At 36.8% G+C, this 72089-nt stretch overlaps 3 protein-coding genes and 1 long non-coding RNA gene across 8 annotated transcripts in view; 2 read left to right on the forward strand and 2 right to left on the reverse strand.

Moving 5' to 3' along the window:
• Positions 1-11306: 11306 nt before the first annotated feature.
• On the reverse strand, positions 11307-12199 carry LOC150037515 (uncharacterized). Of its 2 annotated transcripts, XR_016528725.1 has the most exons (3): positions 11971-12199; positions 11800-11868; positions 11307-11622 (listed from the first exon to the last, which is right to left on the reverse strand). It is a non-coding gene; the product is annotated as an uncharacterized LOC150037515 (long non-coding RNA). The 2 variants fall into 2 exon arrangements; XR_016528724.1 differs by having other exon boundaries at positions 11307-11868.
• Positions 12200-13081: 882 nt separating this feature from the next.
• On the forward strand, positions 13082-22000 carry SPC98 (spindle pole body component 98). Of its 4 annotated transcripts, none has more exons than XR_005480683.2 (3): positions 13096-15502; positions 15597-16019; positions 21671-22000. XR_005480683.2 is itself a non-coding variant. In XM_039025818.2 (2 exons), exons 1-2 carry the CDS (start codon positions 13254-13256, stop codon positions 15886-15888), a joined length of 2541 nt encoding a protein of 846 aa, XP_038881746.1. In that variant the 5' UTR covers positions 13082-13253; the 3' UTR covers positions 15889-16164. The 4 variants fall into 4 exon arrangements, 1 of the variants encoding a protein (XP_038881746.1); XR_005480684.2 differs by lacking the exon at positions 21671-22000 and adding an exon at positions 19896-20384 and having other exon boundaries at positions 13139-15502; XR_005480685.2 differs by lacking the exon at positions 21671-22000 and adding an exon at positions 18660-19218 and having other exon boundaries at positions 13139-15502.
• A 23762-nt stretch (positions 22001-45762) lies between these two features.
• On the reverse strand, positions 45763-47639 carry LOC150037516 (uncharacterized). The gene is made up of 3 exons (XM_090312030.1): positions 47334-47639; positions 46622-47001; positions 45763-46207 (listed from the first exon to the last, which is right to left on the reverse strand). The coding sequence occupies exons 1-3, from the start codon at positions 47637-47639 to the stop codon at positions 45763-45765; spliced, it is 1131 nt and encodes a 376-aa protein (XP_090168156.1).
• A 20250-nt stretch (positions 47640-67889) lies between these two features.
• CDKE;1 (cyclin-dependent kinase E;1) overlaps positions 67890-72089 on the forward strand; it is a 15318-nt gene continuing 11118 nt past the window's right edge. Inside the window, exons 1-10 of the mRNA XM_039025744.2 lie at positions 67890-68365; positions 68637-68747; positions 68984-69087; positions 69170-69212; positions 69324-69422; positions 70081-70150; positions 70714-70808; positions 70949-70982; positions 71058-71142; positions 71287-71364. Of these exons, the coding sequence (XP_038881672.1) occupies positions 68090-68365; positions 68637-68747; positions 68984-69087; positions 69170-69212; positions 69324-69422; positions 70081-70150; positions 70714-70808; positions 70949-70982; positions 71058-71142; positions 71287-71364 (995 nt within the window). The 5' untranslated portion in view covers positions 67890-68089. The remainder of the gene's footprint in view (positions 68366-68636; positions 68748-68983; positions 69088-69169; positions 69213-69323; positions 69423-70080; positions 70151-70713; positions 70809-70948; positions 70983-71057; positions 71143-71286; positions 71365-72089) is intronic.

Raw genomic sequence — 72089 nt, forward strand, 5'->3', positions numbered from 1 at the left:
TTCGTCAAACCAAATGACATTACAATGAACTCGTAATGTCCATATCTAGAATGAAATGCAATCTTAGGAATATCGCTGTCCTTTATCCTCAATTGGTGGTAACCTGACCTAAGGTCAATCTCGGAGAATACAGTAGCTCCTTGTAGCCAATCAAACAAGTCATCAATTTTGGAGAGAAGTTACTTGTTTTTTTATGGTTACCTTATTCAACTCTCTATATTCTATGCATAGGTGTAACAAACCATCATTTTTATTCACGGGCAACATTGACGCACCCCAAGATGACACACTCAGACATATGAAACCCTTGTCAAGCAGCTCTTGCAACTAAGTCTTAAGCTCTTTCAGTTCTGTTGGAGCCATTCTATAAGAAGCTTTAGATATTAGGTGGTGCCTGGTTCCAACTTAATAGTGAAATCTATTTCTCTCTATGGTGGAAACCCTGGGAGATCCTCCGAAAAAACATCTGGGTACTCCCTCACAGCTGGCTCGGATAACAAAGTGACTTTGGGGCCTCTGGTATCGACTACACTGGCTAAAACACCCCAAACACCCTGGCTAACCATCTTCCTAGTTTTTAAAGCTGAGATACTACCCAGGCGAAGCATCAGTTTTAGCTCCTCTAAAATTAAAGCTAGACCCCATAGGCAGGCTAAAGACAACCTCTTTACAAAAACAATCTATGATGGCATGGTTGGCTGCCAACCAATCCATGCTTAAAATAATATCGAAATCTATCTTATCTAGGACTAACAAAGTCACATCTGACATATGCTTTGCTATTACAAGCTAACATGCTTTTAACCTTTATGTCACATGAATAACATCTCTAGATGGAGTATAAATTGACAACACATAACGAAACGAATCTAATTCTATACTAGCATGCTTTATAAGCACCGATGATATGAATGAATGCGTCGAACCAGAGTCAAATGGTATAAGAGCATAATGTCCTAGAATAGGGAGTGTACCTGTGACCACTAAGCCTGATTTTTCTATCTCACACTGAGTCATAGCATAAACTTGACTCTATTGCTGCTGTCAATTTGAACTCCTCTATTGAGAATTCGGGGGTTGACCCCTACCACTAAGGCATTGGTCAATCGTATGTTCTGCTTACTTACATCTGAATAAAGTCTCCATACCAATCAAACAACGCCCCAAATGTCGCTTCCTACACGATTTGCACACAGGCCTGTCCTCTAGACCCCTCATAAATTAGAAGCTTGTTGTTTGATCTGTCCTAGCAGTCTGCCAATGTTCTAGCTCTTCTAGGGAGGCACTGAAGCTCTCTGGTCTACTTTTCTCTTTTGACCCAAGGTGGGTTCTACTGCCAAAGACTTCAGAAACTCAAGCCCCGATGGGTAGTTTACTCATGTTGTCACACGGAATGCTGTTGCATAGGTGGTCAACTCAAACGCTTATACATTGTTTCACACCCCATCTTGAAGTCTCTGAACAAAACTCTCAGCTCTTTTTGCTTCAGCAGGCACCAAGTCGGGGGCGAAACAAGATAGACTATCGAACTCCTCCTTATACTCTTCCACCATCAGGGTCTTTTGCTTTAGGTTCATAAATTCGGCCTGCTTGTTGTATCTCACGTGGGCAGAGAAGTACTTTTCGTAGAATCGTTCCTTGAATTGGTCCCACGTTGCCTGCCTTCCACTAGCATCTATCTTTCTCTTAGCTTAGCACCACCAACGCTTGGCATTATCAACAAGTACAATATGGCACTATAATTTCCATTCTTCTGGGCCTCATGTACCGGAAGATATCTTCTACGGAAGACATCCACAACTTCGCCTTAATAGGGTCATTCAGTGACCCATCAAACGTTGAAGGATCATATTTCTTGATGTCTCGTAAGTGCCTAACTTTCTTTGAAAGACCTATCACAACTTGGTTTAAAGCCCGATCCTGATTCTGCACTTGTGGTGTCGGAACCTGCAGGGGCAGTATCTACTGCGATTGAATATGCTGAGATATCTGTTCCGCCATGATGTCCTTTAGTTGCCCCACCACATTCTTCGTAACAACTTCTCCAATCACTATAGCCATTACAGTGTATTCGGCCAAGATCTTTGGTGGTGTCTGCACTTGTGGGGGCACGGTCAAATTTTGGGTCATGCTTCTTGCTCTAACCCTTTTCCAGGTTGACCCAGAAGGAGCAAGAGGTAGCGGGAGGTCCTCCTATGCAGGCTGGTCCTGCACTTTTAGGTTTTACACCCAGGGTCTTGTACTTTGGGGTCCTACTCTCTTCTAACGTTCTTACATCGACCGCCCCTTGCTCTTGTTCGTGGTCTCATCTCCTAATAACCACCCTTAATCAAATTTATCAAAAACCCTGACAAGAAATTCCATTAATTACGATTATAATTCAAGTAAAGTTTCACGTGTATAATCCTAAGGGATTTTGCTTTAAAGGACATACCTAGCGATGACGAAGAATCCGTTAGTGGCCAATGAGACAATCTAGACTTATCTAATAAGTCAGTATACAGAACCTAAAACTTGTTGGCTTTTTGGCCCTTAATCTCAAATTAATTAATTTTAATTAATTAATTAATCAATGTTTTGATGATAACAAACTCAATTTTTAATTACTGAAAATATTAGTGTTTTAATATGTCCATAGCATAGAGCTCGGAACAACAATTCCAACACCTCTTGAATCACTCAAATCGGAGCAAAAACGAAGTCAATATGATCAAAACAAATCTATAGAGGAAATATTGGGGTGGATGACGTGGCATAACCAGACCATTTGCATGTAGACATGTGGCAACATATTGGTTGAATGGTGGATCATTAAGAGATTAACATATGATAGACTTTTGATTTTTAGATTGATTTAAAATAAAAAAAATTGAAATTAAAAAGAAAAAGGAAAATAAATTTAATATTATTTTATGTTTGTGTCTATTGGCTAGTTTTTTACACATGGTATGTTTTTTTTAATTTTTGAATTGACTTTAAAGAGAATGAATTTAAAAAGAAAATGAATTAAAAGGAAAATGAATTTAATATTAGTTTATGTTTGTGTCTAACGGCTAGTTTTTAACACATGGTATGTTCTTTTATTTTTTGGATTAATTTTAAAAAGAACATGAATTTCAAAAGAAAATGAATTTAATATTATATTTTGTTTGTATCTAACTACTAGTTTAGTTTAAAATCTCCACCATTGATTTTTCTTTTTCAAAATCCACTGGTCCAAATTAATTGTGGTTTTTAAAAATTTTTCCATCTCTGTATAAACCATTTTCCTCTCCAAATTTTAAACCAACAAATTTTACATTTCATAATCCTCCAAAACTCAAAAGTTCCATTGTTACTCTCTCTAAGTTCCCAATTTTTTTCTTTTCATCTTATTCTTGAGAGAGTGTTATTGTATTGTGAGGATAAATTTGTTGAGTGATTAAACTTGTAAATCCACTCTAATGAGAGTTGTATTGTGTTCTTCAAAAATTCCAACATTTGTAATGGTTTGATCCTAAACCGTGGAAAGGATCGGATTTGCTTTTGAACCCATAAAAGGAGCGGTGGTGTAACAGTTGGACTCTAATCTGGGGAAAAAGTCGAAAAAATTTTATTCAAATTCCCAAGAGGTGCTTGGGGAGTGGAGTAGGTCGAGTTTGACCGAACCACGTGTCTTCTTCTCTAACTCTTTGTTTTTTATTTTTACAATTAATTTAAACAATTTATTGTATGTTTTAGTTTGTTCTTATTTATTTGCTAAAATTTGATAGAATTAAATTATCACATTTTTTGTCATCTTATTTGTTGTATAATTTGAATTTTTCTTATTATTTATAAAAAGTGTATTAATTAGTTTAATTGGGTTAATTTAGAAAAAAAGTTTAATTAAACCTTATTCACCCCCTCTAGGGTTGCCATATCGATCCAACAATTGGTATCAGAGCAGGTTGTTCTTCTTGAAATATTTATTTCTTGATAAACTTAATTGTTTTTTAGCTATGACAACTTTAGGTTTTATCCCTTTTACCGATAGTCAATCTATTACAAAGCCTCATTTCTTTAATGATACTAATTATAGTTATTGGAAAAATAGAATGATATTTTTTTTGCTTTCTATTGATTATGATTTATAGGATATTGTTGAGGAAGATTTTAAAATTCCAACAAAAGATGTTGATGGTGTTAGCACTATAAAACTTTAAGGAAGAATGATCAATAAATGAAAGGAAGAATGATCAATAAATGAAAAGAAAGCATGCAGAATGGTCAATAATGAAAAGAAAGCATGCTCTTTAAATGCCAAAACTATTAATTGCTTATTTTGTGCTTTGAATGAAGTTGAGTATAATAGAGTGTCTATTTGCAAAACCGCTAAAGAGATATGGGATAAATTAGAAATTACTCATAAAGAAACTAGTCAAGTAAAAGAAACAAAGATTGACATGTTAGTTCATCAATATGAAATGTTTAAAATTGATGAAAATGAAGTTATTTCCAATATGTTTATTAGATTTACTAACATTGTCAATGCTTTAGAAGGACTTGGGAAAAAGTACTCAAATCTTGAGAAGATAAAGAAGCTATTGTGGTATTTGCCTAAACAATTGGAGCCTAAAGTCACCGTCATTCAAGAGGCAAAGGATCTCAAATCTCTCTCCATTGATGAACTCATGGGCTCGTTGTTGACGCATGAGATAGAGATCAAGAAAAACATGGAGGATGAGAAGAAAAAGAAAAAAGTATAGCTTTAAAGACCATCTCTTTAGAAGTTAACTCCCAAGATGAAGATGATGTTGCCTATCTTTCACATAAGTATAAGAACTTCATCAAGAGAAAGAAGCAATTCAAGAAGCATCTCTCCAACCAAAAAAAATCAAAAGGTGAAAAGAGCAAAAAGGATGAGGTAATATGCTATGAATGCAAGAAGTCGGGTCATATTAGAACCGATTGTCCTTTTCTCAAATCATTCAAGAAATCCAAGAAGAAAGCAATAAAAGCTACTTGGGATGATAGCGATGAAAGCGAAAGTGGGAATGATAATGAAGAAGTGGCCAATTTTTGCTACATGGCTCATAGTGACAAAGAGGATGAACAAAATGATGAGGTAACTCTAGAACCTCTTTCTTATAATGAATTGTTCGAAGCTTTTGAAAATATACAAAATGATTTAGAAAAACTTAGTTCTAAGTATGTTGTGCTTAAAAAGAAATACAATGTTTTATCTAGTAAAAATAAGTCTTTACTTGAAGAAATTGCTTGCTTAAAAGAGAATGAGCATGATGCTATGTATATTGATGAAATGAATATCTCTTGTGACAAGCATGCTTTTGATTGTGATGAGAAAAATGCCTTGCTTGACAAAGTTAAATTTCTTGAGCATGATAATTGTGAAAAAGATAATTTGATTAAATTACTCAAAGAAAAGAAATTTAGTGCTTTGCAAGAACTTGATAAGGCTAAAGAATCTATTAAAAAGTTGACAATAGGTGCTCAAAGATTAGACAAGATAATTGAAGTGATAAAAGAGGTTTAGGCTATATTGATGAGGTTTAGACTATGTTAAATCTAGGCCTTTTAGTGATAAAAGAGGTTTAGGCTATATTGATGAATGTTCTACTCCTTCAAGTTCTAAAACTATCTTTGTTAAAGCATCTCCTAATATGCCTATGTTTAATATGCCTAAGGTTGTGTTTAAGCATGTTAAATCTAACTTTGTGCCTATATGTCATTATTGTGGTGTTGAAGGCCATATTAGACCTAAGTGTTTTAAATTGAAATATGCTCATACTACTTCTCCAAGAAGAAATTTTTCTCAAAGGGCAAAGTTTCACAATGCTTCAAGGAATAATTTCTCAAAGAAAAGTAGAGTGCATAAATTTGTTGTAAGAGATAAATCTTTGCATAATGTTGTTTGTTTCTCATGTGGCAAGTTTGGACATACAACTTATTCTTGTTACTTGTCTAAATCCAATGCCTTAAATGTCTATGCAAAAATGAAATAGATTCCCAAGTTTGTCAATACTAACCATCTAGGACCCAAACAAGTGTGGGTACCAAAGAATCAAACTTGAACATTTGTGTTTGTAGGTTTGTTTGAAAGCCTCAGAAAAACAAGTGGTATTTGGATAGTGGTTGCTTGAGGCACATGACGGGAGACCCATCCAAGTTTGTCTCTCTCTCCAAAAAGGATGGAAGTCTTGTAACCTTTGGTGACAACAAGAAAGGTAAAATAATTGGTAAAGTTAGTACAGGTAATGAATCTTCTATTTTAATTGAAAATGTATTTTTGGTTGATGATTTGAAGCATGATTTACTTAGTATTAGTCAATTGTGTGATAAAGGCTTTAAAGTTGTGTTTGATAAAAAGAATTGCATCATTGAAAATGCTAGTGATAGAAAAGTTATATTTGTTGGAAATAGAGATGAAAATGTTTATATTATTGATTTGAATGATTGTCCTATTAATGATAAATGTTTATCGGCTTTGCATAATGATTCTTGGTTATGGCATAGAAGACTAGGACATGCTAGCATGCACTTAATTTCAAATATTTCCAAGAATTCTTTGGTTAGAGGTCTTCCCAAATTTAAATTTGAAAAAGACAAAGTTTGTGATGCTTGTCAAATGGGTAAGCCAACTAAGTCCTCTTTCAAATCTAAAAATGTAATCTCTATAACTAGACCCCTTCAACTATTACACATGAACTTATTTGGCCCTTCTAGAATTGCTAGTTTTAAAGGGAACTATTATGCCTTTGTGATAGTTGATGATTTTTCAAGATTTACTTGGGTTTTGATGCTAAAACATAAGGATGATGCTTTGAAAAGCTTTTCTAGTTTTGCAAAAAGAGTTCAAAATGAAAAAGGTTTTTTGATTTCTAAAATTAGGAGCGATCATGGAGGAGAATTTGATAGCAATGCTTTTGAAACTTTTTGTGAAGAAAATGGTTTTTCTCATAATTTCTCCGCTCCAAGAACTCCTCAACAAAACGGTGTAGTTAAAAAAAAAAATCGTACTTTGCAAGAATTTGCTAGATCAATGTTGCATGAGTATGGTTTACCTACATACCTTTGGGCAGAAACTGTTAACACCGCTTGTTATGTTTTAAATAGAGTTTTAATTAGACATTCTTTGGATAAAACTCCTTATAAACTTTGGCATAACAAAATTCCAAATATTGGGTATTTCAAAGTTTTTTGGTTGCAAATGTTTTATTTTGAATAACAAAGAAAAACTTGGAAAATTTGATTCTAAGACGGATGTTGGTATTTTCCTTGGCTATTCCTCTACTAGTAAAGCTTATAGAGTTTTCAATAAAAGAATTTTAGTAGTTGAGGAATCTATGCATGTAGTATTTAATGAATCTTGCAATGTTATTTCTAATGAGCCTATTTATAGTGATGTTTTTAGAAGGAAATTTTGGAGATTTACTTGTTAGTGACAAAGACAAGGAAATTGTTTTAAGTAAGCAAGATGTGAGCTTAATTGAAAAGAACAAAGTTGGTTCTTCATCTATGCCTAAAGAGTGGAGGTATGCTCCTTCCCATCCCAAAGAATTAATTCTTGGTGATCCCGAACAAGGTATGAAAACTCGTTCCTCTCTTAATATGTTTAATAATCTTGTTTTTGTTTCTCAAATTGAACCAAAAAGTTTTGAAGATGCCGAAAATAATGAATTTTGGATTTTAGCTATGCAAGAAGAATTAAATTAATTTGAAAGGAATAAAGTTTGGGAGTTCGTCCCTAGGCCCTCTCATGCTTCTATAATTGGAACTAAATGGGTCTTTAGAAAGAAAATGGATCAAAATGGAAATATCGTTAGAAATAAAGCTAGACTTGTAGCTCGAGGTTATTGTCAAGAGGAAGGAATAGATTATGAAGAAACTTTTGCACCCGTTGCTAGATTAGAAACTATTAGAATGTTGCTTGCTTTTGCTTCTTATAAGAATTTCATTTTGTAGCAAATGGATGTGAAAAATGCATTTTTAAATGGTTATATCATGGAGGAAGTTTATGTAGAACAACCTCCGAGGTTTGAAAGTTTTGATTTTCTTAATCATGTCTATAAGTTGAAAAAGACTCTTTATGGCTTAAAACAAGCTCCAAGAGCTTGGTATGATAGACTTAGTAATTTCTTGCTTGAGAATGGATTTAAAATGGGTAAAATTGATACTACTCTTTTTATTAGGATTAAAGAAAATGATATGCTTTTAGTACAAATATATGTGGATGATATTATTTTTTGTTCTACTAATCCATCTTTGTGTGAAGAATTTTCTAAGTGTATGCATAGTGAATTTGAGATGAGTATGATGGGAGAACTTAGCTTCTTCCTTGGACTCCAAATCAAACAACTCAAGGATGGTATTTTCATAAGTCAAGAAAAATACACAAGGGATTTGCTCAAAAGGTTCAAATTCAATGAAGGTAAAATTGCAAAAACTCCTATGAGCACATCCACTAAACTTGACAAAGATGAAAAAGGTAATAAAAACTTATAGAGGTATGATTGGATCTTTACTTTATTTAACTGCTAGTAGACCCGATATTATGTTTAGTGTATGTCTTTGTGCTAGATTTCAATCTTATCCTATGGAATCACATTTACATGCCGTTAAAAGAATTTTTAAATATTTACTTGGTACTATTGATTTAGGCTTATGGTATCCTAGAAATGTTGAATTTAATTTGATATGATATTCCGATGCGGATTTTGCAGGTAGTTTACTTGACCGTAAGAGTACTAGTGAGACTTGTCAATTTCTTGGTAGTTCCTTAGTTTCTTGGTTTAGTAAAAAGAAAAATTTGGTTGCCTTATCCACCACCGAAGCAGAATATATTGCAGTTGCTAGTTGTGTGCTCAAATTCTTTGGATGAAACAAACTTTTTGTGATTTTGGATTAAAGTTTGATAATTTGTCTATATTTTGTGATAATCCTAGTGCTATTAATTTGACTAAAAATCATATACATCATTTTAGGACTAAGCATATTGATATTAGACATCACTTTATTAGAGAGCATGTGCAAAATGATAATATTACTCTTGAATTTGTAGGCTCTAATAATCAATTAGCGAATATTTTTACCAAGCCTTTGAATGAAGAAAACTTTTGCAAAAATAGGCTTGAGCTCGGTATTATTCGTTGTGATGCTCTTGATTTTATAATTTTACTTGTTAAATCTTTTAGAAGGCATTTTGATAGGGGGAGATATGGAAAGCATGTGTTAATATTCTTAGGGGGAGTTGTGCTAAATTTATGTTCATGTTTTTAAGGGAAACATTTATATAGTTCTAAATTTTTCTAAATTTTTCTTTTTGATGATTCCAAAGGGGAGAAATTTAAGAAAAAATATACTATAAATTTGTTATGATTTTGATTGTATCAAGCTATTGTTTGTCATCATCAAAAAGGGGGAGATTGTTGGCTTTTTGGCCCTTAATCTCAAATTAATTAATTAATTAATCAATGTTTTGATGATAACAAACTCAATTTTTTAATTACTGAAAATCTTAGTGTTTTAATATGTCCATAGCGTAGAGCTCGGAACAACGATTCCAACACCTCTTGAATCACTCAAATCGGAGCTAAGACGAAGACGATATGACCGAAACAAATCTATAGAGAAAATACCGTGTGGATGACATGGAATAACTAGACCATTTACATGTACACACGTGGCAACATATTGGTTGAATGGTGGATTAAGAGATTAACATATGATGGACTTTTTATTTTTGGATTGATTTAAAATAAAAAAAATTGAAATTAAAAAAAAAATTAAAAGGAAAATAAATTTAATATTATTTTATGTTTGTGTCTAACGGTTAGTTTTTTAATATGGTATGTTTTTTTATTTTTGGATTGACTTTAAAGAGAATGAATTTAAAAAGAAAATGAATTAAAAGGAAAATAAATTTAATATTAGTTTATGTTTATGTCTAATGGCTAGTTTTTGACACATGATACGTTTTTTTATTTTTTGAATTAATTTTTTAAAAAAAATAAATTTAATATTATATTTTGTTTGTATCTAACTACTAGTTTAGTTTAAAATCTCGACCATTAATTTTTCTTTTCCAAAATCCAATGGTCCAAATTAATTGTGGTTTCTAAAAATTTTTCCATCTCTATATAAACCATCTTCCTCTCCAATTTTTAAACCAACAAATTTTACATTTCATAATCCTCCAAAACTCGATAGTTCCATTGTTACTCTTTCTAAGTTCCCAATTTTTTTCCTTTCATCTTATTCTTGAGAGAGTGTTATTGTATTATGAAGATAAATTTGTTGAATGCTTAAACTTGTAAATCCACTCTAGTGAAAGTTGTATTGTGTTCTTCAAAAATTCTAACATTTGTAACGGTTTGATCCTAAACCGTGGAAATGATCGGATTTGCTCTTGAACCCGTAAAAGGAGCGGTGATGTAACGGTTGGGCTTAATCCGTGGAAAGAGTCGGCTTATTCAAATTCCCAAGAAGCGTTTGGGGAGTGGAGTAGGTCGAGTTTGACCGAACCACATGTCTTCTTCTCTAACTCTTTCCTTTTTATTTTTGCAATTAATTTAAGCAATTTATTGTATGTTTTAGTTGTTCTTATTTATTTGCTAAAATTTGATAGAATTAAATTATCACATTTTTTGTCATCTTATTTATTGCATAATTTGAATTTTTTTTATTATTTATAAAAAATGTATTAATTAGTTTAATTGGGTTAATTTAGAAAAAAAATTTAATTAAACCCTATTCACCCCCTCTAGGGTCGTCATATCGATCCAACAAAACTTAAGCTCTAATACCAACGGTAATATCTCAACTTTCTAATATCTTTCTAGGACACTACAACATGCATGCATAGGCTTAACACCAAGAACAAGAGCAAAGGGCACGTGAAACTACAACATGCATGCATAGGCTTGACACCACTACAACATGCATGCAAGGGAACACGTTTTGGGTGCCCTCCGACTCTAATCTAGAACAAGGTAAGTAAATAAAAAAATTAACAAATGGATAAATAAAATAACCTGGAGTTTTAAATGTTAGAATCTTAACCAAATCATGTCTAATTAAAAGAAAACCTAAGTGCAGAAGCGATAACAAGTCCCAACGGTCGAGTCATGAATTCTTCTTGTCATTCGTCGTCTGGGGGCAGACCCGAAGGTACGCTTTCATAAGTAGTGATCTCCGAGGGTCACCATCGTAAGCATAAGTGGTGATCCCTAGTCATGTGGTGTGTACTCAAAGGCTCAAAGCATACAATATACATAGCCCGACAAGAACGCTAACAATCACTATCGGTGTACTTAGTCATAAGCATGTAATCATAATCTCAAAACATGCCTAATAGTTTTCAAAATAGTCTCAACAATTCATATACCAATCAAAATAGAAATATTCACATAAAATCATAATTTCCATGGCATAAACATAAGCCTCCAAACATCCTCAACAATCAAACATAGCAAGACACAACATTTCAATCCAACTTATCGAATCATGCTTACAGTGTAATCACATATTTAACACCTACGTCGGCTTGAGGGCGAACCGATAATAAATCGCTTACCTTGATATTAGGCCCCAAGCAACTAGAAAATCAAACTTCTTTTTAACCTTCAAAATATTGGATCAAACCTGACATAAACCCATTATAAAGTAAATTAATAATCAAGGCGTAATTCCAATCATCAAATCATCCTAACAATCTCAAATGCCTCAAAAACCTTAGCCAAAATGTGGCTCAAAGATTCAAGACCAAATTTACGACAACCACACCAAGCCACGGAGGGGTTATCAAGCCTTGAAATTTACCAAAACGCCACTAAGAAGAAACCAAACAGCCGCTGGACAGCACACAAATTCCCCTCCAAATCTCCAAATCTAAACATTTAAATAAAAAAAAAACGTCAACATTTAGCCCCCAAGATTAATGAGTATTCAAGAAACACCTCCGAACATCTTTAAAAATACCAAATTACTCACCCTAGACCAAGATTCGAGTGGCGGTGCATGCGCACTGGCGACAACGAGGGCAGATTGGCAGCTACAACAACGATGACAATGTGCGATGAAGGCTAGCGGAACTGGGCGCGGCTGGACGGATGGACGGTTGGTCGCGAACTTTGCGTGTGGTTGGCAGGCGATTGGAGACGAGGACGGCGGCATACCCCTGACCGCTATATAAATAATTTTTCTTTTTTTTAAAATCCTAATCCCCACCCCCCCCCCCCCCCCCCCCCCCCCCCCCTTTTTCCCCTAAACCAATATACACACACATATAATAATTCTTTTCACTCAATCAATATGCATATATTTTTTTTAACCCCTTCCTTTCCATCACTTCAACCCCACGAAATAAAAGTCCAAAAGAAATTAAATCCCAACCATTAATCCAATTAAAACCAAATAAAATCTACCCACTCCAAAACCAAAATTAAATTCAATTCCCAATAATCGAATGAAATCTATATCTTTTACCAAAATTAGTTTAAATTGATTTATCCCTTCAAAATAAACAAATTTCAAATATCTAAAATCCGAAATACAATCCCAAATAATTCAAGATAATTAAATACAATTTTTTGAAAATTTGGATGGTTCATATCAGTAATATAAAATAGATAAGTCCGAGTATCGAATCCCAAAGGAATAAAGCCTAATAAATAAGTTTGGACAATAAGAAGTCCTCTACCACGGGTTACAAAAGAAATGATTTGATTTGTGGTGTGTTTTGGAAATAAAGAAATTAAGTATTAGAAAATATTAAGAAAACAATAAAAGAAATCGTAGAGAAAAATATGGTGTAAAAACATATAAGAGAAAGACAAGATTATAGTTTCGACCTTCACAATGGACATTGCATCCACTATGCACCTGTCAACTAAACCTAGACATAAGCGGACATGCAAACCATATACATCGACATCTTTACTTTTTCAAGTCGAGAGAGATTAAGTATAGTTTAAAAGTGTAATTGTAACCAACCTTGTAATTTAAGGATGATTTCTATTTTTTTTTAATAAATAAATAAATGGATAAATAAAGATATTAGAATTAGAAAGTTTAAAAACAGAAATATGGAGTCCCCTCTGAAGCAACCACAAAGCCAGAGATGAAATCCGCGCCCACAATCAAAATTAAAAGACCCATTACATTTTGATTTGATCTTTCGATTATTATTTTATTACACACATGCCTTTCCCCTCTCTTCCTTCTTCTCCCACTCTCTCATTTTCTCTCACACCCTCTTCATTTCCCCATCTAAAATGGAAGAAGACGATTCCAGTAAGGTTCTTGATCTCATTAAGGACCTTGTTTTTCGTCTTCTTTCCCACAATCCCACCTCCAATTCCAGCCCTACCTCCTCTGATTTCCAAAAGTCTCTTCGCTATGCAATTCGCATTCTCACTAGCCGAATGACTCCTTCCATTGCTCCTGATGCTGCCGCCATTGCTGGGTCCATCAAGCGCAGGCTCGCCACTGAGGGTAAGTCTTCTCAGGCTCTCACTTTTGCTGATCTTTACACTAAATTTGCATCCAAAACTGGCCCTGGGAGTGTGAATAATAAGTGGGCTGTGCTTTATTTGCTCAAAATTGTGGCGGAGGATCGTAAATGTAGACAGACCCAGTTCGAATCATCAGTGCTTTTGCCTAATTTGGTAGCGAGTGATCCTGTGTTGGGAAAAAAGTCTGGGGCGGCCCCAGAGAAGGAGTGGCAGAAGGGGGTTTTGTTGGTTGCGAAGGACCCTGAGAATCTTCGCGATGTTGCTTTTAAGGAGTTTGCTAATTTGCTGAAGGAGGAAAATGAAGTGACTGAAGAGGTTTTGGTGAGGGATGTGTTGTATGCTTGTCAAGGAATTGATGGAAAGTATGTGAAATTTGACAATAATTCTGATGGTTATGTTCTATCCAATTTAGTTAAGGCTTCCAGGGCAACTAGGACGATGATTCGCAAGCTCTGTGAAATGGGGTGGCTGTTTAGGAAGGTTAAAGGTTATATCTCGGAGAGTATGGAACGTTTTCCAGCTGAAGATATTGGAACTGTTGGACATGCTTTTTGTGCTGCATTGCAGGATGAGCTTTCAGAATACTATAAACTGTTGGCAGTTCTCGAAGCCCAGTCGATGAATCCGATACCTTTGGTTTCAGAGGCAGCAAGTTCAGGAAACTATCTGTCTCTAAGGAGATTGGCAGTCTGGTTTGCTGAGCCAATGGCGAAAATGAGGTTGATGGCTGTATTGGTTGACAAGTGTAGAGTCTTGAAGGGTGGGGCAATGGCTGGGGCCATCCATTTACATGCTCAGCATGGTGACCCCTTGGTGCTTGAATTTATGAGGCGTTTGCTGCGACGTGTATGCTCTCCCCTTTTTGAGATGGTAAGGAGTTGGGTTTTAGAAGGGGAGCTGGAAGACATATTTTCTGAGTTTTTTGTTGTTGGGCAACAAGTGAAAGCTGAATCTCTGTGGAGGGAAGGTTATAGGCTTCACGCTGGCATGCTTCCATCTTTTATTTCGCAATCTCTAGCCCAACGTATTTTGAGGACTGGGAAATCGATTAATTTCCTTCGTGTCTGTTGTGAGGATATGGGATGGGCTGATGCTGCAACAGAAGCAGCAGTAGCTGCTGGGACTACAACTAAAAGGGGAGGTCTTGGATATGGTGAAACAGATGCCCTTGAATCTTTGGTAGATGGAGCAGCAAAAAGAATAGACAAACACTTGTTGGATGTAATGCACAAGCGATATAAGTTCAAAGACCATTGTCTAGCAATTAAGCGCTATTTACTATTAGGACAAGGAGATTTTGTCCAATATTTGATGGATATTGTTGGGCCTGAGCTTTCTGAGCCTGCTAATGCTATTAGCTCATTTAAGTTATCTGGTCTCCTGGAAACAGCAATTCGGTCCTCTAATGCTCAGTATGATGATCCAGACATCTTGGATAGATTAAAGGTTAAGATGATGCCTCATGGAACTGGAGATAGGGGTTGGGATGTATTCTCATTAGAATATGAGGCAAGCGTTCCACTAGATACTGTATTCACAGAGTCTGTCATGTCAAAATATTTAAGGATCTTCAATTTCCTGTGGAAGCTTAGACGTGTTGAGCATGCACTTATAGGTACTTGGAAGACGATGAAACCAAACTGCATCACGTCCTGTTCATTAACTAAGCTGCACCATGGGGTTAAGTTGCAATTGCTCTCAACATTGAGGCGATGCCAGGTCCTTTGGGTTGAGATGAATCATTTTGTTACAAACTTGCAATACTACATAATGTTTGAAGTCTTGGAGGTATCGTGGTCTGACTTCTCTAATGAAATGGAAGCAGCAATGGATCTGGATGATTTACTTGCCGCTCATGAAAAGTATCTTCATTCAATATTTGAGAAATCTCTTCTTGGAGAACAATCTCAGACACTTTGCAAGTCACTTTTTGTCTTATTTGATCTAATATTGCGATTTCGAAGTCATGCAGACAGGTTGTACGAAGGAATACATGAATTACAATGCAGGTAATATTATATTTTTATTTATTGGTTTTAATGTGTTTCTATGTACTCTTCCTTTCTTCTTCTTGGATTCAGTATATCTCTTGTTTTTATGTAGGACAATAGAATCATCTTTACCCTCCAGAGACAAGAGTAAAAAGAATCGTTCAACAGAAAAATCTTTAGAAACAACATCGTGGGTAGCTGATGGCAAGAAGGCTCTAACACAACGTGCTGGTGAATTTCTTCGGAATGTTGAACAAGATCTAGCTGCATTAGCTAAAGAGTATTCTTCATTGCTTGAGGGATTCATTTCTCAGCTGCCTATGCAACAACATGTTGATTTGAAGTTTCTCCTATTCCGTCTTGACTTCACTGAATTTTACAGCCAATTACAACCTCATGTGTAGAGTGGATGTCAGATGTATATCTCACATGGCCTTTCGTTGTTAGTCACAATTGGCAGAGCTTCTAACCAATCTTTCATGGCATCCACAGGGATCAACCATTGAAAATTTCATTGCCTGCCATGTAATTTTAGGTATGTAATTGTTGATTTGTTTATAGTTTACTGCGGAAATTGTTGTTATATTTATGTGCCAATCTGAGCTCTTATAAAATACTTTCCAGGTTTTTGACCATTTTTATCATTTATGAATAGAAATGGTGTTTGCGTATTATGTTTAGCCCAGAAGTCTACAGTTCACTTTTGTATTTGTCATCTCATTTTGGATTATTTGGTGGTGTTTTTGTGCCTTTCCAAGTTGGTATCAAAGTTTGTAGTTTTCTTTCTTAAACTGTGTTATGGATGGCTTTTAGGCTTGGACCTGATTGTTTTTTTGCACTTTCCAGCATCCATCATACATGTAGCCAATTTTTGTTCATGGTATCTTTGATGGTTTAAATGTTACAAATATATAAATTTGACAAGGACATGATAATCCTTGTTCTTATCTGTCTTTATCTTCATGTATTTTTAGTTTTTGTATTATTCATTCATGTACAATGTTTTAAAAAGCCCTCTCGGGCGCATGTCTAGGCCCAAGGTGCAGGTCTTGCACCTCACCTTGGAAAGGCGGGGCTCACAAAATAAGGTGTGTGCAAGGCGAGGCTCACAAAATAAGGCGCGCCTCAGGCGCATGCCTTTTGTGAAGCTTCAAAGCTCAAAGCCATGGCCTTGGGTCTTTTTTATTATTTTTAGAAAATGTAATAATTAAAGGTTTTCCTTCTTTATTAACTAAAAGAATCAAGCTTACTAAGCCTAAATACAAAATTTCTTGTGTTTGGGGTCTTTTTTTTCCCATATTTCCACTTCAACTATGTTTTCTCTTTTTAATGTAATATTTTTATATATAGTGCGCTTCACAAAGAAAATGCCTGCGCCTTTTTGTGCGCCTTGTGCCTAGGTTCCAGAGGGCCATTGCACCTTGGGCATTTAAAAACACTGTTCATGTAGCAGATTTTTGTTTCTGGTCTTTCACATTATTAGTATGCTGCAATTATACAAGCACCACCATGACATCAGGTTTCTCAGCTCGTAATTACTTGTTTTCCTATTTTAGCTAGGTCTATTTTAACTCTTCCTTCAAATTATGTGATTGTGTTATTCCATTGAAAAGTTTAAAACCAACTCTGAGCTAAGATCTACCTATCGGTTAACTTTTCCTTAATACTTGGCAAAGTTGTCTTGATTTCTAACTGGTACAAATAATTCCCACTTCAACCGGTACTTCATCCAAAAGAAAAAACGAAAAAGGATAGGAAAAAAAGAAGAAAAAAGAAATTCCCCTCTTCAGTCAATACTAGGCATGATTTGATTACTAATTACAACTTGCAAAATTAAAACCTACTAATTTGTCCACCTATTCAACTCCACCGAATCACAATTAATGCTCAGAATCTAACTCTTCTCTAGTTTATCTTCAAACCAAAAATAGACTGAAGAAACAACAGAAAACAGTTTAGATTCACAAAAGCCTCCTCCGTACTTTTACCAAAGATGATTGTATCAACAGTAAACTGAAAACAATTCAACGGAAACTTACTCCTCCCAATCAAAAAGCAATCCTGCTGGAGAGTTTTCAAACATGACCATGCCATGCATGACCACGAAAATTAATGCTAATATATCAAGGATATTCCCAGGCATGACCATGCTCCAGCCAGAGGTTTCCTCCAATATTTAGTTCCAATCATTTTTGTTAAGCTTAAGCTAATAAGTTATGGTAAATTTAATTATATCAATATTTAACTCCCCCACTTGTTGGCTTGGAAATTTGTAGAGCGCCCAAACAATAGAAATTAATAATATTATTGATTGATGAGAAAATGACAGTATGAGTTTGAACGTATGATTTCCGACTTTGATACCATATTAAATAACTACTAAACCCAAAAGCTTAAATTGATGAGTTACAATAAATTTAATTATATAAATACTAAACACTTATGAGCACAAAGACAAGCTAAATATGTGCCCACTAGGATCATTTTTTGTAATTCACACGGTTATGGTGATTTCTCATATCCTCCTTTTGTACCTCTTTTTTTTTATTAATGATTATGATTACATCTCCTTTGTTTTTAAAGAAAAAGGATGAGTTAAAGAGTTTGGTTATTAAGCACTTTTCTTACCCTAACACACCAAGGAGGAGAAAAGAAAAAATTAGGCATTCTCTTTCAATTGACTATATTTATGCCCCATGGATAATCTTCCATGGGTAGGATTCTTTCCAAATGACTATGAATAGAAATGTCTATTTAACCCTGTGTGAACGTGCCTTGAATGGGGTGGGAAATTCCTCTTTACACAGGGGAGGGAGTGGAGAGGATTTTCTCAGGATAATGTTACCATTGACCTAAAATATTGTGTTGAAATGAGATTTGACCTGGTTTTTGAAATTAAGGTTATAACCTTGTATTGACATCATCTAACATTGTTTTATTATTTTCGTTTTTGCTATTGGCTCAATTCCTCCTCACTCTTGATTTTTCTTCTCTTGCTTTGCACTTCTTCTTCCTCTCCTCCTTCATTGACAAATCTGCCGGATTCATTCTCTTTATCGATCTTTCCTCTCTCGCTCAACTCTCTCACTTTGCACTTCTTCTTCCTCTCTTCCTCACCCAAAAATCCGTTGGATTCATCGCTCCCCATCTAAACTCTTTGGCTTTTGTCAATTAGGGAATCAAATCGGACAAGGTTTAGGCTGTGGAAACTGCTGGGGAGCACTCTTGATTGTTGCTAGCTAAACAACGTTGTAGTTTCTGCTTTGATCGGTTGTTTGCTTGATGACATTTTTTAATAGATTATTTGTTATCTTCGATGCGGTGATGGCCAGAGGAAGTGTTTTGTTGAATGGTAGTGATGATTGAGTTAATGGAAGTGATTGAGGAAAAAGTGTAGAGCGAAAGCAAGAGGGAGGAATCGAGAGCCAAAGGAGGGAGGGAGGGGGAGAGAGATAGAGAGAGGGAGAGAGGATGACGTAAGCAAAAGGTTATATATCCTAAATTTTGGGTGCATATTTTGGGTCATCTGTATACCGATTTTCTCCCCATTGGCTGGATGGGGATTATATTCCTTGTTCCCACCCCATTTCTCTTTCTATTATATGTGTATATATGTATATTTAAATCGAAAACTTGTGTATTTGAATCTATGTTTTGTAATATTTAAAATTAAAGAATATGTATTGTGATATTGAAATTTAAACTTTAAGAAATTATATTGAACATTTTAATTATATTTTAGCATATGAAATATTATTGTTTTTATTAGGATATTCAAGAATGTTTTCCTTTAAATGAAAATTATATTGGAAATTACCCATCTAATCATATTAGTTTTTGAAAAAAAACCATTCTATTTGGTTGAAATTATTATTTAAATAAACAATGGAAAATAATTCCCCACAGGGGATCCCCGTCCTAAGCCCATGAAATTAAATGGGGAATTTTGCGGAGACAAGGATTAAATGGTAGGCGGGGACGGGGATGAGGATGCCATTTCCTAGCCCTGCCTCACCTGTGAACATCTGTAAGTGCAGGGTATTTTTCTCCAGTCCCTTAAGATGGATTGGTGTCCCCAACATTGACTTGCTGAGAACATTTTGGACGAAACAGAGAAACAAAGCTAAGAAACACAAACAGAATTTAATGCAACTGAAGATAAAATATGGGAAAGTGAGGCCCGCTCTAAATTTTCATCTTCTTTAGGGTTCCGTGAGGTCTCAAGCATTGGAAAATGGTAGCTAAGTTTGTGAAGTCAGCTACTGAGTCATTTAGCATATTGGAGAGCTTGTACAGCCTTTTATGTGTGGTTTCTATGCCATCTCTCTCAATCCATGAATCGTGCCAAAATGAAGTGTCTTGACCAGTCCGCGGATTCTTTAAATGCAGTTTCTAACTATGTTATTGACAGGTCTGTATTTCTATGAAGCTTTGGTGGAGCCAAGATGAGAAGCAGTCGGAGGATAGTATTTTAGCTTTATTACACAGTATGGACTGTGTTACACAGTTTAATGCTATGCTTGCTATAGGCTTCAACTACTTTTGCATTGTTAGACGGTGGGACCTTAAGGTGGTGGATTTTGTGTTGTAATGTGCAACGTTGTATGTTGTATAGTTTGCAGGTCTTGTTTTTTATTTGGTTTCTCTGTTGCTTGGTATTTATCTGCATTCTTATCCCTCATGAAAGTCCAAGTACGTTGTCGTAAATAGTTTATAGTTCATGCAGGCTTAATGTATTGCCTTGGAAGTTCCTTATAAATATTAATCTAGGGAGCATTTTATCGGCTGCAGTGAGGGTCCCCCCACCCCCCACCATTTTGCAGGCAGATTCATTAGGATTCATTGCTGGATGATTGTAATCATTGCTTAAATATATAATAAAATTCTATTCAATGGCCTAGCAAGTAGCAATAAATCAATAAAATGTACTGTCATGGGAATCTTGTATACTGAATTGTGGTGAGTTCATTGCCTCCCAAGAACCAAGGGATCCTTGTCTCAATTTAATCATTTCTGTCTGATTGTACCTTTTTGTAACTTACATATTAGCTTCAAAGAAATTTGGTAGTTGGGCTTTTCCCACTTCAGTGGGCAGCCTTTGCTTATAGAATGATGATGAAGAAAATTTGGATCACCTTTTTCTTCATTGTTCTCATATACCTCCGGGTTGGGCGGCTTGGGTTTTCTGGTGGGGAATTCGACGTTTCTAGCTGCCTGTGTTTTTCTGTTGTGGATTGGATGCAAGAATTATGATTTCTGAATGGGTGAGTGCAGAAGGAAGAGCAAAGATTATGGAGATGTACCTCTAAAGCCACTTTGTGGGAAATATGGAAGGAAAGAAATCAAAGAGTTTTTAGAGATAAATCTACTTCTTTTGACCCATTTTGTAATTATGTGCAGCTGATTTCTTCTTTTTGGTGTCTAAGACACCAGGGGACTTCAAAGAACTCATAATATTGGCTGTTGCTGAAAAGCGTCGGTGATCTAGAATCAGTTTTTTCTGTAGCAATGGCCAATATCACTTGGATTAAATTGGAGGGTCTTATACTCTGATATCATAATCTCCAATTGATTAATAGGATGGATGATCCTTTTCATGAGGTTCAACCGTTTCTGAGAGATGTTTGGCAATTGGAGCCCTCCTTTGCTTCTATACATTATCGGTTTGTGAAGTGAGATTGAAATATGTTTGTTCATGAGTTGGCTTGTCGGGGTTTTTTTAGAGTTCTTTCTCTTGGTGCTGTAAGTTCCTTCTTGTTTGATTTCACATTTTTAGCATGATACTAGGCACTTTGTAATTTGGTTGGATGTATTCCATCTTTATGATTAATGGTAGGTTTTATTGGTCTCAAGAAAAAAAGAACAAAAAAAAAAAAAAAAAAAAAAGAGAGAGGACGTTTTGGCCATTTAATATTGGTATTAACGCCTTCTCATTCTATAATTATAGTTTTTTAACTGACACCTGAGTGATTGTATATATGACGATTGAAGAGGCAATATATTAAAATGCGTTGGTTCTTGTATCCATTTTGTAGATGTTATTGACTCTGATTTATCCTTGAGCTTGTGCCTCCTTTTTCCTTTTATGATGTAATAATAATGTTGGTTTGAATTTTGGAACTGGCTTTGCTTTTCCATCAGTTCATATGTGGTTGCTTTATATAGTTCAAAGCTTCTCTATGGCAGATATTCATTTGCTCGGTCTTTGAAGATGCTGTTTGATTTTATAAGCATGTCAAAGAAGCAAGCGACGGAAGGAACTTAGGATCATTAGTTACTTGAAGGGCCCCTTGTAACAATGATGCAACTATTGAGGAAATAGCAAAGCCAAGAAGTCGTGAAGTCGTGAAAGAGAGTATATTAGATGTTAGGATCTACGGAAGGGTATACTTTTTTTTGGTAGTAAAGGTTTATGATATAGCCATCTTGTGAATAACTAAACAGTGAATTCTGTGAGTTGATGGGCAGAGTTATTTGTAATTTTGTTAGAAAAAGGAAGCATCATGATTACTATTACTACTTTGCTCTCTATTTTGGTCTTCTCTTTTGGTATTCTCTCTCAATGAGATTGCAACTTCACCAATTGGAGCTTCCTTTCTTCAATTTGGAAGCTGCAAGAATTTCCATCATTGCCTATAAAGTGTGGAAGCTGAACCTTTATAAATATAAATGTAAGGGAAAAACAGATGGATGGGGTTTTGGAGACTGATGATAAATAGATTTATTAGTTATCTGTTTACAGGTTTTCATTTTTGGGTTGTGTAAATTTGTTCTCTTGAGATGTGTTTGGTTTAACTTTTCAAATATTTAATTTTGAAAAGTAAGGGGTATTTGGCCCACTGAGTAGAATTAATAAGTTTGGGATTGATATGTTGGAGTTAATAAGTTTGTGTTTGGAGTATAGAGTTGTAAGATTGTGTTCTTCGATAATTGTGAAAAGTAGATTAAGAAAATAAGATAAAGTTACTTGATAATATGAAAAGTAGAGGTAGAGGGAAAAATTGAATTCCTTGATAAATGTGAAAAATATAAAAGGAAATTAGAAGATAGAGTTACACAATAAATGTACGAGTTCAATAGTGTTTATTATCAAAGTTGAGTTGTTTACACTAACTAAAGAAGTTAATGACCATACAACCCCTAAGGGAAAAAAATCTAGTACTATAGTAGTACTAAATCTTTCCATTCATTATTTGACTTATCAAATGATTTATCAATTTATTATTTATTTATTTTATGGAAATCACATAATTCTTAAATGCTACAATTGTGGCAAGCAATAAATAAAATAGTATAGAAAGTTTCCATACTAATGTGGTACTATAAATTTTCTCAATCCCCAAGTCCTTTTAGAAAAAATTAAAGTGTTTGGCAACAATTCAATGTAAATTTTGAATATATCCAAAGTTTATTTTAAATGCTTTTATCAAACGAGTTTGAATAAAAATGACTTTCTTGACAAATATTTTTATCTCTAGTCAATCCAAATATGATCTTAGTATTTTGAATCTTGAGGATGTTGTCTATTTAATTCCTTAACTCGATTTTCAATTGTATTTATGACTTTTCGGTTTTATTCGTATAAATTGTCATGAAAAAACAATGCTACTAATGCATTAAGCCATTAGTGTTTATCACATTCTATATATCAATTACTATAGTGGTTATGCTAGGGAGCATTTCGGTCCACTTTTTTTTTATACTAGTTGAAGCACATGTATCGTCAAAATTTTTTAAGTGAACTTTGAATATTGAATGATGTTGATGGCAAAATCTGGGTAGGAAGACTCATTTAACCTTTACGTGTATTCAACAATGAATTTATAGTTTCGAGGAAGAAAAATGACTTACAAGACAAGAAAAGAAAACACTAGCGTGGTGTTTGTCACAGAACCTCTGATGCTTAAGTCAGTATCTAACAAAGGGTCAGAGCTAAAGATGGGGGAGAATAATTTACCTCTAGGTGTGCCTATGATCCCCTATTTACAGTATGATGACTTTGGATTCCTAACTCCAAAGAGGAGTAGGAAAAGTAAAGGAGATTAGGAGATGTTGATTTGGGCTAGCCACTGGGGGCAAGAGTCTTGGCCCATAAGAAGTGGGCCCTCAAGGGTCGACACACCAAGTTGGGTCGTTTGACCCAAGCCCCTTTTGCCTCTTAATCTTTTCCACCCTCAGCTCGTTAACTCATTTCAAGTGCCTTACTAATCCTTATGTGGCGATTTTCTATCTTGAATTAGGAATTTCTAATCTTGAACGACCCATAACATTAACCTTCACTCCCTAGTTGGGACTTTAAAAGACCAAATTATTGAATTTGTTCTTCACTAGTCTCTGCTTGGGAGTATGGTTTACCTGATAGCCTAAGCCCTACACGATGTGCACCTCAAAGTTTTGGGCTATCGAATTTCAGTTCTCAAAGATCAACTTTCTTTTTTGTGATGCATATGGAAAAACCTGTTAAGCTCGTCAGCCTGACTTTTGACTTTTCTTTGTAAAAAGGCTCCATGTTTCTTAATCTTTAGGTTATCCTAGGAATGACCTATCAAGCCTTTTAAGGCTTGATTTTAAACTTTCATTGGTTCAAAGACTCTGGGGTTTTTAATCTCTAGATTATCTTGGGAATGACCTCATCAAGCCTCTTGGGGTTTGATTTTAGGCTTTCCTAGGTTCAAAGGCTCTAGGGTTCTTAATCCCTAGATCATCCTGAGAGTGACCTTATCAAGCCCCTTAGGCTTGATTTTTGGCTTTCTTGGGTTTTGAGGCTCTGAGGTTCTTAATTTTTGTATTATCTTGGAATGACCTTATCAAGCCCCTCTGAGGCTTGATTTTAGGCTTTCCTTGATTTGTTTTTGTTTATTCAGTTTCTGTTGTTATTACTTCATTGTTTTATTCATCAATGAGGAAGTAGGGTTTAATATTTGGCATGGATCAACATGTGGAGATGGATGTTGGACCCGTAACCAACGTGTGGGCCCAGCTTGGCCTTGGCTTCCAAGGTCAAGGCACTGACGAGCCTGGTGCACCTTAGCCTTGACAGTTTTATTACTATTATTATTATTATTATTATTTGTTATCTTTGTTTTACCTCTTTTCTGCTAAAAATGAATATTTAATAGGATCTGAGGTTAAACCATCCTAGGGAAACGTGGTTTGGAACCTTGAGGTCGGCCTGGGACTCGGGCCACAACACTTGGGTACCAAAGTCTCTTATCGCTCTCTATTTCAGTTCCCTCAAAACCTTTATCGACTATCTCAGCCAATTTTGGGCTCTGTAGAAGAATGGTTTCACCTCAACCTCAGGGTCATAGGTGATCCAGGACTTAGTCTTATGGACTCTAAATCAGACCAAGACGGAATACCTTGATGAATTCTAGGCTAAACCATCATAGGGCAACATGGCTTCGCACCTAGGTTGGCCTTAACTTTGGAGTCCTAGGCTAGTCCACATCACTCGATCGTTAGAACCTTCTATTGCTTTCTATTTCAATTTTTTCTATAACCTCTACCAAATTTTCTGGCCAATTTTGGGCTCTGTAGAAGAATGGTTGCTCCTCAACCTCGGAGTCATAGGTCGACTCGAACCTTAGCCTCATGGACTTTAAATCGAACGAAGACTAAATAACTTAATGAATTCTAGGCTAAATCATCATAGAGCAATGTGGCTTGGCACCTCAAGATCGACCTCAGCTTCAGGTCCTAGGCTAGGCCACACCACTTGAGCATTAGAGCCTCATATTTGCTCTCTATTTCAGTTTTTTCCAAAATCTTTACCAAGTTTCTGGCCCAGTTTTTGTATTTTGCCATTCTTCACCTTAGTTTTTTTTAGTGATGGTAGATCCTTAAGTGCTCTACATTCCACAGATTGGGGAGGATCTTCCCTCCATGATCAACTAAAGTATAGGTCCTAGGCCAGACTATTTTAATAACTTGATACTGACCTTCCCAAGTTGGGTCGATTGTTTCTGTTGTTGGATCCTTGGTACTTTGCATTACTTTCCTTAACATAAGATCCTCTTCTCTGAAACTTAATTTCTTTACAGTTGTGTTATAATAACGTGCAATTATATTTTTATAATCTGTTACTCGAAGTCATGTTGTCTCTCGATGTTCTTCCAATAGTTTTAGGCTCAACTTCATTGACTCCTCATTCTTTTGAGGATCAAATTGTTCCACCCTAAGTGAGGGAAGACCAATCTCTACTAACAACTGCTTTTGTCCCAAAAGAAAGAGAAAAATGGTCTCACCTTTAAAGGTTTGAGCCGTTGTTTGATATGCCCATTATGTTATTAATTAAATAAAATTACATGAAGCATAACACTACCTTAGATAATTTACTAAAGTATGTCAAAGCATGCAATATATGGTTTTAATTTATTTCATTTTGTTTATAATTGTTATAACAAAATGAAATTAGAAATTAAAATCAATAATTCAAAGTTGCATGCAAACCTTAGGTTAAAATCATTTTTTAAAATTGTTTAAAACATGATTCAGATAGACCTAATGAAGGAATGATATATCATGCAACGGAAGACTTCAGAATCAATAAGCACTTAAACTATATTTAATTTGAGTTTTAAGCATGTTGTTCATATGATATTCATAAGAGGGTTTGAAACGCATATTACCTTTGAAGATTTCCTCCACGAATTCAGCTGAAATCCACCAAGATAGAGGACTACCACCAAGATCTTCTCCACTATGCTCAAGCTGGAACGTTTAGTGGAAACACTTAAATCAAGTTGAATTGATGAAGAACAAGTGAGGGATGTGTAGGGTTTTCAAGTTTTCACTTCAGCAAGTAAAATTCAGATTGCTTGATGATCTTTATGCATGGAATTTCTTTATATGGATAGAATTCATGCAAATAAACAGGGTTGCATGGAAGGCAGCTCTTCCTTGAAGATCATCACAAAATGAAATTGGAATTTGGTGATAATCCATCAACTATGTTAGTGGGGTTTTCCTAAAAAATGAAAAAACCCCCATTAACTTAAAATGATTTCAAAAATAATTTTATTTTTGTTATTTAAACTAGTTTTATAAAATCAATTCAAATATAATTAATTTAAATAAAACTAATTTTAATTATTTTTTTAATTAAACTTTTTAATCAAAATATTATTAATTTAATATCTTAATATTAAATCAATAAAATATTAATTTCATCAATAAATTAATTTTATATTTAAATCATAATTTAAATATTAATTGATTTTCCAATTTCATTTAGTTTCAATTAAATTAAACATTTTGAATTGTATCATATACAATCAATTGAAAATCCTAAAATTGAATTTGAACATTTCAAATTCAGGACCCTAATTTCATATATCAATACTTAATTTGTTATTCCAATTTAAGAGCTAATAAAGGGACCTAATGGACCTACAGATCATAAGCTCCAATGATCTGTAATTAATTCGTTAAAACTCTTTAATCGAATTAATTACTATTCTTTAACTATCAAGACACACCACTATAGCTCGATAGTTGCACTCTCCTCACTATAGATATATTTATGTCCATATAAACTATAATTAGTAAATTGATCCTTCACAGGTCGTTCATAATTACAGCTGGGTCAAAATTACCATTTTACCCCTATAAATACATATTGTTTCTTAAGTTCCCACTAACCCTCTAATGAACAATTTGATTCATAATACCACTTATGAATCATGTCCTTCTTTATCATGAGAAAGCAGGGCTCGATTGTTCAAGACCTGGAATCAACACTTAAGGGAACAACCTATCTGCTAACCCTAAAATGGGTAGGAGTGAATTCCATCTTGCAGGGCTATGTCTACAACTATTTATCCGTTCTTATCTCCAAAATGGAAGAATTATTAAGCAGTGTTGTTGGACTACTCTCGCCCATGCAGATCAAAGGATAATCCCGAATAAACAGGAGTTCATAGCTAGCTCAGGATTAAGATCGAGTTATCCCAGGTTACTTAAGTATGAAATAGTCAGTTTTAACAGTAAATGGTCGTTATAAAAAAAAGTAACTATTTCGTGGTCCAGTTTATATGCATACGCATTGCATAGGATGATCCTACTCACATGTCTCTACATGAATGATCTGTGGATCACATCATTTGTATTACCTATACAAATTGGGCCGCATCCAATAGTGTTACCAGGATGATATACCAAATTTCATCCATATACTTATAGACTATTTAGGCTATATACTATTAACTTGATCCTGTTTATGTCACCATATAAAGTTAAAGTATTCATACTATATCTATGGATGTGTTTATTAGATTTTCATAATAGAATGCAAAATCAACAACTTTATTGATTAAAATACTCAATAATATTTTATTGATAAATAGAATGTTTAACACAAAAATTACGAACTGTGAGTTCTAAAACATTCCCAACACCTAAGATCACATTTTTAATGAGATTAGAAATTTAAGTTTAATCTTTTAATCGGTTTAATAGGATTAAATTGATTCTTAATAAAAGATTAACTTTGTAACAAATATATCTATAAGGGACCTTTTGTCTAAGGTGAGTTCTATCTAGGCTGGGGTATTTAAGTTGACGAAAACGTAACACCCCTACTTGGGAACTTACCTGAAAAAGTGAATTAGATAGATTTGTTACAAACATGCAAGTTTGATTAAAGTTTGTTGAAGAGTTTAACAAACCTTAATCAAAATTGTTTAATTATCCAAAGGTAAGTGTTTTTTTTCGACAAATTAAACATTCACTTAGTTAAAATCAGTAGCCAGATTTTCCTAAGTTAATTAACCCTAGATAAAACGGCCTCAAGGCACTTTGAGTATCCCCCTATGGACGACATTTTTATTGGTCAATATAGAGGTGAATGGAGAGAGTGTTTATAGTAAGTGAGAGCGGGATGTGTGACAATAGATCTCTCGATCTCTTTCATTAGTTTGAAGTAAAGTTTCGTGCATGGTCTCGTGGCACCTTGAGTGTCCCCCTATAGGATGGCATTTTTGCATGATGCTTTATTCAAACTCCAACAACGGATAGGGTTACTTTAATATCATGTCTCAATCGGTTTTTCCCTACGATTGGCTTATTGGGGTGGAACTCTAGGACCTAAAAGGAGGGATTACACTTACAAGAATCGTTAAGCGAGTTTAACAAATTCTGGACCAAATAATGGTGACTAATAGTGACAGTAACAAGGAGTTGTTCTGTCTATAAGTTGAGATTGTCAAATCTTAGTGAAGAGCCACCTAATCACCCTACGGTAACTTCTGTCCTGCCTCACTTAAACATCATTGCAAAATAGATACCACTTAGGATACATTAGATTATTTTGCTAAAATTTGATTGGTTGTCATGATGGTATAATGCAATTAGAATAATTATAAATAATTTGTATGGTTTCAACAAACTTTGAATATGACTTTTGCAACCCTAAATTTGCACCGCTGACAAACTAAAGGATGAAAATTACACTTTATGGAAAAATATGATCAACACAATCCTTATCATTGATGACCTTCGTTTTGTCCTTATGAAGAACTATCCTCTCATTCCAGCTCTTAATGTTGCTCGGAATGTTTGAGAAGCAAACGAGCGATGGACACGGGCAAATGAGAAGGCCCGAGCGTATATCTTGGCAAGTCTTTCTGAAGTCTTAGCTAATAAGCATGAGCCCATTCGCACGGCTCGTGAGATTATGGATTCCCTTAGGGAATTTTCGAACAACCGTCTGCACAGCTCAGGCACGACACTCTCAAACACGTCTTCAATGCCCATATGTAAAAAGAGGCATTTGTTCGAGAACATGTTTTCAATATTATGGTCCACTTCAATGTGGCGGATATGAATGAAGCTAGTCAGGTTAGCTTCATTCTGAAATCTTTACCTGAGAGTTTCCTTCAGTTCCGTAGCAATGTTGTTATGAACAGGATTGACTACAACCTAACCACCTTGCTTAACGAGTTATAGACCTTCCAGTCCTTGATGAAAACCAAGGAACATAAGGGTGAAGCAAATGTTACTTCATCCTCTAAGAAGTTCCACAGAGGTTTGAACTCTGGGACAAAGTCTGCGTCTTCTTTTTGTGGCATAAAAAGTGGAAGAAGAAGAAAGGTGGAAAGGAACCCATCACCTGTTGTCCAAAAGAGCAAGAAAGCCAAGATTGCAAAGGGAATTTGTTTCCATTGCAACCTGGAGGGATATTGAAAGAAAAACTGTCCCAAATACTTGGCGGAAAAGAAGAAGGCCAAGTAAGGTAAATATGATTTGCTTGTTTTGGAAACCTATTTAGTGAAAAATGATGATTCGGCCTGGATAATAGATTCGGGCGCCACTAACCACATTTTTTCTTCATTTCAGGCAATTAGTTCCTAGCGGCAACTAGAAGTTGAGAAGATGATGATGCGGGTTGGAATTGGGCACGTCGTCTCAGCTGTGGCACTGGGAGTTCTCCAGTTAACTTTACATAATAGATATATTTTGTTAAAAATGTACATGTAGTTCCTGATTTGAAGAGGAACTTAATTCTGTAAAGTGTTTACTTGAACAATCATATTGTATAAACTTCTTTGTAAATAAATGTTTATTTCTAATAATGGTGTCAATATTTGTTCAGTTGAACTGGAAAATAATTTATATGTGCTAAGACTGTTAGCAACTAAATCCCTCCATAACACTGAAATGTTTAAAATTGCGGTAACTCAACATAAAAGACTTAAAATCTAAAGAAAAACTCAACTTTGGCACCTGAGATTAGGACACATTAATCTCAATAGGATTGAGAGATTGGTGAAGAATGGACTTCTAAGCGAGTTAGAAAAAAATTCTTTACCTGTGTGTGAGTCATGCCTTGAAGGCAAAATGATTAAAAGACCTTTTTATTGGAAAAGTTCACAGGGCCAAAGAACCCTTAACTAGTACATACAGACCTCTATGGTTCGATGAATGTAAAAGCAAGAGGATGGTTTGAATATTTCATCATTTTTACTGATGATTATTCAAGATATGGGTATGTTTATTTAATGTAACATAAGTCTAAATCCTTTGAAAAGTTCAAAGAGTTCAAGGCAGAAGTTGAAAATGCATTAAATAAAACAATTAAGACATTTCGATCTGATCGAGGTGGAGAGTTTTTGGATCTAACATTCCAGAACTATTTGATAGGACATGAAATTGTATCCCAACTCTTAACACCTGGTACGCCTCAATAGAATGGTGTATCAGAAAAGAAAAATCAAAATCTATTGGACATGGTTCAGTCTATAATGAGTTACGCTTCCTTATTTAATCCGTTTTGGAATTTTGTAGTACAGCGTACATTTTAAACTATGTTCTATCCAAAAGTGTTACCAAAACACCTTTCGAATTATGGAATGGTCATGAAGCTAGTTTACGTCATTTTAGAATCTAGGGTTGTCCAACACATGTGCTTGAGGTAAATCCTAAGAAACTGGAACCTCGTTCAAAACTGTGCCTATTTGTAGGCTACCCCAAAGGAACGAGAGGTGGTTACTTCTTCGATCCTAAGGAGAATAAAGTATTTGTATCGAAAAATGCTACTTTTCTAGAAGAAGACCACATAAGGGAGCAGAAGCCCCATAGTAAGATTGTATTGAATGAACTTTTCAATGAATCTACTGAACCTTTTACAAGAGTTGTTGAAGAACCCAACAACTCAACAAAAATTTTTGAAGTTGGATCATTTAGTAGGTCAAATCCACCTCAAGAGTTGAGAGAGTCTCAACGCAGTGGGAGGGTTGCGAACCCCCCTGTCTGTTACATGGGTTTAACAGAAATCCTAGCTATGGTAGCTGATGAAGATGTTCAGGATCCATTGTCTTACAAGAAGGCAATGAAGGATGTTGACAAAAATGAGTGGATCAAAGCTATGGATCTTGAAATGGAGTCGATGTACTTAAATTTAGTTTGGAATCTTGTAGATCTACCTGATGGGGTTAAACCTACAGGTTGCAAATGGATCTATAGAAGAAAACGAGGTGCTGATTGGAAGGTGCAAACCTTTAAGGCTAGACTAGTGGCAAAAGGGTTATACCCAAGTTCAGGGAGTCGACTATAAAGAGTTTTTCTCACCTGTTGTCATGCTAAAATTTATCAGAATCCTCCTGTCCATTGCCTCATATTATGACTATGAGATTTGAAAAATGGACGTCAAGACTGCCTTTCTGAATTGCAATCTTGAGGAGACCATTTATATGGAGCAACCTGAGGGATTCATAACCCAAGGTCAAGAGCAAAAGGTTTGCAAGCTTAATCGGTCCATTTATGGATTGAAGCAAGCTTTTCAATCTTGGAACATAAGGATTGATATTGCGATCAAATCTTATGACTTTGATCAAAATATTGATGAACTGTGTATACAAGAGGATTATCAACAATTCAGTAGCTTTTATAGTGTTATATGTAGACGATATTCTACTCATCGGGAATGATGTAGGTCTATTGACTGAAGTTAAGAATTGGTTAGCGATCCAATTCCAAATGAAAGATTGGGGAGAAGCTTAGTTTCTTCTAGGAATTCAGATCTTTAGAGATCGAAGTAACAAAATGCTAGCTTTGTCTCAGGCATTATACATTGACAAGATGCTTGTCAAGTACTTGATGCAGAACTCCAAGAGAAGTTTATTACCTTTCAAGCATGGACTAATATTGTCTAAGGAACAATGTCCTAAGACACCTCAAGAAGTTGAGGAAATGAGACGGATCCCCTATGCATTGGCTTTTGATAACCTAATGTATGCAATATTATGTACTCGACCTGACATCTACTATGCAATGGGAATAGTCAGTAGATATCAATCTAATCTAGGATATGATCACTAGACCGCCGTTAAGAATATCTTTAAGTATCTAAAGAGAATGAGGGACTACATGCTTGTGTATGGTTCTAAGGATCTGATTCTTATAGGATACACGGACTTTGATTTCCAAACTAATAAGGATTCTAGGAAATCCACATTAGGATCAGTGTTCACTCTTAACGGAGAGGCAGTAGTTTGGAGGAGCACCAAGCAAGAGTGCATTGTTGACTCCACTATGGAGGCTGAGTGTGTAGCGGCTTGTAAAGCTGCTAAGGAAGCTATTTGGCTTAGGAAATTCTTGACTGATCTGGAAGTCGTTCCAGACATATCATAGCCCATCACACTTTATCGTGATAATAGTGGTGTTGTGGCTAATTCCTGAGAGCCTAGGAGTCACAAACGTGGGAAACACATAGAGTAGAAGTATCATCTCATCCAAGAGATTGTGCATTGAGGGGATGTGATCATCATGTAGATAGCTTTGGAGCACAACGTTGCTGATCCATTTACAAAGTCCCTCACGGCTGAGGTGTTTGAGGGTCACCTGCAGAGTATGGGTCATGGGACAGGCCACGTTTAAACTAAGGCAAGTGGCTGATTTGTATTAGGTGCTTGTTATACCCTAGTTTATTGATTTGTGTACTTTCTATTTTAGTTTGAGTTTTACATTGTACACCCCACTAGCTTTAGGTCAAGTGGGAGATTGTTGGGATTGATGCCTTAAATCTCGTAGGGTTCTATAATTTATAATTATATTGTACAAACATTTTATTTATGTAATAAAATATATGATGTTTTATTTCAAAATTAGTTGCATTAACCACAAATAAACTAACATCCAAGGTTATCTTATAGCTTAAACATGTATGTAGAGACATATGGGTGGATCATGTATAAGTGATAACCTAAATGATCTGTAGTAGATGGATAAGACTAGATACCATATCCTACGAGTATGGCTCGATTTGTAGATGCTACAATTGTTGTAAAGTGCTACAAATGATATGATCCTGATCATTCATGTGGAGACATGTGAGCAGGGATATTCTATACAAAGGATTTTGAATAAGACCAGACTAAGAAATGTTTAGTCTCATTATATAACATCGTTCATAATAGAGACTTACATTTAACCAGGATGACCATAGGTAACATGACCTGAATCCTGAGTGATTTATGAACTTCTGCCTATGAAGGCAGTCCTTTGATTTGTATGGGTAAGAGTGGCTAGATCGCCAACTCAACAAGCCTACCACTTTGGGAATTTGTCTGACTGGGGAGTTGGGAACACAGCTATACAAGAAGGAATTCATTCTTTCCCCTACGTTGGGGTAAGTAGATAAATTGCTCCCTTAGAGGCTAATTCTGGGGCTTGAACAATGTGGTGCCACACCCTCTCCTTGCCCGAGAGGGGTTTATCATAGTTAGACTATGATTTATTGTCCATTAGAAGGATCAGTGGTACTTAAGGAGTTAGATGTAACTATAGAAGCAAAACGGTAATTTTGGCCCAGGTGTACTTACGAGCAATTTGTGAAGGTTCATTGTATCATTGATTGGTTATATCCAATGGACACAGAAATATATCTGTAGTGTGAAGCGTGAAACTATCGATCTTTAATGGAGTGCCCGATAGTTAATGAATGGTGAATAAATTAATTAAAGAACTTAATTAATTATTCATGTACCGTTGGAGCTTCAAGCTACAGGTTCATGGGTCCCCTCGGTAGCTTAACGAGATTTTATGAGAATCAATTTTTGGATTAATTTGAACTATTTAAATTAATTTAGGAAGTTAATTATATATGATATAATTACTATAATGTATTTGATACATTATAATATTAAGTATTTATTTGAGAGAAATTAAATATTTGAATATGATTCAGATATTAATTATGTGAATTGGATTCATATAATTAAATCAATATAAATGAGATTTATATTAAATATCGTTGTTGAGAGAATTAAACTATAGGTTATTGGTTATATTTGATATAATATACAGTTTAATATATATTATATGATAAAGTAGTTATATTATATGATAAAGTAGTTATCATATATATATATATATATATATATATATATATATATATATATATTAAGGTTTATTATTAAAATTAAAATTTATTTTATTTAAAAAAAAACAGTTTTAAGGAGACGGTTGTAACTCCCTCCCCCTTTCTTTCCACAATGTGCAGGAGGATGAAGGGGCTTCAGTTTTCTTCTTCTTGAAAGAAAAAACACACAAAGAGTTCTGTGATAAAAAACTCTTCCTCTTCCTCTTCTCCCATCTCTCTTAATTAATCCTATCCCTTTCAAAAAAACCAAAATAGCTAAAGCTCACTACTCCTGGATTCTCATCCCTGAGAATACCGTGGTAGCCATTGTGGTGGTGCCCTTTTGAAGAGGATTTAACATGAAGATTGGATTCTTCAAAGGTAAGGGTTCTGAACCCAAATCTATTCTCTTCTTTCTGTTTTTCCAGCATGTAGTTATTTAATTAAATGCATAATATTTGTTATTTCTCTATAAAATTCGGTTTTGTGAAATTTTAGGAATTGGGACGATCCGCTTCCGCTTATGGTCCCTTCACAGGGTTCCATCAATATGAATATTGAAATACTTCTTAAGAAGATAAATCTTACTATTGGCAGATTGTTTCCATTAACTTCACTGCATTAGTCTCATCGGCGACAAAACTATCAACATTCATTGATAAACACATCCTAATGATTGCAACTGCTTCTTCATTCAGGTTCTCCCAATCTTCATCTGAAATCCCTTTCAATCTCTCCTTTAATGCCTTACGTAATTTCTTGTAAGTCAAGTTACCTTAACTTGCATCTGTTGGGGTTGATGCCCTAAAGTCTCGTGTCCTGTAGTTTGTAAATAGTTTGTACGAATGCTTGTGATGTATAATATATGATATTTTACTTCACTTCTTGATTTTGCTCAATTGCTTGTTTTATTTGCTTTACCATAAACCAATAAACCTAAAATCCATGGTTATCTATCTGTAACTTAAACATGTATGTGGTGACATACAAGTGGATCATGTCTTAAGTGATAATCAAAATGGTCTGTAGTATATGGATATAGGAGGGAAACCTTATCCTGGTAACGCTACGGACGCGGCCCGCTTTGTGGAATAGTTTCAAGTGTTGTAACTTATCACAGATGATCTGATCCTGATCATTCGTGTAGGGGACATGCGAACGGGGGCATTCTATATAAAGAGTTTGTATAAGACCTGACCATGAAGTGTTAGTGTCTCGTTATATAACACTGTTCATGACAAAGACTTCACTTTACTAGGATGACCATAGGTAACATGACTTCAATCCTGAGTGGGTTGGGAACTTCTGCCATTGAGGGCGATCCTTTGATTTGCATGGGTGCGAGTGGCCAGGTCACCGACTCAAACCTACCACTTTGTAGATTCATCTAATTTGGGAGCTGGGAACTCAGCTATACAAGATGGAATTAACTCCTTCCCTGAAGTAGGGGCAAGTAGATAGATAGCTCCCTTAAGGGTTGATTTCAGGGATTGAACGATGTGGCACCACACACTTTCTCTTGGCCCAAGAGATGTTCACACATAGTTGGACTATGTTGTATTGTTCATTAGAGGAATCGGTGGTACTTAAGGAGTGAGATGTAAATACAGGGGAAAAATTGTAAATTGGCCTAGTTGTACTTACAAGCATCTGTGAAGGGTCATCATACTCATGATTGGTTATATCCGATGGATACAGAAATATATTCGTGGTAAGAAAAGTTCAGCTGTTGGTCTTTAGTGGAATGCCTGGCAGTTAACGGATGGTGGAACTTGTGGCTAAAGAGTTTAATCAGCTATTCACGTGCCGTTGGAGCTTCGAGCCACAGGTCCATAAGGTACCCTTGGTAGCTTGGATAAAGTTGAGAATCAGTTTTTGGGTCAGTTTGAAATATTCAAATAGACAAGAGGGAGTTATATTATATATGATATAATTGAACTGGTTAATTATATATGATATAATTAACTAAATGTATGAGATACGATATTTTGGAGGAAATTAGATATAAATATGATTTATAATAAGTGAAGGAGAAATTATTATAGTAGATATATGATATCAAACTATAGGTTAAAAATATAATATGATTATATTAATTATTTATTTAAATAGGCGGTTATGAGATAATTGGCCGGGAATTTCTCCTAAATCGTGCGAAAGTGGGAAAATTGAATTCAGTTCTTGTAACTGAAAATAAAATGAAAATTGGTTTCATTTTTGTAAAAGACACAGAAAATTTGCTCACGGTGTGGAAACTTCACGATCACTTAGTTGAGAGCCTATACGATAATGCCCATCGCCTAAATGATCGCACAACCGTGCACTAAATGATCTCACGCGATTTCTAAATGATCGGTCACCTTCTCTAAAGGATCGCTTAGCGCGTCGAGCTTTCTAAATGATCGCTTAGTAAAACCTACATGATCGTGTACCTTTCTCTAAGCGACAAGCACCCGACTATAAGATAGTCACCTACTATCTCTTACTTGCTTGTTCATTCTACACGATTGTCCTCTCCTCCTTCCTTTACCAATTCCATCAAAGTCCACTCTTTGGATTCTCACTCCGAGAATACCAAGGGCTTCAAGTGGTGGTGTCGTACCCGGTTGCTGCCTGTTTGTGCGCTGTCGTTCGTGTAGACGATCGTGGTGTTGTTTGGCTACTGATTGCTGGGCGATAAGAACTGTAGAGGAGTTGCTTTTGCTAGATTGATTTTGAGTGAAGATAGTCTTCAACTGGTACGTATACTCAATCTGTTGTATCCTCCTTGCTCTTTGTCTAAGATTAGACTAAAGCTTTAGATTGGCATGACATCCTCTTTTTTTTTTTTTTCTTTTGGCTAAGAAGCCTCTCATAGTGCCGCGAGTGTGAGGGAATTTCATAATCCTTTAGTCTTTTCCCTTCCCAGATGCTTTTACAAGCCCTACTAGGGAGTAACTATCTTGTACGGTTCGGGGGATAATCGGTGCACCCGTATCAGTGGAGGGAATCTTTGGTTCTATCGAACATACAGGGAATTGATTTTTAAAGCATGCCTATAGTTAGTGTTACAATGCATATCTGTTTGTTAGAATGTGTGTGTGGTAATTCGGTCACAATGAAATAGGAAAGATCTGAACCCGCTCATGGATACTCTTGTTTAAGAGTTCCTTCAGCATCTTCCAATACCCAAAATTTTTCCCATCAAATTTCATGATTCCTCAAAACCTCTTGGCTCTAATAATCCCATGGCTCCTAAACCAAAATGCTCTGATACCACTTGTTGGGAATTTATAATTAGATATAAATAAAATGCAGAAACAAAATTATATCTAAAATTCACACTTCCACAGGTTAGAGCCCAAAAGAGTAAAATCATAAAATTACCAAAAATAAAGAGAAGGGAAAAGAGAACGACGCCAAAAAAATTATACTGGTTCACCCCAAACTTAGAACTACATCTAGTCTTCTATTGAAGAAAATCGAATCCGAGATTTTCATGAGCAGTGGAAAATAGATCATTCCAAATTACAATCATGAATAAATATTACAAATTACAATCGTAAACAAAACATATAGTTATGCAATGTATATAGAAATTACAACATGACAATTCAAATGAACAAGGAGAAATATCTCTACGAACATTTGTAGACTCGTCTCCAAGCTCCTTTCTCATAAACGCTCGAACACAGAAACCTCGAACGCTCGAACAACACGACCGCAACACTACACGAACACTTCGCGCTCGTCCTCTGCGATCGCCTCGGTCATGAACTCCCTAGCAACACGAACGACCTCCACAGAACCTCCACGGTGTCGAGTTGAGTATGACACCACCAAGAAGGTTACCTTGGTATTCTCAATGTGAGAATCTAGAGGGTGGGCTCAGTTTGGACTTGGAATGAGACAGACGAAGGAGGAATGAACAATCGTGTACACAATTGGGCAAGTGGGAGAAGACAGAAACCTATCGCATAGGTCGATGCCCAATCGTTTAGCTAAAGCTAAGTGATCGTCTAGTAAAAGCTAAGTGATCGTTTAGCTCATTGCTTAGTACCGTGTCTGTCGCCTACAAAACGCTACACGATCATTTACTTCACTCAAGCTGTCGCTTAGTAAATCAATATTTACTTGACAAGCTCCATGAGTTTCTTTTTGCAAGAGAGAGAACTCAAAAACAATTTTTCAACCTTGTGAAACTTACTAAAATTAGGAAAAGAAATTTCCTTTTATCTCACGGTTACCATGAACCACCAATAACCTCACACTAAATTGGTTATTAGAGAAAAAGAATTAATTATCCAATAATTAATATTATTATACATATAAATGATAACCAGCTTATCATACTATATTTATAACTTATAGTTTTAATATTTCATCTCATGAAATATATAAACCATAGTTCTTTTTCTATTCTATGGTACTAAATGTAAATCTCATTTACATCAATCTTCCACTAGATGATCTCATACATCATATCGATTATATCATATATAATCAAAATACCTCTTGTCAATTTGAACATTTCAAATCAATACCAAGAACTGATCCTCAATTGAATTCATTGAGCTACCAAGGGGATCTTATGGACCTGTAACTCGAAGCTCCAATGGTACGTGAATAACTGACTAAACTCTTTAGTCACAGAATCCACCATCCGTTAACTGTCAGGCACTCCACTAAAGACCGATAACTGAACTCTCCTTACCACAGGTATATTATGTGTCCATCTTAACTAATCAGCAGTGCAACAACCCTGCACAGATCATTCGTAAGTACAGCGGGCCAATAACCATTATGCTCCTGTAGTTACATCTAACTCCTGAAGTACCACCGATCCCTTTAATGAACATAAGTCATAGTTCTACTATGACCGAGTCTTCTCTTCCAAAGAGAAGCTGTGGCCACTATGTTCAAGCCCCAAAATCAGCCCTTAAGGGAGCAGTCTCTCTACTTATCCCTTCTTCGGGAAAGAAGTGAATTCCATCTTGTGGATTGAGTTCCCAGCTCCCAGATTAGACAAGTCCTAAAAAAGGTAGGCATGTTGAGTTGGCAATCTGATCACTATCACCCATACTAATCAAAGAACCACCCTCAAAGGCAGAAGTTTCCAAAACACTCGGGATTGAGGTCGTATCACCTATGGTCATTTAGGTGAGATGTAAGTCTCTAGTATTAACGGCGTTATATACAGAGTCTAATCATCTCGTGGTCCAGGTCTTACACAAACTCTTTGTATAGGACATGAATGGTCAAGATCTACCATCTGTAGTAGTTTACAACACTTGCAAACCTCTACAAAGCGGGTCGTATCCGTAGTGTCACCAGGATCAGGTATCCCACCTTAATTCTTATACTACAGACCTATTTAGGTTATCACTTAAGGCATGATCCATTGTATATCACATATACATTTTTAAGTTCACATAAGATAACCAAGGAGCTTTGTTTATGGGATATGAGTAAATGCTTCAATTAAATAACACTTATTTTATTCATTAAACAATGTGTATCTTTACAAAACAACGAGACTCCGGGAGAATTAGGACACCAATTCCAACATCTGTAACTGTAGGTTCTACTATGATGAATATTGTAAAAACACCCCAAACTCGCGCTACAAATTTCTCTCCAAATAGTCCAATACAAACTATTTGAATCCAAGTACCACAACACGTTAATTGGAATAAACAATAAGAGAAACCCTTATCACAAGAAACATACACACTACCATAAGCCAAAATAATACATTGAAATTTGAAGAACTTAAATTTTTCATTTGGTGTATTTTACGCTTCGACAGCAAGAATACCTCATGGCACACTCTATTTTTTTTCTTTTAATTTTCGGTCACTTCTCCTTCTTGCAGCTTGCATGCACAAATTAAGCATAGTATACATATATGTGTGTGTGTATTTGCAGAAAATAAAATTAAAAAAAAAAAACGTAAGGCCCATAAGCCCAACAATTTACTCCACGGCTATTAGAGAAAACTACTCCAATTTTGACTTTTGGTCAAAATTACAACTTAATTGACATTTCCAATTTTGTCTCCCATCAAACTTGTATATATATATGTATATATATATATATATATATTAACTTTTGTCATGTGCCTCCATGGAGTTTTGTTTCCACAATCCTAACATATATATAGTTTTTTTAGATTTTTTCTCGTAGAAAATTCTCTCCAAGGATTCCACCTCCTTCTACCTCACTAGCCTAAGGATAATAGTGGTGAAACCATTTTGCTAGTGTTCATCATACATCCCAAAAGTTGGTGAAGCCCTCTAGAGTTATCAACGAAAGTATGGATTCTAAATTTTATTTCCTCGTTTAATTTGTTATTAAAATCTTTTTCCATTGTAGTTGGGATTACAATCATCTCATTTTAATTAACGAATTAATTTTTTTAGGGTGGGATCTGCATTATGAATGTGGGTTTTTGCTGTGAACTAATTTTATTAATTGGCCGTAAAATTTACAATTTTTTCTTATATGATTCATTCATGTGAGGGCCCTGCGTTTTGGGTTTTAAATTGTAAATTGAGTATTCTGTAAGTCTGGGTCTACTTTAGGATAAAGATCGATGAAATTCGAGACCATTTTTTTGCCAAAAAGGGGCAAAAAACAAATATACAGAGACTGGAAACACAAAATATGTTGACGTTAGTGCTAGTTCAGCGGTATGGACCGGCCCGGTTCGAGCTTTTTTTATAAAATTTGTAAAATTAGTGTACTTTTATTCTTTAATTTCTCCTAGGAGCCAATTAACCGATTCATATACTATTTAAATGCTTTATGGATGTCATTTAGATATAATCTCACCTTAAGTTAAGCATGCTCATGCATTTTTATATATTATAATAGTTATAATGTATGGCATAATGCATGATTATTTCATGATTTATTTAATATAATTGTTATGTTAATTTGATGAAATTAATAAAGCATGAAGTATGTAATTACATAGGTTAAATATAATAGTTATATTTAATGCAATGTGTAGAGCATGTTTGTATGATTTTCATACTTAATATAAGGACTTATGTTAATTAAATATGAAAATGCATTGAGCATGACACATCCATAGTAATAATATAATTATTATATTATATTCATGCAATGAATTTTTTATGGTTTAATATTTTAATTAATTAGAATTTGGTTAATTAAATTAAACCATAGAGAGCATGATATAGGGCTAATAATTAAAATTTGAAAATATTTGAAAATTAATGATTAGAAACCATCAATCTATGATCAGGAATTGCATGCAAACATAGGATCATATGATAAATTAATTAATTTTTAAATTGTTTAAAATTAAACAGTTTACAGAACACCTCCTACCTGGGAACTGACTGGAACTTGAGTTGAATTAATCATAGTTTAATGTTAGCATGCAATGTCACTAGGTTAATCAAAAGGATTTAATTCACCTAGAACATAGTGCAAAATTCTTTTTATAAGAGTTATAATAGGTATAGACTTAGATAGATTGATTTAGTAGAATTTATCGAAGTTAAATCACCCTAAAATATGGTAGGACACTTTAATGCGAGGAAAAATTCAAAACGAGATATTCATATCAAGTTGTACTCCTATGTTCATAACATGAGATCCATGTTCGGCTTCGTGTCGCCTTGAGCGTTGCCTCCCTTCGAAAAGTGTTTGCATGGATCAATAACAAGGTGAATGGGAAAATGTCTATAGTAAGTGGGAGCGGGACACGTGTCAATGTATCTTTCGGTCTCCACCTCTGGTTCACAAGTGAGATTCCTATGATCTGCCTTCGTGTTGTGCTGGAGCAACCATTCCTTCGGAAGGCCTGATCATAGGATTCGAAACACAGTGAACTCCTAAAAAGGTTATGGTCCCTTAGGTTAATTACCTTGTCTTTCCTAACGGTAGCCTGTTGGTGTGTACCTCTAGGATCTGAAAGTGGGATGAGTTGAGTTAACGAATCCTTGATCGAACAATGGTGGCTAATGTCTATAGGTATACGTAACGACCCGACCCCCTAGGACTTAGGTTAGGCTGTTACTAAAATAAATGCATGCATAGAATTTAAAACGACGTTCGGTTATGTTGAAATAAATGCTAATTAAACAAGAGAAGTTCAAAAGACATTTATTAAATGCAATTATTAAAACAATAATAGGGTACCCAAAATTCGTAATGACTAATAAAAGTATATAAAAGAAATAATCCTTAGTAATAAATTTCAAACAGTAAAACTAAATCTTAAGGGAAAATAAATACTGTAAATTTTATGATGCGGAAGCGAAAAAAAAACTAGTCCTAGTGACATGATCACGAATTTCGTTGCGGCATCGCCGGTACATCTTTACCTTTACCTGAAACATCAATATAAGAAAGAGTGAGTATGAAATACTCCATAAGTAATCCCACCATTGGGGTCAGGCTAGGCATTTATGTCCTCTAGATACCCACCTACGGCACATAAACACATGAAACAGGTAAGAGACTGAGTCCTATTCTACTGTAGTTAAGTATGCTCATAAAACTGGTGAATCCCGAAGGAAACACAAAACTGGTGAATCCTAAAGGAAACACAAAACTGGTGAATCTCGAAGGAAACAAAAACTGGTGAATCCCGAAGGAAACACAAAACTGGTGAATCCCGAAGGAAACACAAAACTGGGGAATCTCGAAGGAAACACATACTGGTGAATCCCGAAGGAAACAAAAAACTGATGAGCATCTAACTAATCAGTGATGATATTCACACAGTCTCAACGTTCAAAAATCAACACCGTACGAATCTATGACATACATGTAATCCTCGATACCATGGCTCTACCACATACACATAGCCCTCAACAACATATTCTACAACATTCATGTATACCTTAACATCATAATTCCACAACATACGCGTATGCCTCAACATCAGCAGATCAGATATCAACATATGAAAACACATATCATCTCATACTAACAATTAAGTGCCTAGGTGTATATTTAAACATAACAGAAGTCGTGCCAGAACTTACTTGATTCAGGTCATACTATCAGGCAACATGCTAACATTTACCATAACATACACTCATCACGCTAGCATACAAATAAAGCCTAGCCCGTGGGCAGTTCCAGTGGTAAGATTACTTACCTTAATCGAAATTCCACAGATAAATTCAAACAACCAAATGATGACCGCGATTTAAAGAAATGACCTAACATACGAATACAACCATTAAGTTTCAGTCCAAAAGTAATTGCGACATCTCAGAGTCAAAACCACAATACCCAAAAGCTTACCGAAGGAACTCGATTAACAACCACTCAAAATTTCCTTCCAACAGATTTTAACTCCCAATGGACGACAACTCGGAACCTTAGAGATACAAGGGTTAAGACAAACTTAATTCAGTGATCAAAGCGTGCCCACAAACCAACAATAAGGACTATATCTCTTACCAAAACTCTTGTTGAACGATCTTGAACCCGCTGGACAGCTCCTCCAACAGTTTCCTCGATTCAAATCTAAGACTAAAAATAATTCGAATAAGTTAACCTTCATTCTAAACTTAATGAGGGCCAAACTTCCACCCAAAACTTCACAAAAGGCTTACCTAAAACTGGCAGATCCGGCGAACCCGAAGATGACGGCAGTGGCGGACGACGAACAGAGGGCTAGAAAGCACTGCAGTTGGAGATTGGAGCGGCAGCAGGCGGCGGACGTGCAGATCAGGTGGCTGGGCTCGGACCTGAGCGAAATCGGCACAGTGGGCGGGTCAAAGTGGGAGCAACGGCGGTGCACAGATTCGGTGGCTCGTGCGGCGAAGGGAGAGAGTGAGGGAGGCGCGGCGGTTGAACGACTGTGAAAACGGCAAGGAAGGCACAGCTGAAGAGCTGGGCGACTGGCGGCGTGTCTGACCGGCGGGATCTTGCCAGTCAGAACCCACAAACGGCAGCAATTGGACGGCTGAGAGGGAGGGCAGTGAGGTGGCATTGGAAGCAAAAAACGGAGGGGGAGGCTCGTATGAGGGAGAAGGTGTGGGGGGTCCTTTTTATTTTAAAAAAATACAAATAATAATAATAATAAAGGAAAATAGTATAATTGTAATTAAATCGTTTCCTTATTCCACTTTATACTATTTAATTCCTTTCTTTTTTTCCAAATATAATTAATTCCTACCATAACTTTTCAAATTAAATTTGAAAATTGAATAATTTTGAATAATTTCCAGGACAACAATTAAATCCTCGCACTTATACTTTAAATTCAAAATTCCAAACATACCCTTCAACTAAGGACAATTACTGAAAAAGGAAAAGTTACATTATTAATAAATAAATAAAAAGGTGCGGGATGTTACATTCTTTCCCTCTCAAAGAACGTTCGTCCTTGAAAGTTCATCCTTGAAAGAGTTCTAGGTACTGGGCTTTCATCTCATCCTCTCGCTCCCAGGTGGCCTCCCTGAACTGGTGGTTCTGCCACAAGACTTTCACAAAAGCAATTTACCGGCGGCGCAATGTCTTTACTTCTCTGGCAAGGATCTCTATGGGCTTCTCCTCATAGCTCAAGTTATCATTCAATCGTAAGAGCTCGTAGTCAACTACATGGGACAGGTCTGTCACATACTTCCTTAGCATCGAAACATGGAAGACATTATGAACTGAAGACAACGCTGGGGGCAAAGCCAAACGGTAAGCTACAGGGCCAACTCGTTCCAGAACCTCGAAAGGTCCAATGAATCTTGGACTCAACTTTCCTTTCCTGCCAAACCTCAGAATACCTTTCATAGGTGTAACCTTTAAGAACACTTTCACCCCAGTCTCAAATTCCAGGTCCTTACGTCTTACATCGGCATAGCTCTTCTATCAGCATACAAACTCTGATCTTCTGTATTGCCTCATTCATGGTCTGCACCAATTCAGGTCCTAACAATCTCCTCTCAACTACCTCATCCCAATACACAGGGGACCTGCAACTCTTCCCATATAGGGCCTCAAAGGGTGACATCCCAATAGTGGATTGGTAGCTGTTATTGTACGCAAACTCCATTAAATGCAAGTGAGCATCCCAGCTTCCTAAAAACTCTATGGCACAGGCACGCAACATGTCTTCCAGTATCTGATTCAATCTTTCTGTCTACCCATCAATCTGAGGATGGAACGTTGTACTGAAGTTTAACTTGGTCCCCAAAGCCGTCTAGAGACTCTTCCAGAAGTTAGACGTGAAACGAGGGTCTCTGTCTGACATAATGGACACAAGAACTCCATGCAATCTTACCACTTCCTTCATGTATATCTGTGCCCACTTATTCACTGAAAAGGTGGACTTTCCAGGTATGAAATATGGTAGCTTCGTACGTCTGTTTACAACAACCCATATCACAGTCAAACCTTTAACTGTCCAAGGCAACCCCACGATGAAGTCCATAGACACATGCTCTCACTTCCATTATGGTACATTCAATGGTTGTAACAAGCCTGTTGGCCTCTGCCTCGGGGCTTTCACCTGCTGGCACACCAAACACTTACTAACGAACTCCGCAACCTCTCTTTTCATATCATTCCAGCAATAGTAACGCTTCATATCCTGATACATCTTGGTGCTGTCGGGGTGGATCGAGAATAGGGAACTGTGAGCCTCTGACAACAACTCATCCTTAATGTCACTAACTACTGGCACGCACAGACGCCCTTGATAAAGAAGGCCACCTTCTGCTGACACTGAGAATTCGCTATCCTGGCCTGACTCCATTCTACGAACTCTCTCCTCCAGATAAGGGTCGTCTCGCTGTGCATCAATAATCTTCTGCCTTAGGCTTGGTTGCACCGACAACTGTGCTAACTGTGCCTTGACCTTCCCCACGACTACTGCAATCTCTGTCCTCTTCAGTTCCCTACACAAGGGAGTCTGTCTGGTAATGAGAGTTGCGGAACGGGCCACCTTTCTGCTTAAAGCATCAGCCACTACGTTTTCTTTCCCCGGGTGGTACAAAATTTCATAGTCATAATCCTTTACTAGCCCCAACTAACTTCTTTGCCTCATGTTTAACTTCTTCTGAGTGAAAAAGTACTTCAAACTCTTGTGGTCGGTGAAGATCTATATCTTTTCTCCATACAAGTAATTTCTCCAGATCTTGAGCTAAAACCACCACTGCTAACTCCAAATCATGCGTGGGATAATTCTGTTCGTGCTTCTTCAGCTGACGTGAAGCGTAAGTAACTATTCTACCCTACTGCATCAATATGCATCCCAACCCCTTCTTGGATGCATCACTGAAAATGACGAAACCACCTGATCCGTTCAGTACTGTAAGAACTGGGGCTGAAACCAGCCTCTGCTTAAGGTCCTGGAAACTGTTTTCACTAGCCTCATTCCAAACAAATTTGCTCCCTTCTGGGTCAACTGAGTTAATGAGGTGGCTATGCGAGAGAAGTCCTTCACAAACCTTCTGTAGTAGCTTGCTAACTCCAGGAAACTGCGCACCTCACTGACCGTGGTTGGATGAGCCCAACCCGTAACTGCCTCCACTTTTGCAGGATCCACAGAGACACCTTCCTTGGATACCACATGCCTTAGAAAGGACACCTGCTTCAACCAAAATTCACATTTAGAAAACTTAGCATATAGCTTATTGGCCCTCAACATCTCCAAAACTTTCCGCAAATGCTCCTCATGCTCGGCCTCTGTCTTGGAATAAATCAAAATATCATCAATAAAAACAATCATGAAGGTGTCGAGGAATTCCTTGAACACCCTATTCATCAGATCCATGAGCACTACTGGTGCATTCGTTAGATCGAATGACATCACTATGAACTCATAATGTCTATACCTCGAACGAAAAGTTGTCTTGGGTATGTCACTATCCTTTATCCTCAACTGGGGGTACCCTGACCGAGGGTCAATCTTAGAGAATACCGTAGCTCTCTGTAACTGGTCAAATAAATCATCGATCCTGGGAAGGGGATATTTGTTCTTGACGGTCACCTTGTTCAATTCTCTGTAGTCAATGCACAGACATAACGTCCATCCTTCTTTTTCACAAATAAAATAGGTGCACCCCATGGTGACACACTAGGGCGTATGAAACCCTTGTCCAACAACTCTTGCAATTGGACCTTCAGTTCCTTCAGCTCTACCGGGGCTATCCTGTATGGAGCCCTCGAAATAGAGGTTGTGCCTGGATCCAATTCAAGGGCAAAATCTAGCTCCCGCTGCGAGGGCAGTTCGAGAAGATCTTCTGGAAACACATCTGGAAAATCCCTCACTACTGGCTCCGAAGTCAAGGTAACTTCATTCTCCCATGTGTCCACCACACTGGCCATAAAGCCCTAGGCTCCATGGTTGAATAGCTTACTGGCCTTCAATGCGGATATCACCTTGGGTAGGACTACGTTCCTAACCCCTTTAAACTTAAAATTGACTTATATAGGAGGGTTAAAGATGACCTCCTTACGGGAGCAGTCTATGCTAGCATGGTTAGCAACTAACCAACCCATACCTAATATAACATCAAAATCGCGCATATATAAAATTATCAGGGTTACATCTGATTGGCTACCTTTACCAGACATGCTTTTATCTTTTCTGTAGCTAACATGATCTCTCTTGATGAAGTGGAAATAGACAATGCAAATGGCAATGGTTATGAGTCTAACATGGCATGTCTCACAATACAGCAGATATAAACGAGTGCGAAGAGCCAGAGTCAAATAAAACAAGAGCATGATGTTCCAAAATGGGAAGTGTACCTGTCATCACGATGCCTGACTTCTCGGCCTCACATCGAGTGGTAGAAAATACCTTTCCCTGATGTTGCTGGCGGTTCGGGCCTCCCTGGAATGAACCTACGGGCTGGCTCCTGTGCTCAGGCGCATTTCTTCTTTAGCATCTATCTGCCATATGCCCTTTTTGGCCACATCGAAAAAAAATCCTAGAGCCGGCTAAACAACGCCCCCAGTGTTGCTTACCGCAAGTGGTGCATATCGGTCTATCCTCCCTGCCATTCCCAGCCTGGGTACTCTGTTGTCCCCACTGATGTGAAACATGTACTGTGTTCTGACCCCTCTACTGAGGCTCAAAAGTCCTGTGCTCAGCCTTCCTTTTCTGACCTGTGGAGGTCCCAATCCCAAGTGACCTCCTGTAATCCTCTCCCCTCTAGAAGTCGGCACCAATCCTCACAGCGGCTCGCGGCGCCGCAACATACGTCTTGAGGCCCAAGGCATGCACCATCCCTCGCAGCCCGCTCCTCAGGCCCTGGATAAATCTCTCGGTCCTCGCTGCCTCTATGGCCACTAGCTCAGGAACAAAATGAGACAGCTTATCGACACTTGGTCGTATTCCTCCACCGACATAACACCCTACTTCAAGTTCAAGAATTCTGCCTGCTTATTATATCGGGTGTTGGCTGAAAAGTACTTCTCATAAAAGCGTTCTTTGAACTGTTCCCAGGTTGCAAGTTCACCTCCAATATCGATCATCTTTTTTGCCGAACGCCACTAAATTGTCGCGTTACCACTCAGCATGAAGACTGCGCATTATAGTTTGTGCTCTTCCGGGCACCTCATAAAATGGAATATTGTCTCGATAGATGATAACCATATTTCTGCCTTGGTGGGGTCCCCTAACGATCCATCAAAAGGGCGAGGGTCATACTTCCGGAAATCCCTCAGATTGGCCTCAACAGACAGGCCCTACGTGTCCTTGCCCTGCGGACGGGTTTTTCGTAACGGTTCGGGTGGCACTGGTTCCTCCTGAGCCTGGGTCTGGGCAGGCTGCCCTGCCATCGTGCTACGGATCAGTTCCTGCAGTTTCCCTATCAGAATGATTGCAACAGCTTCACTAATTCGGGCTTCCATTACCTTTTCATCCACTTGGGTCACAGGCGGAATTGGCGCCACCGGAGCAGTTTGACTACTCTCCTCTCTCTCTGCTTGCATTTCTTCTCTAACTGTTTTTCTTGTTCTACGTTTAGGTGCCATGTCCTGTAATAAATTCATACGTTAACTAACTATTTTTGGGCCTTTTCTCAGGTATCATGCATTTAAAACACTACATCATTGTTCTCATATATACATGGAAGCTTTCATTAGTAGAACATACCTGGTGATGACGAGGAATCCGTTACTGGCCATAGAGACTATCTAGACTTACGTAGTAAGTCAGTCTATAGAACCCAAAACCTGGGCTCTGATACCAACTGTAACAACCCGACCCCCTAGGACTTAGGTTAGGCCGTTACTAAAATAAATGCATGCATAGAATTTAAAACGACGCTCAGTTTTGTTGAAATAAATGCTAATTAAACAAGAGAAGTTCAAAAGACATTTATTAAATGCAATTGTTAAAACAATAATAGGGTACCCAAAATTCGTAATGACTAATAAAAGTATATAAAAGAAATAATCCTTAGCAATAAATTTCAAACAGTAAAACTAAATATTAAGGGAAAAATAAAGACTCTAAATTTCATGATGCGGAAGCAAAAAAAAAAAAAAACTAGTCCTAGTGACACGATCATGAATTCCGCTGCGCCATCGGCGGTATATCTTTACCTTTACCTGAAACATCAACATAAAAAAGAGTGAGTATGAAATACTCAATAAGTAACCCCACCATTGGGGTCAGGCTAGGCATCTATGTCCTCTAGATACCCACCTACGACAGTTCTATCCTACTGTAGTTAAGTATGCCCACAAAACTGGTGAATCCCGAAGGAAATACAAAACTGGTGAATCCCGAAGGAAACACAAGATTGGTGAATCCCGAAGGAAACACATACTGATGAATCCTGAAGGAAACACAAAACTGGTGAGCACTCTAACTAATAGTGAGGATATTCACACAGTCTCAACGTTCAAAAATCAACACCGTACAAATCTATGACATACATGTAATCCTCGATACCATGGCTCTACCACATACACATAACCCTCAACAACATATTCTACAACATTCATGTATACCTTAACATCATAATTCCACAACATACGTGTATGCCTCAACATCAGCAGATCAGATATCAACATATTAAAACACATACCATCTCATACTAATGATCAAGTGCCTATGTGTATATTTAAACAGAACAGAACTCGTGCCAGAACTTACTTGATTCAGGTCATACTATCAGGCAACATGCTAACATTTACCATAACATACACTCATCACGCTAGCATACAAATAAAGCCTGGCCCGTGGGCAGTTCCAGTGGTAAAATTGCTTACCTTAATCGAAATTCCACAGATAAACTCAGACAACCAAACGATGACCGGGGTTTGAAGAAACGACCCTAACATACGAATACAACCATTAAGTTTCAGTCCAAAAATAATTGCGACATCTCAGAGTCAAAACCACAATACCCAAAAGCTTACCCAAGGAACTCGATTAACAACCACTCCAAATCTCCTTCCAACAGATTTTAACTCCCAATGGACGACAACTCGGAACCTCAGAGATACAAGAGTTAAGACAAACTTAATTCAGTGATCAAAGCGTGCCCACAAACCAACAATAAGGACTATATCTCTTACCAAAACATTTTTCGAACGATCTCGAACCCGCTGGACAGCCTCTCCAACAGTTTCCTCGATTCAAATCTAAGAACAAAAATAATTCGAATAAGTTAACCTTCATTCCAAACTTAATGAGGGCCCAAACTTTCACCTAAAACTTCACAAAAGGCTTACTTAAAACTGGCAGATCCGGTGAACCTAAAGATGACGGCAATGACGGACGACGAACAGAGGGCTAGGAAGCGCTACAGCTGGAGACTGGAGCGGCAGCGGGCGGCAGACGTGCAGATCCGGTGACTGGGCTCGGACCTGGGCAAAATTGGCACGATGGGCGGGTCAAAGTGGGAGTGGCGACGGCGCAAAGATCCGGTGGCTCGTGCGGCAAAGGGAGGGAGTGAGGGAGGCGCGACGGTCGAACGACTGTGAAAACGGCAAGGAAGGCGCGGCTAGAAAGTTAGGCGACTGGCGGCGTGTCTGACCAACAGGATCTAGCCGGCCGAAACCCACGAACGGCGGCGATTGGACGACTGAGAGGGAGGGCAGTGAGGCAGCATTGGAAGCAGAAAACGGAGGGGGACGCTTGCATGAAGGAGAAGGCGTGGGGGGTCCTTTTTATTTTAAAAAAATATTAATAATAATAATAAAGGAAAATAGTATAATTGTAATTAAATTGTTTCCTTATTCCACTTTATACTATTTAATTCCTTTCTTTTTTTCCAAATATAATTAATTCATGCCATAACTTTTCAAATTAAATTTGAAAATTGAATAATTTTGAATAATTTCCACGGCAACACTTAAATCCTCGCACTTATACTTTAAATTCAAAATTCCAAACATGCCTTTCAACTAAGGACAATTATTGAAAAAGGAAAAATTACATTATTAATAAATAATTAAAAGGTGCGGGATGTTACAGTATATGAGTTATTTTGGTATTATAATTAGCTAAGAGTTGTCTCATTCCAGAGGAGGAATGGTTGATCATCCTTCGGTGGCTATTGCTTTAAAACCTTGAAGCATCATTGCAAAAACTAAATCAATAGTTTATTGGGGTTCTATGATTGCTTGTTTTTGCTAAATTGTTTTGATAGTTTGCAATTGTTTGCTTGTATGATGGGTTAAGGCAAAGATAACTAATACGGACAATGTTTGTTTATTATTTTCAGAAATGTCTTCCTCAATAATTGCATTACTTAAAAGTGAAAATTTTATCGACGATAATTACTCTACGTGGAAGTCTAACTTGAATACGATTCTTGTTGTTGATGATCTACGGTTCTTTTTCTCGAAGGATTGTCCTCCAGCCTCTACTCGTAATGCATCCCAAGCTACGAAGGATGCTTATGACCGATGGATAAAGGCCAACGAAAAGGTCAGTGTCTACATCTTGGCGAGCTTATCTGAAGTTCTATCCAAGAAGCATGGGGTTATGGTAACTGTGAGGGAGATTATGGAATCTCTCCAAGAGATGTTTGGACAACCATCCTATCAACTCACCATGATGCACTTAAATAATTTACAACTACCGCATGAAAGAGGGCACATCTGTTCGGGAACATATCTTGGACATGATGGTCCAATTTAACATGGTAGAGTCAAATGGAGAGCGGTCATAGACGAGCGTAGTCAAGTTGCGCTCATCATGGAATCTCTTCCGAAGAGTTTCCTACAATTTCGCAACAATGCAATGATGAATAAAATCCAATATAACCTGACTAGTCTCCTTAATGAGCTACGAACTTACCAGTATCTTATGAAAAATAAGGGATTGGTTGAATGAGAGGCAAACGTTGTTGATGCAATATTTTATTAAGTGGAAATATGGATGATATGCATTGATGGAATTGCATTGTGCACTCAAGTTTCCCCAGTGGAATTCAAGTATAAATTCCTCTGAGTTTCCTGGTAAGTCCAGGGTCAAACATAGGGACTTGTGAAAATAGTTGCGTTGGTGATATTTATGAAGACTTGCGTAATCAGTCAAATAAATAAATCATTGGGTTTGTTGTTTGCGTTGATGAAAATAAATAAAGAATGCGGCGGAGTTTGAAAATAGTTGGTAAACGGGAAATACGATGAATATGCAATGAATGGGTTGAGAAAAGTTTCGGCTAACACTCCCTAGAATGCGTTCATGATTTGCGATCATGCAACATGCATACAATAGTAAACCACCTCTCGGCGTGAATGCTACAGCTTCTAAGGCTAGATCGCATGCGATAAATATGCGATAAGTCTACAGGGTTTACACATAAACCTCTATCTCTATTTATGTGATGACAACATGACATTCACACAAATATGCGACCACGTAATATCATTCCCATTCCTAGGATGCATGCCATGCAAGTTGACAAACAGAACTTATCTCTAAGTCCCTATCTCTTGTTTATGTAAGTCTAATCTTGCTCTTTTGAGTCCAAATTCTAATCTAACTCTCTCGAGACATTAGGTTCTTTCTTTAGATTCTCTCTCAAGTAACTCTAAAGGGTATTTTGCACAGCATACAACAAGACAATCGCAAGCAATGAACTTCCTGGGTCATGTTAGCTTAGTTCTTCGCAACCCATTCAATTAGTTTAGCTACTCATGCGTATTAAGAGAGTGACCAGATATAGAAATAGAACTTCCATTGAATAAATATGAAGATGAAGTACAAAATAACAATGCAAGTATAGTAAAGAGCCTGGTAGCAATTTCTTGCTGCCAGACGTTTACACTGTTTCTACTCGTGCTCTAAAGATATTCTCGCTCTCGCGAGAGTCGGCCCGCTCTCTGCTTTTACACCCCAAGGTTCTCTCTCGAGTTGCCCTGGGCAATCTCAGGCGCCACCACTCTTCTCTTGCTCCACCGTAAAATGGAAAAGAAAACTATGAATAGAAGCAACTGGTTAACTCGTCAACCGATCAACCCCTTTTATGAAGAATGCACTTGGTATTTATAGGGCATCAATGGTAAAAGACAGCTTCTCTCTCCCGGTTGTACAGATGGGACAGCTTTAATTCCTAATTGACACACCGAATGATTGTTACCAATAAAGCTGAATGTACTTTGTGACCGTTATCGGCTGTCAACTTAATTTGGATTCGACTGTCATTAGCTTTCTGTCCCATCGCTCTTAATTGGCCTTTCACCCAGATGCGTCCACCATGTTGCGCTGACCAAGTTGCGTCGATCTTTCTCGGGCAAATGTTTGCGAGTTGCGGTGAAGTTGCACTCGACCGATAATTTCCTATGATCGCAATCTTGCATTACGTTAACGCATATTATGCACAAAAATACAAAAATCAATAGTTCTAATACACTGAACGCATGCGTCCTCAATATTATAGAATTTATGCTTAATGGACACTATTTATCATATTTTCTCAATGCAATCCAGAATTGTTTAATAACTTAGCACTATGATAATATGCATTTCTGCCCGTTATCAGTTGCCCATTCCAAAAGAAAGTTCCAGAAGGGTTCATTCTCTGGAACTAAGTCTGTTCCTCAATCTTCTATTTGGAAGAAGATTCAGGAGAAGAAGGTGAAGGAAATTTTATTCAAGAGTACCTCTGAGCAGAAATGGATCTTTCCAAAGACATTGTGACAGAATTACCATATTTACATTCAAACATACAAATATGCATCATACTATAAAATTATCAGCATGTTTTAAACAAAAATAACAAAAAGAGAACGAATACGTACCAGTTGAAGACTCTTTCTTCATAGCAAAACTCATTCTCTCCCGGGGAACAAGTGCTCTAGCTCTCGTTGGAATGCCAAGCCAATCGTTCACCAACACCTGATACACTCACGAATGGCCTCCACACGAATAGAAGAAATGGGGACGACACCACCACTTGAAACCCTTAGTATTCTCGATGTGAGAATCCAAAGAGTGGGCTCTGTTGAGATTTAGTAGAGGGGGGAGGATATGAAGATCGTGTACAACGATCAAGCAAGTGGGAGAAGACTTAGTCTATCGTATAGACAAAATGCTTGATCATTTAGGTAAGTACACGATCGTGTAAGAAAAAGGTAGTGATCATCTATACGACCGTTTAGTAAATGCTTGGCGCTAGACGATTGTTTAGAGAAACGTAGGCGATCGTTTAGAAAGAAGCACACGCGCGTATACGATCGTGTAGTAAATTCGAGCTATCCTATAGTCTCTCAGTTTACTCAGCGATAGGCAGTATACACTTATGAGAAAATGACGTGATATCTTGCAAAATGAAAACGATTTTCATTTTATTCTTCAGTTGTGAAAACTGATTGGAACTTCCTACTAACGCATGGTTACGAAAAATACGGCGTGCTCAATTATCCCAAATTGTCAAATAAATATAATCATATTATATTCATTAACCTATAGTTTAATATCACATATAAACCATAGTGTTTTCTTCTTCACTAGATATAAATCATATTTATATCCAATTTCCTCCAATTAATGTATCTCATGTATAAAATCAATCATATCAAATATAATTAACCAGTTCAATCATATCATATATAGTTGAACTCCCTCTTGTTAAATTGAAGATTTCAAACTGACCCAAAAACTGATTCTCAACTTGAATCCATTGAACTACCAAGAGGACCTTATGAACCTATGGCTCGAAGCTCCAAGATACATGAATAGCTGACTAAACTCTTTATCCACGAGATCCACCATTCATTAATTGCCAGACATTCCACTAAAGACCGATAGCTAAACTCTTCTTACCACAAATATATTTTTGTATCCATTGGATATAACCAATCATGAGTACGATGATCCTTCACAGATGCTTGTAAGTACAGCTAGGCCAATTTACAGTTTTGCCCCTGTAATTACATCTCACTTCTTAAGTACCACTGATTCCTCTAATGAACGATACAACATAGTCCTACTATGTGTGGACAACTCTTGGGCTATGAGCAAGTGTGTAGCGCCACATCGTTCAAGTCTCGAGATTAGCCCTTAAGGGAAAAATCTATCTTCTTACTCCTGCTTCAAGGAAGGAGTGAATTCCATCTTGTGTAGCTGAGTTCCCAACTCCCAAATCAGACGAATCCCCAAAGTGGCAGGTTTGAATCGGCGACCTGGCCATTCGCACCCATGAAAATCAAAGGGCCACCCTCAAAGGTTAGAGTTCCCAACTCACTCAGGATTGAGGTCATGTTACCTATGGTCATCCTAGTGAAATGCAGTCTTTGTCATGAACGACGTGATATAACAAGACGTTAACACTTCTTGTCAGGTCGTATAAAAACTCTTTGTATAGAACGCCTCCGCTCACACGTCCCCACATGAATGATTAGGATCAGACCTTAAGGAAATCAGAAGTGGATTTCCATTAGTAGTGGAACAAGACTATTCCAAATTACAATCATGAATGAACAATACATTTACAGTCTACTTCTAACAAGCGGTTATACAATTCAAATGCAGAAATTACAGCATAAACAACAAATGAACAGAGGGATAAACTATACGAACAAATGCAGAAGCGTCTCCACGCTTCAATGCAAATGCCCGCTCGAACAATAGCAACCTTAAATGCTCGATCTACACAACTGCAACACTGCAACGAACATAGCACAAACATTTCACGCTCGTTCATGAACTTCTCGATGATCGCCTCAGTCAAGAACTCCTCTGCAACAACGAATGGCCTCCAGAAAACCTCGACGGTGTCGAGTTGAGTTTGACACCACCAAAAAAGGTTACCTTGGTATTCTCGGTGTGAGAATCCAGAGGGTGGGCTCTGTTTGGACTTGGTATGAGGCAGACAAAGGGAGGAAACAACGATCGCGTACACGACTGGTAAAGTGGGAGATGGCGGAAACCTATCGTATAGGTTGATTTCCAATCGTTTAGATAAAGCTATGCGATCGTTTAGTCTATCGTTTAGCTCAGTCTGTCGCCTATAGACACTACACGATCGTTTACCTTGGGCCAGCGATCGTCTAGCAAAGCTATACAATCGTTTAGTAAATACTGCACGATCGTTTAGCTCGCCCAGCCGTCGTTTAGTAAATTCGAATTTACTTGACGACTGCACGAAGAGAAAACTCAAAACCTTTTCAATCTTTTGTAAAAACTTATTTTTTAAAAAAATAGGAAAACCAATTTTCCTTTTAAACTCAAAGTTACCATGATCCAATAACCACCCACTACTTTGGTTATTTAAAAGAAAAAGAATTAATTATCCAATAATTAATATTATTATAAACATAAATGATAACCAACTTATCATACTATATTTATAACCTATAGTTTTAATATTTCATCTCATGAAACATATAAATCATAGTTCTTTTTCTATTCCATGGTACTTAATGTAAATCTCATTTACATCAATCCTCCACTAGATGTATCTCATACATCATACCGATTATATCATATATAATCAAAATACCTCTTGTCAATTTGAACATTTCAAATCAACACCAAGAGTTGATCCTCAACTGAATCCATTGAGCTACCAAGGGGACCTCAGGGACCTGTAGCTCGAAGCTCCAACAGTACGTGAATAATTGACTAAACTATTTAGTCATGGGGTCCACCATCCGTTAACTGCCAGACACTCCACTAAAGACCAACAGCTGAACTCTCCTTACCACATATATATTATGTGTCCATCTTAACCAATCAGCAATGCGACAACCTTCACAAATCGTTCGTAAGTACAGTTGGGCCAATAACCGTTATGCCCCTGTAGTTACATCTGTCTCCTTAAGTGCCACTGATCCCTCTGATGAACATAAGTCATAGTCCTACTATGACTGAGTCTTCTCTTCCAAAGAGAAGTTGTGGTCACTATGTTCAAGCCCTAGAATACACCCTTAATGGAGCAATCTCTCTACTTATCCCTTCTTCGAGAAAGGAGTGAATTCCATCTTGTGGATTTAGTTCCCAGCTCTCAGATCAGACAAGTCCCCAAAAAGGTAGGCATGTTAAGTTGGCAATCTGGCCACTCTCATCCATACTAATTAAAGGACCACCTTCAAAGGCATGATTTCCCAAAACACTCAGGATTGAGGTTGTGTCACCTATGATCGTTTAGGTAAGATGCATGTCTCTAGTATCAATGATATTATATACAGAGTCTGGTCATCTCACGGTTCAGGTCTTATACAAACTCTTTGTATAGGACACCCTCGCTCCACGTCTACATGAATGGTCAGGATCTACCATCTATAGTAGTTTACAACACTTACAAACCTTTGCAAAGCAGGCCGTATCCGTAGTGTCACCAGGATTAGGTATCCCACCTTAATCCTTATACTACAGACCTATATAGGTTATCACTTAAGGCATGATCCACTTGTATATCACATATACATGTTTAAGTTCACATAAGATAACCAAAGAGCTCTGTTTATTGGATATGAGTAAATGCCAAAATTAAATAACACTTATTTTATTCATTGAACAATATGTATCTTTATAAAACAACGAGATTCCGAGAGAATTAGGACACCATTCCCAACAATCTCCCACTTGTCCTAATGACTCGGGAGACTAATGTACAATACAATATAAAAATGTACAATATACAATAAACTAGGGCATACCCCAGTATCATCTCCCACTTGCCCTAGACAAGATGCCGCATATCCCACAGACCCAGACTAACCAGATGACCCTCGAACACATTAGCCGTGTGGGCCTTTGTAAAGGGATCAACAACGTGGTATCCTATAAGGATTATATCCTTATCTCCATACACAAGCATGTAGACCCTCGTCTACGAAGATACTTGAGGATCGTCTTGACCTTCGTCCAGTGATCAAATCCTGGATTGGACTGATACTGACTGACAATCTCTACTGCATAGCAAATGTTGAGTCTAGTACACAACATTACATACATTAAGCTTCTTACAGCAGAAGCATAGGGAATCTGTCTCATCTCCTCAACCTCTTGAGGTGTCTTAGGACATTGATCCTTAGACAGAATGATTCCATGCTTGAAGGGTAATAAACCCCTCTTGAAATCCTGCATCTTGTACCTGTTGCATGAAAAGCAAGCGCTCTACCATGTGAGCTACATCCCCGTGTGACATCTAGTTTCGCAATGACACTTCAAAGTTTTAGGACAAAAGCCGTCGAAGGAAGGTCAGTTATCCCTCTTCTGAATTGAGAAGTTGTCAACCAGTTATTAATACCAGAATAACTCTTGTTCCTATAACGACAAGCCATCATTGATCTGGCCAAGAGATCATCAACTTACTTAACCGTCTCCCGTAAGTGTGACCCACCATTTTAAGCATTAGAGGTCTGTCCTAAAAGGCCAATCTGAAGGGAAAAAATCTGATTGGGGCAAAACCTAAAATGACCCTATTCATTTCTGGAGTTCACCTTGATATTGACCAACTGCACAAAACCCATTCGAAGGAGGCCACTCCGAAGGCGACACGAGGGCGTACAGAATGATCTCACAGTGTGAACCAATGACAAAGACCATAGGACGTGTTGACACACAACCTTCACCCACTTACTATAAATATTCTCTCCGTCCACCTTGATATTGACTCACGAAAACACCATTCGAAGGGGGATGCATCTTGGGCATCTCGAGGCCAAGCATGAATCTCACGATGTGAACATAAAAGGAGAAATGTGAGTGGAATCATAGACATATCTGATATGCCTCTTCCTCCTACTGAGTATTTTATAACCTAGGGTTTAGCTTACTTAGAAAAAAACATGGCTATGGATTTTAACTAATTGACTTTTAGGTTTTCCCAAGAGTAACATTTACCTTGGATAGTTGAACAACTTTTTTATCATCATCCATTAAACTCTTTAACGAAGTCTTTGACCAACACGTCGCATGCTTGTTGAAAATCTATCTAATTCACCTTTCCAGGTAGGGGTGTTACGTTTCTGTCAACTTAATAACCCCAACCTAGCCAGAACCCGCCTTAGACAAAAGGTCCCTTATAGATAGGTTTACAAAAAATTTAATCTTTTATTCCAACCAATTTAATCCTATTAAACCGATTTTAAAAGATTATATGATAGAACATGGAATCCAGTCCCAACTCTCAGCTCTTGGTGCACTTCAGCAAAACGGTGTATCGAAAAGGAGAAATAGAACTTTATTAGACATGGTTTGTTCGATGATGAGCTATGCTCAGTTGCCTAGCTCGTTTTGGGGGTATGCAGTAAAGACTATAGCTCACATCCTGAACAATGTTCCCTCCAAGAGTGTTTTTAAAATACCTTTCAGGTTATGGAGGGGGCGTAAACCTAGTTTGTGCTACTTCAGAATTTGGGGTTGTCCATGAAGGAACCCAAATCGAAGGGAACTGTAAGCGGAAGTAAGATCGACCCAAATTCCATTTTTCGTTGAATGTGAGCTTTATAGTAAAATAAAGAAACAAGATATGCATTTATATATAAATTACAACATGATAACAAAAGGTTTTAGAAACCTTACCTTTGAAGACTTTTCTTCAAGATTCCCTAGAACAACACACGAACGATTTGAAGAATTTCTTCAAGAAAACTTCGAACAAGAACGAACACGACCAGAAATACTTCCTCAATATTCTCAAGCTGAGAACCTAAGAGTGGTAGACTCTGGCTATTTTGAATTAAGGGAAACTTAGTAGAGAGGAGAAAGAAGATTTGCAAATTGTTCAACAACAATTTAAAAACATATAACTCTTCTGTCTCTTTTCTCACTGTCAATTTCGATAATCAGATTATTGGAAGAAGGAGACTCTCTCCTGTCTTTCAAAGAACCAAATACCACAACCACCCACGTGGAAAGAAAAGAGGAGGGAGTTGTAACTCCCTCCCTCATTATATTTTTACATACATACATACATACATACATATATATAGATATAGATATAGATATAGATATTAAATTATATGTTATATCAAATATAACATATAACCTATAGATTTAATATTGTATCATATACAATATAATCTATAGTTTCTTTTCTCACTTATATGACATTTAATATAAATCACATTTATATTAAATTTAACAACTATGAATCTAATTCATATTATACTATTTGAATCTTATTCAAATATTTATTTTCTCTCATTAAGCTATAATGTATCAAATACATTATAATAATTATATCACATATAACTAAAATACCTTAATTATATCATAAATAATTAAATAATTCTTTTAATTTGAACAATTCAAATTAATCCAAAAGTTGGTTCTCAATTAATCCTATTAAGCTACCAAGGGGACCTCATGGACCTATAGCTTGAAGCTCCAATGGTACATAAATGATTAATTAAATTCTTTAATTACATTATTCACCATCCGTTAACTGTCGGACACTCCATTAAAGACTGACAGTTGCACTTTTTGCACTACAGATATATTTTATGTGTCCATTGGATATAATCAATCAACAGTACGATGACCCTTCACAAATTACTCGTAAGTACAACTAGGCCAAAATTACCCTTTTGCCCCTATAGTTACATCTAACTCCTTAAGTACCACTAATCCCTCTAATGTACAATAGATCATAGTCCAACTATGACTAAACCCCTCTCGAGCTAGGAGAGGGTGTGGCACCACATTGTTCAAGCCCCAGAATCAGCCCTTAAGGAAGCAAATTATCTACTTACCCCGACCTCAAGGAAGGAGTGAATTCCTTCTTGTGTAGCTATGTTTCCAGCTCCCCAATCAGATGAATCCCCAAAATGGTAGGCTTGTTAAGTCGACGCTTTGGCCACACTCACTCATATAAATAAAAGGACTGGCCTTATAGGCAGGAGTTCACAACTCACTCAGGATTCAGGTCATGTTATCTATGATCATCCTGGTGAACTGTAAGTCTATTATGAACGGTGTTATATAATGAGACTAAACATTTCGTGGTCTAGTATTATACAAACTCCTTTGATAAAATATCCCCACTCACATGTTTATACATGAATGATTGGGATCATATCATTTGTAGCACTTAACAACAATTGTAACACCTACAAAGCAGGTCATACTCATAGTGTCACCAGGATAAGGTACCCAGCCTTATCCATCTACTACAGACCATTTAGGTTATCACTTAAACATGATCCACCCATATGTCTCTACATACATGTTTAAATTACAAGATAACCTTGGATGTTTGTTTATTAGTTTGTGGTTAATGCAACTAAAATATAATATATTTTATAAACAATGAGTTTGAATAAAATATCATATACTTTATTAAATAGACAATGAGTTTGTATAATACATTTACAAATTATAGAACCCTATAAGATTTATGGCATTATCCCCAACAATCTCCCACTTGACTTAAGCTAGTGGGGTGTACAACATAGTAAAAATACAAAGTACACAAATAATAAACTAGGGCATAACACGCGCCCAGTACAAGTCTCTCACTTGTCCTAGTCTAGACGTGGCCTGTCCCGTAGACCCATACTTTGCAGGTAACCCTCAAACACCTTAGCTGTGAAGGCCTTTGTAAATGGATCAGCAACGTTGTGCTCCGAAGCTATCTGCGTGACAATTATGTCCCCTCGATGCACAATCTCTCTAGATGAGATGATACTTCCGTTTTATATGCTTGCGACGCTTTAACTCCTAGGCTCTCAGGAATTAGCCATAACACCGCTATTATCACAATAAAATATGATGGGCTTTGACATGTCTGGAAAACCTTCTAGATCAGTTAAGAGTTTGTAGAGCCAAACAACTTCCTTAACAGTTTCACAAGCTGTTACATACTCAGCATCCATGGTGGAGTTAGTGATGCACCCTTGTATGGTGTTTTTTCATACTATTGCCCCTCTGTTAAGAGTGAAAACTGAGCCTGATGTGGATTTCTTAGAATCACTATCAGTCTGAAAATCAGATTTTGTGTATCCCATAAGGATCAAATCCTTAGAACCATACACGAGCATGTAGTCTCTCGTTCTCCATAGATACTTGAGGATGTTTCTAACGGCGGTGCAATGATCTAATCCTGGATTATATTGATATCTACTGGCTATCCTCACTGCATAGCATATGTCAGGTTTAGTACATAACATTGCATACATCAAGCTACCCACAACAGATGCATAGGGGATCCGTCTAATTTTCTCAACCTCTTGAGGTGTCTTAGGACACCATTCCTAAGAAAATGTAACTTCATTCATGAAAGGCAATAAGCCCTTCTTGGAGTTCTGCATCGAATATTTGACAATCATCTTGTCAATATACGATGCTTGGGACCGAGCTAGCATTTTATTATTTCGATCTCTACAGATCTGAATACCCAGAACAAACTGAGCCTCTCTCAGATCTTTCATTTGGAATTGGATCACTAGTCAGTTCTTAACTTCAGTCAGTAAACTTATATCATTCCCAATGAGTAGGATATCATCTACATTTAACACTAGAAAAACTACTGAACTGTTGATAATCTTCTTGTATACATAAGGCTCATCGACGTTTTAATCAAAGCCATAAGATTTGATCGGAGTATCAAATCTTATGTTCCAAGATCGAAAAGTTTGCTTCAGTCCATAAATGGATCGATTAAGCTTGCAAACCTTTTGCTCTTTACCTTGGGTTATGAACCCCTCGAGTTGCACTATGTAAATGGTCTCCTCAAGATTACCATTCAGAAAAGCAATCTTGACATCCATTTGCCATCTCATAGTCATAATATGAGGCAATGGGCAGGAGAATCTGGATAGATTTAAGCATGGCAACATGTGAAAAAGTCTCCTCATAGTTAACTGCCTCAACCTAGGTATAACCCTTTGCCACTAATCTAGCCTTGAAGGTTTGCAACTTCCCATCAGGACCCTGTTTCTTCTTGTAGATCCATTTACAACCTATAGGTTTAACCCCATCAGGTTGATCTACAAGATCCCATATGGAATTGAAGTACATAGACTCCATTTCAAGATCCATCACTTTAATCCATTCATCTTTGTCAATATCCTTCATTGCCTTCTTGTAAGACAATGGATCCTCAACTTCACCATCAGCTACCATAGCCAAGATTTCTGTTAAACCCATATAGCGAATAGGTGGGTTCATATCCCTCCTATTATGTCGAGGTTCCCTCAACATTTAAGGTGGATTTAACCTACTAGATGATCCTACTTCAACAACTCTTGTTGAAGATTCAACACAATCTTACTTCTGGGCCTGTACTCCCTTATGTGGTCTTCTTCAAGAAAAGTAGCATTTGTCGATACAAATACTTTGTTTTCTTTAGGATCAAAGAAGTAACCACCTCTCGTTCCTTTGGGGTAGCCTACAAATAGGCACAACCTTGAACGTGGTTCCAACTTCTTAAGATTAGCCTCAAGCATATGTGTTGGGCAACTTCAGAATCTGAAATGACGTAAACTAGCTTTACGACCATTCCATAACTCCAAAGGTGGCTTGGCAACACTTTTGGATGGAACGCAGTTCCAGATGTACGTTGCAGTCTTTAATGCATAACCCCAAAACGAGTCAGGTAAGGAAGCGTAACTCATCATAGATCGAACCATGTCCAAAAGGGTTCGATTTCTCCTTTCTGATACACCATTTTTCTGAGGTGTACCTGATAGAGTTAGAAAATATGCAGTGGAAGAAAAAAGGATCATTAAGAATTCTAATTCATGAATTTTGGCTTTGAATTAAGCTTAATTAAAAATTTAATATCACATATAATTACTAATTCCCTTAATTCGAATGTGAACGTTTCAAATTAACTTATCACATTATTCTAAGGGTAATCCGTTTGTGACTAGTAGGAGGACCTCCTGGACCTACAAATTATGGGCTCCAACAATCCTAGATTAATTGGCTAAACACTTTACACCGAATTAACCCTTATTCGTTAACTCTTGTGTCACTCCACTAAAGCCCAAAGGTGCACTCCCCTCACTGTAGATATATTGTGTCCATTCGATATAACCATGATTAGTAAGTTAACCCTTCACATGTTGTTCGTAATAACGGCTGGGTCAAATGGTTGTTTTACCCCCCCCCCCCTCGGAGATTACCTCTTATTCCTGTTGGTTTAGGAGAAAATTGTTTTATTTATTATTATTGAGGACGGATGGGGTTGTACATGAAATCATGCGTTAGACATGGCTTATGCATTTGCACCTATGTGTCTGAGGTCATGCGTCGGAATGAAGATGCGTTAATCTAATATGCAATGACCCCGTGTTCTTATCACAAGTTTTCTTGTGCTCGCGCCAAGTATAATGCAAACGCAAGTTTCTCGGGTAATCTGAGGTCGAACACAAAGACTTGTCACTCAATAATGCTTGTGAAGTAATGCGTTTGAGGCGATGAATAAAAATAAAAAGAAGTTTAATGGATTTACACACTACTCCTACTCCTAACTAAATAGATTGAGCAATAGAAGACTTGTGATGAGAATAGGTAGAGACACAACAACCATTAACGCATAGTAATGTTTATTATCTTAAATCGCCCGAGTAATCCTAGCTCATTGCACTAACGCATCGCACACCTCTCGGTGGTCAGTCGTATGACTATATCTCTATAGTGCATGGTTGCGTCGAGCATAAGATTGTGCTTATCTCTAGGAACAATGCGAACTTTGCTTTAGTGCGTTCCATCTCTTACCTTCTCAGGCAGTTAGATGCGGCTATTTAACTTATAGACAAGTAATGCAACATCCCATAGACAAGCGTTGCTATAGCCTTTCACCAAGAAAAGAGGATTAACTCACTATACTCGCACAACACACACCTCTCGTTGGGATGCTACATGTGTCCTATCTCTAGGTTGCACAATTAAGCATGCGATTGCCTTTGATAAATAAATGCTGAAGATAAACTATGATAGAGATGAAAATGATGAAGAAGACGGCAATGAAGAAGTCAAGATTTGTATTGATCACAAAATTTCTTAATATCTTAAGCTAAAATGTAATACAATACAGAGATTAGAAGAGAAAGGAAGGACTCTGCGTCAAGGCTGCCGGTGGTACCATGGATGAATGGTGGAGATGTCTCTCTCGAGCTCTATCTCCGGTGAAAGCTCCGGTCATCACTCGATCTGGTTTGTGGAGATGAAGAATTCTCACTGAAAATCTCGTTCAAGCTCTCATCTGTGATCACAAATCTCTGCCTTGAGGCAGAAATTCGAATGTCTTGAAATGAAGGTCCAAAATGCTATTTATAGAGTTTAAACATTGACAGCTATCACGATTGCGTTATGGCTCACTGATGCTTTTGTCGTGGTATGGGCAATTTCATATCGTCTTATCTTGATTCAGCTGAAGCATCAACGCGTTCTCCCTATCTTGCAATCATCCTTCTATTATGGTTGTCACTCCGTGGTCGCAATTTCCAATTGATCACCGCATTCGCTTGATTACTGCAACTTCCATGTGATGGACGCATATGATCACTGCAACTTCCATGCAATAGACGCATACGATCACCGCAACTTCCATACGATGGACGCATACGATCACCGCAACTTTCAATGCATGCGTTTGTCTTTGCGATTGTCTGGCTTCAGCGCATGCGTTTGTTTGTGATTGCTTATTTCAAACGCATGCGTTTAATTCCTGCGATAGCTACAAAAATAGACATTTTGGCATGGAGTAACGCATAATATTGGGGTCAGTGAGGATTTAGGTGCTATTTGATGCAAAACTCAACTTTTCGCAAATTCTAAGTATTATCACCGCATTTTCTACTTATTAACCCTCATGATTCTAAATAAAAAGCTTATAATAACTGGCATTTCTGTCAGTTATTAGGGTTGGCAACGGGGTCGGGCGGGGCGGGGGGGGGGGGGGGGTGGGCGTCGTGATTTCTTCTATTTATGACGTCATTTGTTTTTCTTCTTTCTTTTCTGCCAATCTACATTTATGTTGCTTTTCCTCTCTCTCTCTTTTTTTTTCCCATTTTTCTTGTGAGATTTCCTTTTTACCCTCTTTTCTTTAGTTGCCTTTCTTTTTTGGTGATTTATTCTGTTTATGTCAACGTCTTTTTTTTCTTCTCGAATCAAAGATGTAAGTTGGAGCGTGAATCAAAACGAGAGGAAGAAGTAAGAATGAGAATTTAAATAAAGGAAAAAACTACAAAATTGATGATGAAGAAGCTAGAGGAAGAAACATGAGGAAGAAGCTAGAGGAAGAAACATGAGGAAGAAGCGAGAGAAAGAAACGAGAGGAAGAATTGAGAGAAAGAATTCAAAATAAGGGAAAAAAAATGAAGGAGAGCAACGTGAATTAAGGAACGAGATGAAGGAGCAAGAGTAAAGAGAAGAAAATCTAGGTTGCGTTTGACTTCGCATGGGTTTTGAGGTTTTCACATGCGATTGACCTAAACATAAGACCAAATTTAGAATGTTTTTGAAAGTAAGGTCAAATTTCGGCTGAACCCCTAAAGATGTTCAAATAACTCGACAACCCAAACAACTTGGATTACTGAACCCAAAATGTAAGGGTTGTGTTGGGTTAGTTTTATTCTTCAGTTGGGTCGGATTAAATTTTTTCATTTTTGTTGGGTTGTGGGTTAGACTAAAAATAAATTTGGGTTGACCCAACCCAACTCGAATTTTATATATATGAATAAAATATAAGGAAATTATTTCAAATGGTAAAACTGTTGAAAATATTTATAAGATATAACATAATTTTCGAATTATTAATGATAGACGCTGATAGACACCAATAGAAGTATATCAGTGTCTACCAGCATCTATTATTGATAGTTTTAAAATTTTGCCATATTTTGTAAATATTTTTTATTTATTTTTCTATATTTAAAAACAACCCTAATATATATATATATATAGCAGTTTTTCTTTTAAAATTGTTATGATATTTGTCTTTTGTTTAAAGTTTGTAATAAATATCATAAGTGTTTGGTTTTTAACATTTAAACTTTATGAGATTTTAGTTATTAGCCATTTGTTGCTTACCTATTTTTAATTAAAAAGAAAAAAAATATAGCCCAATAATCCAACTCGAATTTTAAGTATTGAGTTGGATTGGAGACTTTACTTCAATCTTTTAGATTGTCAACCTAACTCGAATTTTCGATTGATCCAAAAAAAAATACTATATCCTAACTCAACCCAATTCATGTACACCCATACAAAATTTCCACTATGATAGTTGAACGAACAAGAGAAAACATTTGGAAGAAGAACCCATTCGAATCATCCTCTAGTACTACTTTGTTGTAGTCTACACGCTTAGCTGCTTCCTTCTCCTCATGATTTTCCTTGCTCAGCTGAAGAATTTCCAAGCAAAATGGTTGTGACGACGGCCCTAGCTTGATCAGCCGCGCCCATGGGAGACGGCAATAACTCCAACAGAGGCCTTGTCTCCGCCAACGCCGCGGCCAACCGAAACAACAACAACAACAACGGCAGCCACCACAAGAAGCCCGAGTGGCTACAGCAGTATGATCTAATTGGGAAGATCGGAGAAGGAACCTATGGCCTCGTGTTCCTTGCTAAAATCAAACCCCCTTCGCCAAATCGCGGCAAGTCAATTGCCATTAAAAAATTCAAGCAATCCAAGGACGGTGATGGCGTCTCCCCAACTGCCATCCGCGAAATTATGGTTTCTTCCTTTTCTGTCACTTTTCGTATTCGTTCGTCCTCTCTTTGATTTGAACGTAGTTGGTTTTAAGCCGAGGAAGAACGAGGAGAAATAGTTGTTGATGTTAATACATTGTCCATTTTTAGTTTCTTTTCCCTATGTAAGAAACAGGAAAGATATTGGGTTTCATTTTTCTAATAATCACGACAAAACGATTAGGGTTTTGCTGGAGCTGTTAGTCTTGCATTAAGCATTTCTGATAAATTAATCTTCTCTATCTTTTATGGTTCAGTTACTGCGGGAAATATCACACGAGAATGTCGTCAAGCTTGTAAATGTTCATATCAACCATGCAGATATGTCGTTGTATTTAGCTTTTGATTATGCTGAACACGACCTCTATGTAAGTTTATCTTGCTTCAGTATGTTATCTTAAAGGATTGATTTGATTTGATATGGGTGGTTTAGGCCGAAAAATTCAGTCCCTTTTGGCCTGCAACTATATCCGTTTAGGTAGAGAGAACCAATAGCATTTGTGGATTTTAGAGGAAAGGAATAACATCGTCTCATCAACTTATCAACTCTTCTTGTCATATGCATATATCTATGTAGTCGGATGATTTTTGTATTTCTTTACAGGAGATCATTAGACATCATCGAGACAAGGCTAACCATCCCCTTAATCAGTACACCGTTAAATCCTTGCTCTGGCAACTTCTCAATGGTTTGAACTATCTCCACAGGTTAAATTGTAGTATGCCACTTTCTTAATTTTAATTTCTTATCACAAGAAGACTTATAAAATAGTTTCAACTTCTGTTGCAGTAATTGGATCATTCATCGCGATTTAAAGCCATCAAATATTTTGGTAAAATTTACTGAATGATCCCCTTTTCTCTCAACTTCAGGTTTTTCTTAAGTTGTTGTCCTCTTATTTGTAGGCTCATTTTTTTTGCTTGCACGTCTATTCTGTTACCAGGTTATGGGTGAAGGAGAAGAACAAGGAGTGGTTAAAATAGCTGATTTCGGACTTGCAAGAATATACCAAGCTCCCTTGAAGCCATTATCTGAAAATGGAGTATTGATCTCATGTTTCCCTTTCATTTGAAGTGTACATTTGTTTATTTCTTTTTTGGTTCAAACAATAATCTTTAGGTGTTGTAGGGTTAGGGGGTTATCCTGAGATTAGTCGAGGCGTGCGTAAGCTCGTCCAGATACTCACGGATATAAAAAAAACTTCAGATCACCTAATCTAAATGGGAATGGGTTAATGATAAATCCAAAGTTTAAAGAGTTCTAATGCGAAATACAACTTAAAAATTAATTTACAAGACAAGAAAGAGTCTTCATGCTTAACTATACTAACTTGTAAGGAAAGAGAGGAAGCAATGACCCCTGCTGGAATAAGAAAATTTTCTACCATCTAAAATGTGAACATGGACGCTGTAGAAAATCTATAAGGTTAACTTGGGGCTGGAGTTGAAAGATTTGGACTATCTAATTAAAAGTTATTGCTCAATAGGACCAACCTTCAACCTAATCCCTTGTATAAATGGATATAACATTGAAAGATAAAAGAAAGGAAAAAAGGGAAAAAGCTACCATCATCAACATCCTCATTGCCCAATAAATCTGCTTTGCTACAAGATTATATAAAACATAGAAAACCATTGCATGTGAAAATGAACCTGTTTACTGTTAAGTTTTTTAAGTGCCCATTTGCAATTTGCTTGTAGGTGGTTGTCACCATTTGGTATCGAGCACCTGAACTTCTCCTCGGAGCTAAGCACTACACTAGTGCTGTTGGTATCCTTGATAAAATCATTTATATTCTATTAAGTGGAGCCATTCTGGGCTATTCTCTGATTGATGCATTTTCCATGGGACATAAATATGATCAGTTGATGCTTATCTTCATGCCATAGCCCCTGATCTTGATTTGTGTGCCAGTACGAGAATTCGTTGTTTCAACTTCAGTTTCAGGAAATGTTTTCTTTCCAGAGTTTTATATACTATTTATTCTGTTTTGAATTAGTATATTATAGCTCAGCTATTAGATGGTATAGTGGCATAATTTACAAAGAAAGGATCAATTTTGTTAAGTGGAAAATCATGTAGTAGGATTACAGCATTTCAGTATTCATTTATTGGACATTTGATCTGAGAATGACTAAAGAAGCATGGAAATGAGGGTCATTATAGAAGCTCCCGTTAACATCCACTGTCTAGATGATGTTTTGCATGTGGGTTGTTTAGAAAGGGAAGTTTTTATTGCTTATCTATTGCAAATGGCTATTACCTATAGGTAATAGACTGGGATATATTCTTATCCCGAGTAAAAACAATTCTTCCTTAATGAAGAAAATTAGATATGTGGGCTGTTGGATGTATTTTTGCTGAGCTTTTGACGTTGAAGCCATTATTTCAAGGTCAAGAAGTCAAAGGGACTCCAAATCCTTTCCAGGTATAAAAGTTATCTTGCATGCCATTTACCAATTTTTTGTTGTGTTTTTCTCCTCTTTAAACTGGCTATACTAATTAGTGTCGATTTATCATCGTAATGCATATGCTGCTGCTTTACAATGAAACCTGTTATTTGAGCAGCTTGATCAACTCGACAAGATTTTTAAGGTTTTAGGTATTGAATTGTTTCTTTTGTCTCCATTTCTCTTACACATATGAAAATTTGTTTCTTAAGTCATTAATTTACTAGGCCATCCCACAATAGAAAAGTGGCCAACACTTGCTAATCTTCCAAATTGGCAACAAGATGTACAGCACATTCAGGGGCACAAATAGTAAGTTTTTTATGTTTTTTTCCCCTCCATTTCCATATGAAACCAAAAATAGGCATCCGTATGAACTTGTACTTAAAAACCCTCTTTTCTAACATGTTGCGCACATGTGATGATCATGTTTTTGTTGGCCATTGATTTTGACAGTGACAATGCTGGATTGTATAATGTTGTCCATCTTTCTCCAAAAAGTCCAGCATACGATCTTCTGTCCAAAATGCTGGAGTATGTCTTCCATTTCTAGAACTTAATTTTCTACCGTAGTGTTCTTGTAAATATGTCAATATAGTTCTGACCAAGCTTTTCCAGCCTGTAGATTAGTATCTTCCATTTTAATTTTTATGTACGTAAAAAAGTCTGATGTATTGTTAATGTTGATGATATATATTTTATATCTATATATAGTGGTAAAAAATAAATTAGTGGGAAATGAAATATCTAACGGAATTTAGGTATAGTAATTAGTAAATAGTTTGCCTTCTTTTCTAATTTTATCCTGTCAATGAAACAAAGGAATTAATGTTTCTCACCAAAAGGGAAAAAAAGTAGAGCATATGGTAAAGCATATTGATGTTATAGGCTGTTGTTATGAAGGCATTTTCTCTCTCCGATCCTTGTATTTTGTGGAGACTTTTGTGTATTAACTTTTCTCTTCCTATTATAGCCGTGGATTTTTTTTTTTTAAAATTATAATTTAATTAATTAATTTATTATTGTTATTTTTTTTTTGTAGTCATGAATATATTAACGACATTCTTAATAGTGCCTAGATTCTAGGAGAAAAATGCTGATGTTAAAGGAAATTTTGGTATTACCAGGAATATTTGGAATTACCATGGAAATTATAGAGACAAATGAAAATAGTTTTTGAGTAATTAATGAAGCTTTAACAGTTGCTTAAGTTTCCTTGGTCAAATTACAATTACATGCTTGCATGGTAAGACCTTGCA

Source organism: Benincasa hispida, chromosome 3 (assembly GCF_027475165.1).
Source record: "Benincasa hispida cultivar pf3 chromosome 3, pf3_genome.v1.1, whole genome shotgun sequence".
Lineage (NCBI taxonomy): Eukaryota > Viridiplantae > Streptophyta > Magnoliopsida > Cucurbitales > Cucurbitaceae > Benincasa > Benincasa hispida.

Bases quoted from the DNA above. Each gene is read 5' to 3' on its own strand.
- SPC98 (XM_039025818.2), top strand. From the start codon at position 13,254: ATGGAAGAAGACGATTCCAGTAAGGTTCTTGATCTCATTAAGGACCTT. The intron at 15,503-15,596 runs GTAATATTATAT...GTTTTTATGTAG, and splicing joins ATACATGAATTACAATGCAG to GACAATAGAATCATCTTTAC.
- LOC150037516 (XM_090312030.1), bottom strand. From the start codon at position 47,639: ATGGCCAGTGTGGTGGACACATGGGAGAATGAAGTTACCTTGACTTCG. The intron at 47,002-47,333 runs GTCTGTGCATTG...ATTTATTCCAAG, and splicing joins AAAAGAAGGATGGACGTTAT to ACAGAGGCCGAGCATGAGGA. The intron at 46,208-46,621 runs GTACTGAACGGA...TCCCTTGTGTAG, and splicing joins TTTCAGCCCCAGTTCTTACA to GGAACTGAAGAGGACAGAGA.